The sequence below is a fragment of the Miscanthus floridulus genome, chromosome 15 (genome assembly GCF_019320115.1).
Source record: "Miscanthus floridulus cultivar M001 chromosome 15, ASM1932011v1, whole genome shotgun sequence".
NCBI lineage: Eukaryota > Viridiplantae > Streptophyta > Magnoliopsida > Poales > Poaceae > Miscanthus > Miscanthus floridulus.
Genome location: NC_089594.1, coordinates 55,363,152 through 55,426,835, shown reverse-complemented (window position 1 = coordinate 55,426,835; position 63,684 = coordinate 55,363,152). Strand labels below are relative to the sequence as shown.

Below are 63,684 nucleotides of genomic sequence, written 5' to 3'. Positions count from 1 at the left end.
TGCTTTTCACCGTTGCCTTCGTCCATCGGCGCCAAGTCTTGCTTAAGCTTCACCGCCACGCGGTCCATCGCTCCAAAGCCTCCAACTTGCCCTTCACGCTCGCAACCGGTTCATCAAGCCAAGTCTTGTCTTGATCTTCTCCACCTTGATCACATGACTCAATGTCATGTCTCATTTGCAATGAGCTCCTTCATCATCACATGTGTGAGCTTTGCAACATCTCTAAGCCATTTTCACCTTCATGGCATATGTTGCTCACACACATGTACCTGTGGACTAATCACCTGTGTATCTCACATAAACACAATTAGTCCACCTAGGTTGTCACTCAATTACCAAAACCACACAAGGACCTTTCAATCTCCCTCTTTTTGGTAATTGATGACAACTCTACAAAGATATGGAAATTAAGCTCTTTTGGATTCATGTTGCTTGCCCAAGCAGTTTTACCATATGAAAAATGATTTTGGATAAGTACCACAGACCCGAAATGGTAGTATTAGCTTCCCCTACATATGTGCTAGAGTGTTTGATTTGAAGCTCGCACATATGCATAGATTAGAATTGTGGGAGAGTAATTACTACTAAATGATGCTAAGGTGTATATGATAAACCTTTGAAGCGTGTACCAATCGGAGTTGCACCTTTAAGTTCATCCTTAGCACCATGGTTAGCTAGATGTCACTTGGAAATAAAAACACTACATACCTTGTGAGATCAACATTAACAGCAAGGTACTAGCATTACTTGAAAAGCATACCAAGTGTCTAGCTATCATCCTATGATGCTAGTTATCAAATCATCATTCAAGTTCTATAACTAGCATACACCACACAAGCATGCATATTGAATTTAAGAACTTAAGCAATGCAAGCAAGCACATGAATATGCACATATCAAATGCAATCAATCAAAGTTCATGAGCTTGCTCCCCCTACTTATGTGCTTCTCTTGTCCAAGAATTTTGATCCATCTCTTTTATTTAATGTTGCTCCCTCTTTGTCCATGTCCATGTCCAACCTCTACTTCTTTGAGCTTTTATATCTTATCTCTCCCTCTTGTACAATCTCAATCTCAAAGCAAGCTTTCATATCTTTGTACAATCTCTTGTACAATCTCAATCTCAAAGCAAGCTTTTATATCTTTGTACAATCTCTCCCCCTTTGTCATCAATTTCCATTAAAGGTGAGCTTCTCATTGATGCAAAGGTATATATTTAGGGTAGATGGTTGAGGATTGAATCTTGCATTTTTTATGGACGTTACTTGACTGTTGGAATGACACCACTCGTAGATACCACTTATAACTTATACCACTTGTATCTTATGTAGGGCTTCTTGAGATACCACACATGAGATTTTTGATCTTGAGATCAATTTGTGAGACACCTCCCCCTATGTGATAGCATGGGTCATCCATTTGATACACTTGAGCTCTTGTAGGTGAAGGATGCATTCTTCATTTGATGATCACTTAAAGTTGAGGATCACTTGTGGAACCATCGTCTTTCATGATTGATAACATGTGTATATATGATATCACTTGAAAGAAGCTTCTAGTATGGAACCACTTGTTGGATTTATCAATAAAATTATTTCTTGAACATTTGCTATCTTCATGAGTACCACTTATAGGATATCACTTGTGAGTTGATCTAGACATCGTTTGTAGATTCTTGATGAAATACTTGAGTCTAGATACCACTTGAAACAAACAAACTAGATATCCATTTGCATTGTTGTCTTGTGCTTGTACTCTTATCACTATCATGAGCTTCTATGGTTGACTTGAACTAAATTGATTTGCCTAAGCTTTCAAGTCCGGTTTGAACCAATAACAAGCTTCTTCACACCTCTTGCAAGGGTTATCTTGCTAATGTTGTACTTGTCACTTATTAGCAATCTAAATTAGATCAAGTACTTGGGATCACTAGCTCATGAACAAATTCATGTACTAACCACTAGATCAAGTAATCATTCAAACAATAGTGGTAGGTTATGAATTTAAACATTTCATTTGTTATGCATGATCCTATGAAGTATATACTATATGCACTAATCACATACTAGTAAGGGATGAAATGATCATGCACATTATAATGATACCTTTGCTATGTTGGAGTAGAGGATAGTCACATAGATTTTAATTCATTACTCCAATAGCAATATGAAGTCCAATTATAAGTTTGGTGAAGACCAATAGATACCGTTTTGAATTCCATTCTTCACCCATATGAAATGAATACCACTTAAGATCAAGTGCACTTTCTTGTTGTGGTTGGCTTGCTTTATCTTTTGATCTTTGCTTGCATGAGAGCATCAATTTGAGAATACCACTTGAAATATCATGACTAGCTCTCTTTCGGGTGTTGCTTGCTTTTCTTGATCAACCCTTTTGATAGATTCAACTAAGCATCTCAAATGTTCCTCGGATCACCACTTCCATGTTAGCCTTCTAAGTACCATACTTGGTTCACCTACACATAGGCGGCAAGCCCCTACACTAGGGAGAAGTGACCTTTCTCCAAGAATCATTCTTGATACTCACTTGATTGATTGATCCAAGTGATGGACTTAACTTGGTGAGTAACCTTGATTCCTTCTTTAAGTCATTTTCTTTCTTCTTGTTTAAGTCCTTTTCTTTCTACCAAATGATTTCCAATAGTCACTAGAACTTAAACTTCAACTTCATCTTGAGTTTGATCTTGATCTTTCAATTTGAGTACCGAATGTGTGCAAAGTACACTCCACAATCAAATAGCCTTGTACTCTTTGCTTGTCATAATTCTAGATCATCTCAAAACCAAATTTAGGTACCTCAAACACTTGTAAACATGTTTCCAACTTGAGGACCTTTCAATCAAAGTGACTCTAGATCAATCCAACATTTGTCACTTTTTGACAGATTTTGTACCCTTCAAAGAAATGAGCATATTTTCTAAAGTACAAATCTAAATACCACAAAATTTGGTGGAGATGTTCTTTACTAAGTTATCTAGTAGCTGTAAAAATTTGAGCTTCATTTGACTTATAGATTGCTACCAAATTTCAATTCTTCCACCACTGCTACATACTGAAATCAGCTGCACTATAGCTGACAAGATCCACTTCAAAACTGAAGCATTTCTTATTCAATTCTCATGAAAATTGTATAGCATCTTATACCATAAGTCTGGAGCATGTACACCAATTTTTATGCCAATCCAATAAGTGTTGATTACTCAAACATGGCTAAGATCACAGCTAGCTCAGATTCTTAGTTAGCTCATGATCATCCAACTAGCAAGCTTCAACTCAATTATTTATAAGTCATCAAATATATCCAATGAATTACCAACAACTTGAATTATAGCACTTGTATGTTGATAGCACTTGGACTTCACTCAATTTTCACTTGGCATTGGGTTTGGATATGCACTAAGCTTCATAACTTGATTCAACATATGATGAAAAATGTGAGATCAATTGAATCAAGTTTCCAATGTCGATGGTACCTACAAACAATCATCCACTTTTTCATGGTATCTAAACAAGTTTGGGTCCTCTCAAGTTAGGAGCAACATGCTTAGGCAATGCCTTAATATGAGTAGCGGGATGTTTTGCAATAGCAACCATAGAGGTACCATTACCATCCTTTCTAAGCATGTTATTATCAACAATTGAAATAGGCTTAGAAATATCACCTAGGGGACATGAATGTGCCATGTGTCCCCTTTCTCGGCATGAGTAGCACTTTCTCTTTGCTTGAGCCTTCTCTTCTTTTCTCATATGATGCTTCTCATTGCCTTGCCTCTCATGAATTGCTTTAGCCTTCTTCTCAAGCTTGGTAGGACACTTAGAGGCAAAGTATCCCGTACTTCCACACTTGAAGCACTTGATGTGAGCATAATCTTTCTTCTCATCTTCATTCTTACTCATCATCTTGGCATCTTGAGTTTGCATTGGATGCCTTGCCTTTCCACCCCTTCTTGTTTTCTTCTTCTTCATCATCAAGTCACCACCATCTTCATGATTGATCTTGATTTGCTCTTGGGGTGTCTTCTCTTGCTCAACTTGTGGCTTTGGTTGAGGCTCTTTTAGTTGCTTCACCAATTGCTTGGTTGGGCACATTGAGGTAAGGTGACCCCAAGTGTGGCACTTGAAGCACTTCACATGCCTTAGCCTCTCTTCTTCTTTCTTTAACTTGAGCTTTTCTTCATTGGGGCAACCATTTGCAAGATGTCCCACTTCATGGCACTTGAAGCACATGAAATGAGAGAACTTCTCTTGTTCTTGCTTCTTCATTTCTCTTTCATATCTTCTCTTGCCCCATATTTTGCCCTTGATCTTGCTCTTATTGAAGCCAATGCCACTTGTGTCATTGCAGCTTTCTTGATGATTGACTTTGCTAGTCTTGAAGCCGACTCCACTCTTGTCACCAAAGTTTCTTTGAGTCTTCAACATATGCTCAAAGGTGACTTGAGAGTTGTAGTACCTCTCTAACTTGTTGCTCAATTTCTTTACTTGTTCATTGAGCTCATTGTTCTCCTTCAAAAGGTTAGTCTCACGAGACATAGAAGTAGAATAAGCATCTATATGTGAAGAGGATGGCATATCTAATAAATCATCACAAGAGGTGGATATATGCTTCTTGCCTACATCACAAGGGTTAGCAATAATATGTGATTGATCGATTGACCCATGTGATGAACTCTCATTATTTTTAAGTTTCTTTGTAAACATTTTAATGAGAGAAGCATGTTGTTCTAACAATTCATCATGAGATGCAAGTAGTGTCTCATGATTTAATTTTAGCTCATCATGTGAAGATTTATAAGCATCAAGTAATTTCTTATGTTCTTCACAAGAGTTCTTTAGAAATGAGTTTTCATTTTCTAATTTCAATGTTTTAGTTTTCTCATTATCTAAAGACATGGTCATGCTAGCAAGTCTAATAACAAGCTCATCATATGAATCAACATGATCAACCACATTATCATTTGTTACCTTGGTGTCACCTTGTGACATGAAGCAATGTGGTGATGTAGTTGGAGAGCTTGTAGTAGCATCTTCATCATGGCTTGAGCATGAACCATCATCACCAACAAGTGTGCATGGGGTAGCATCATCACTTGCAACACTTGTGGCATCATCATCAACCTTATCAAGTGAACTTGTGGTAGATCGGTCATCATCATCACTTGACCATAAGGTGGAGCAATCTTCCACAATCACCAAATTGTGGTTATGCTCAACACACTCATGCACCTCCTTCTTGGGCTCATCATCCTTCTTGAATTTGCCATCATCCCATGTGGATGAGTCACCGTAAAAGGCTTGGAGTGCTAGCCACATATCATGAGCACTCTCCAAGTCCCACACACGTCTAAAAATATCATCATGTATAGCACACGTTAGATAATAAAGAGCACGATGATCAAGTTGTAAGCAATCCTCTTGCGCTTGAGTGGGTTATCCTTATCCAAGGCATCACGAGAAAAACCAACAACAATGATCCACCATGCCTTGGGACCCAATTCACAGAAATGATGAAGCATATGACGTTTCCACCATGCATAGTGTGTGCCATAAAAAATATGTGTGTCACAAACAACTTCTAGCCCAAAGTTCGCCATCCTCTCGGGTCGGTGAAGACCATAAATGAGAGACCAGGCTCCGATACGACTTGTAGGGTCGAGATGGCGGACTAGAGGGGGGGTGAATAGTCATTTCTAAAATTAATCGCGTCGGCTAACCAAAACAAGTGCGGAATTAGAACTATCGGTCTAGCCAAGACTACACCCCTCTATCTATGTTCTCTAGCACCTTTCAAAGATACTAATTAAGCAACTAAGGTGCCGGGCTAGCTAGAGCTCACCTAACCAATTCTAGGAGCAAGGTCACACAAACCTATGCCACTAGTACTTTAAGCAACAAGGGAGCTCCTACACATGCTAGTAAGCAAAAGCACAAAGCCAACTAAGCTCACTAGCAATGCTCAATAACAAGGCAACCAATGCTAAATTAGAGAGCGCAAATACTTAGCTACACAAACTAAGCAAAGTGACTAACAAGGTTACACGAACCTAATTAGCCACGCAAGAGAGCTACTTCTATGCTACACAAGCAAGAAGGTAACTAGTAAGCTAGACAAGCTAACTAATTACAAGAGCAACTACACAAGCACAATATATGCAAAAGTAAATACAAGCTTGTGTAACGAGGATGCAAACCAACGGGAAGAACAAGGTTGACACGGTGATTTTCTCTCCCGAGGTTCACGTGTTTGCCAACATGCTAGTCCCCGTTGTGTCGACCGCTCACTTGGTGGTTCGGCGGCTAATTGGCATCACCCGCCAAGCCCGCACGTCGGGAACTGCAAGAACCTACCCCAAAAGTGAGGGTAGCTCAATGACACGCTCAACTAGAGTAGCTCTTCGTGGCTCCCGCAGGGCGAGCACAATGACCCTAACAAAGCTCTTCTCCGGAGCACCGCACAAGCTTCTTGCGGGCTTCGACAGAGACCACCACCAAGCCGTCTAGGAGGTGGCAACCTCCAAGAGTAACAAGCACCATCGGCTTGCAACTTGATCACCTAGTGCCACTCGATGCAACCTCACGATGCAATCGCACTAGAATCGCTCTCTCACACAATTGAATGATCACTACCAAGTATATGTGAGATAGAGGGCTCCCAAGCACTACTACATAAGCCACCAAGGCTTAGTGTGCTCAGCTTATGACCCAAGGCTGACCATGGCTTCTATTTATAACCCCGCGAACCAATAGAGCCGTTACCCCTTCACTGGGCAAAAAGTCAGGACGATCGGACGCTCTGGTCCGATCCATCGGACGTTGGACCTCAGCGTCCGGTCGTGCGATGCATGCCACATGTCCTTTGCTTCAAATATAGTTTGCCTGATCTGAACGGTCATAAGTTGACCGGACGCAGCAGCTTGAACTGACCGGACTCAGCAACCCCAGCGTCCGGTCGTTTCCAGTAAGGTACCAGACATGACTGGACGCGTCCGGTCGGTCGTAATCGGACGCAGCACCAGCGTCCGATCACCTCCAGCAACACTGCTCTACCTGCGTCACCACACGTCATCCTGACCGGACGCACACATCCAGCGTCCGGTCACTTCCAGCGCCAGCGTCCGGTCGATGACCGACGCCTGCACGCTGCTGTCACTATTAACCGAATGCAGGACCCCAGCAGCTGGTCACTCCGTGACCAGCGTCCGGTGCACTCTATGAAACCCTATCTTTTCTGTCTAGTGTGCCGGTGGCACCATCGGACTGTCTGCACTCTATGGGCGGACACTTCGCCAGTGGAGTTTCAAACCCTTCTCACCTCCGTTCCATCGCCGAGTTGATCCACATCAACTTCAACTTCATCTCCTTTGTAAATGTGCCAACACCACCAAGTGTACACCATCATGTGTATGTGTGTTAGCATTTTCACAATCACTTTCCAAAGGATTAGCCACTCAACTTTCCACGCCACTCAATCCTAGCGACGATGCAAATTTAGATCACTCAAGTGGCACTAGATGACCGATATGCAAACAAGTTTGCCCCTATTGATAGTACGGCCATGTATCCTAAACTCAGTCATCAACTTCTCTAGACACCTATGACTGGTGAAATGAAATGCCCTAAGTTATACCTTTGCCTTGCGCATTCCATTCTATCTCCTCCAATGTCGATGCAACACATGCACCAACACAATCAATAATGATATGATCCACTTCATATCATCACATGATCATATTAGTTCATCGATCTTGACTTCACTTGCTTTTCACCGTTGCCTTCGTCCATTGGCGCCAAGTCTTGCTTAAGCTTCACCGCCACGCGGTCTCCAAAGCCTCCAACTTGCCCTTCATGCTCACAACCGGTTCATCAAGCCAAGTCTTGTCTTGATCTTCTCCACCTTGATCACATGACTCAATGTCATGTCTCATTTGCAATGAGCTCCTTCATCATCACATGTGTGAGCTTTGCAATATCTCTAAGCCATTTTCACCTTCATGGCATATGTTGCTCACACATATGTACCTGTGGACTAATCACCTGTGTATCTCACATAAACACAATTAGTCCACCTAGATTGTCACTCAATTACCAAAACCACACAAGGACCTTTCAATCTTCCTCTTTTTGGTAATCGATGACAACTCTACAAATATATAGAAATTAAGCTCTTTTGGATTCATGTTGCTTGCCCAAGCAGTTTTACCATATAAAAAATGATTTTGGACAAGTACCACAGACCCGAAATGGTAGTATTAGCTTCTCCAACATATGTGCTAGAGTGTTTGATTTGAAGCTCGCACATATACATAGATTAGAATTGTGGGAGAATAATTACTACTAAATGATGCTAAGGTGTATAGAATAAACCTTTGAAGCGTGTACCAATCGGAGTTGCACCTTTAAATTCATCCTTAGCACCATGGTTAGCTAGATGTCACTTGGAAATAAAAACACGCGCGTCCGCAGTCGCTAGTCTGTTTCAGGAGTATTTGTTTGAGTTATCATTAGAGCACTCCTACTTCGCGTTAAATAAATTGATCAAACAGGAGGCAGATGAGCTTGTGCGCCTGACTCCTGTTTGGGATCATGGGCAGATGAGCTTAGAATATTTTATGTCTTAGCAAAGGAGTTTTTTGTTTATCATTTGGCATGATTTACTAAAAATCACTACCAAGTACTTCCTCCATTCCAAATTATAAGTCGCTTGGACTTTTTTGATTTATCTATTTTACTATGTATCTAGACATATTATTTATCTAGATGCATAGTAAAATTAATGTACCAAAAAAAATCAAAGTAACTTATAATTTGAAACGGATGGAGTATAAAATAGGAAGACACTTGGAGCCTTCAAAATAAAGCAAGCGTATCAGGAGCAATAGCGCAAAGGAAGAACAACCGGTTTGCAACTAAAAAGGAAAAATCAATCTTGTCAAAGGAAAGCATCCATTTAGAGCTTTACCAACGCTCCACACTAGCTAAGGGGTTCAGATGGGGAGAGAGAGATAGCAAAGTAGTGGCTAAATTGCGCAAACATTCACCTCTAGGTGAACAGTATCCTTGCTTATATAACATCGCTAGACATAAGCAACAAACTCTAGTAGAGGTTTTTAGTTCATCACCATTGCTCTTATTATGGAGCTGTGATTTGATTGGATCTAAATTAACAGCCTAGAATGAACTTCTTCCTTACATTGCTAATCTCAGGCTCACTCAAGAATAAGATGTTTTTCCGCTGGAATTTGGACCCAAAGGGCCCATCCTCGGTGAAGGCACATTATTCGGCATTGATCCACCAAGATGTCCCAAATCTAAACAATATCATATGGAAACACAAACGTCCCACTGAAGATAAGGATTTGTATAGGTACATTCGAAGCGGAGTTATCTTAACAAAAGACAACTTAGTAAAATGAAATTGACAAGACAGCGAGAAAAATGTTGCTTTTGCCACAAGAATGAGACAATTAAACATAAGTATGGAAATTATAAGGCCCCGTTTGAATCTTTGGAATTCAATTCATTTTAATAATCATAATTTAGACATATTAATTAAGCTAATATAGTTGCATATGGATTATATTTGTATATTATTATTGGTTATACGAGCTGTAGGGGAGCGAGTTGAAGAGCGTGTTATAAGTTGCAAAATAGAAATGTAGAATGATGATCAATACAATCAATTTCTATCTTCAATCCTATGAATTTAAGATTAAGATAGACTTATATGTGAACTTTGAAAAGTGGTGGAATATCAAATTTCAAACCATGTAGCCTAATTTATTAAGTAAATTTTAATTCCTCCAAATGAAAGGTTGAGTTTGGGACTGAAATCATAATCATAGAGCCATTTATTTATTCCTACGACGCTAGAGAGAACTCAACGGACGCAACATTCACCTTGCACGAGGCGTTGGATGAGCCTCCTGTGCAGTTGGTTTCCTGGCCGTGCCACATTCATATTGTCTCGCCGTACGTGCGTTTCAGTTTCACACGCGTACGAACGGACGGCGGCACGGCTCCCCTGAACCCCGCCTGTTCACCTACCTGCATGCACTAGCTAAATACTCCGTCTATCAGATATATAGAATGCCAAGCGAGCGAGGTAGTACATACCTAGCTAGAGATAGCTAGGAGCCTAGGAGGCAGCGCAATGGGGTCGTCCTCCCCGGCGGTGGGAGTGGCAATGGCGGCGGAGGCGGCGAGGGCGCACGTGGAGCGAATCCGGCGGGAACGGTTCTACATCGGGCGGGAGGAGCGGAACCCGCTGGCGGAGGACATCCACCAGGCAGTCAGCTACCTCTCTGAGGAACTCTACTCCAAGGACGTCCATTTCCTCATGGAGCTTATCCAGGTATACTTATGTACATAATTACTTTTTATTATTATTATATACCAATCGTTTGGTTATATGATCTTGTATACTAGTTTCTGAGATGCACATGGGTGACTACTTCTGACAATATTTAATTAGCCCATGTTGATTGTCCATTTGGCTAGGCATCCTCAGGTTCGATTATTGCTCACTGCAGTATGTCCTTTATCTAAAGCATGATCATGGTACGCTCATACTCATAGCCACTGTCAGGGAGATAAGAAAGAAATTATGAGATTTAGCTGGCTTGGCTGGGTTACACTGTTGAATTCTATTTGGATTGCATAGAAAAATGCACAGATCCTATGTATTCAAGAAAAAAAAAGAAATGCACAAATTGTACTATCATGTTTAGGGGATGACTGGTGTGTTTCTATGTGCACCTAATGCATATCCCAAACTGGTGAACTAGCTGATATATCCTTGTTTGATTCATCACAACAATTAAGGTGTCATGGCCCAATGTCAGTATGATAGTAATTGTTAGTTTGAGAAAGTGTGTAAAAACATGATGTCAAGGTGGATTATTTAAAGTTTGGACAATGTTTGCAGGCAACCACACTGTGGGGATCTCCCCCACAGTATTTTGCCGTAAAAAAAAAAATGTTTGCAGTCAACCACTACCAAATCGAAAAGTGGATATTCCTCGCCAAAAAAAAAAAATCCAAAAGTGGAGATATAAGTAGCTCTAACATGCTTCTATGAATTTCAGAAAAGAAAATATTGTGAAGAAAGCAATTTCTGGAAAGAATGGAGAGAATCAGAGAAGGATATAACATCTCTATTTAGTTAAATGTTGGGATTAAATCATTAAAATGAGTTGTAGGTTGGTTACTCCACATGTTTACTATTACAGGACGTCATTACTATTTTGCTTCCATTTATAGTAACTATACTAGTTATTATGAGTCAAACTGGCAGAGACTGTCCACTCTTGTACGGTAAAACTTTTGTCAACTATGTCACTACTGACTACTACAGTGATTACTTGCAAAAATGCGAAGTTGCATGAATTGACACCATTGTCACACTATTAGAATTTCGCAGTAGTACTGCAGACCACAGCCCTGTCCCATTTTATAGAAAGCTAGACTGCGAATAATATGCAGCAAAAATTTCCCATCCACCTACATCGATGGGTCACCAACAGCGCTATCTGCAATACAAATTTGTTTTATTTTTTACCATTTTATTAATAATGAGCATATATCTGCTGTATGCAATACGTCGCAATTTTCATTGTTTTGCTCATGTTTAGGATTCCATGCATGGCCTAACAAGTTGACATTTTGTAGAATGCAGAAGACAATGACTATCCAGTGGATGTGGAGCCATCACTGGAGTTTGTCATAACAAAAAAGGATATTACTAGTACAGGAGCTGACTTAACACTTGTCGTCTTCGATAATGAAAAGGGCTTTTCTGCATTAAACATTGAATCCATTTGTAGGATTGGAAAATCAACTAAGAAAGGAAACAGACATCTTGGCTATATTGGTGAAAAAGGTACTCCCTTGTCATGACAATCTAATTTTGAATTGTAGTACAAATGCTAGTTGCTTAGTTGAATTTTTGCCTGTTTGGACTAGCATCTTCAATGGCAGACAATCCATCATGTCTGGTTCATCTCCATGTTGTTGTTTATATTAGGATAATTTTGGGGTGCATGGTACTTATTTTTTTGGGTATATGGAACTAAATAGTAATTTGTGTGTCTGTGCGCTTGAACCAACCAGGTAGTCAATATGTGCCTGAATATACTATGTATTTAGAGTTCATACCCTGTAGACGGTATCTACTGTCACCATTTTTTTATACAATGACTCCAGGGGTAGAAGTAATTTGTTCAACAATACCATTTCCATTCTATATTTGTGTTCAGCGCTTAGTAAGCCTAAGCAACAATCTTGTAATCCTTAAACTCAATCTTAATGAAATAGATGTTAGACATGCTTAATTAGGATCTTATAGGTAGCCTAATTCATGAACACCTAGTGACACTTAATTAGTACAGACCTGTGAGATGCTCCTAGGGCCACAGGGACCTTCACCTATTTGATGCAGATGAATTGTTGTTGATTGAAAACTCGCTAAAAAAACAATGCCATTTCCATTATAACACTTGTGACTTTTAAAATTAGTTGGTGTTTGTAGTTTCAGTCTTCCAAGAAAGACTAAGGCCACATATACTTTCTTGTATTGTTGCTTTATGTTACATTTTTACTTATCCATGTTAATGGTATCTACCTTTTGTTTAGGTATTGGATTCAAAAGTGTATTTCTAGTATCAAGTCAGCCCCACATCTTCAGCAATGGGTATCAGATAAAATTCAGTGAAAAACCATCAGTAGATTGTGATATAGGGTACATCGTCCCTGAATGGGTTGATGGAAAGCCAAGTCTTGATGACATACAAGCAGTTTATGGACTGTTCCAAAAGACTTCCTACAACAACCATTATCTTACCTCTGAAGACTGATAAGATACTCGCTGTGAAGAATGAACTTTCTAGCACACATCCTGAAATTCTTCTGTTTCTTTCCACAATTAGGCAGCTATCTGTCAGGGAAATGAATGATGATCCAAAGGCCAGCAAGATTAACCAGATTTCCATCTCCAGTGAAGTGGAATACAAGATGAGAAAGGATATTGATGCAGAGTCTTACACTGTACATCTAGCTATACAAGAAAATGGCAAGGGGAAAGAAGATGAGTGCACCTACTATATGTGGAAGCAGAAGTTTGCTGTCAAACCTGAGTGTAGAGTCCAGAAAAGAATAGAAGTAGATCAATGGGTAATTACCTTGGCATTTCCTCATGGACAGCGACTCAACAACGGAGCACTGGTCACCTGGCGTGTATGCCTTCCTTCCTACAGAGATGGTGACGAATTTGCCATTCATTATACAAGCTGATTTTCTTCTGGCTTCATCCAGAGAGTCTATTTTGTTTGACAATAAATGGAATCGTGGTATACTTGACTGTGTTCCTTCAGCTTTTGTCAATGCTTTTGGAGCTCTCCTGAAATCATCCAGCAACTCCCCACTATTTGCATTGCCACCAATTTTCAGATTTCTGCCAATTCAGGCCTCTCCCATAATGCTATTTGATTCGATCAGGCAGTCCATAAAAACCAAGGTTACTGCAGAGGATATAATACCTTGCGAGTCCTATACTACAGAGAAGATCTTCTGCAAACCAACTGAGGTATCACGGTTGGATAGAGCATTTTGGAGAATTCTGAACATGGCTCAGAAGCAAGGAAACAATCTGCAGAATCTGTCATTGCATGGCACTTTTATCCTGAGCTCCTATCTTGATTGCCAAGAGTATGATGATGTATTAAGGTTTCTAGGTATTGGATATGCCAATTATGGATGGCATGGTAAGTTCATTGAAGGGTCGAATCTTGTGAAAGAGGGGCCAGAAGAGGTTTATGTGTAACTTCTATCCTTCATTGCTGAAAATTAGCAGGCCAAGTTTTCTAATACACATATGAAGCATGCGCCCCTCATTAAATGTGTCAGCGGAAATGGAAGTCTGTCATATTACAGCGTACAATATATGAGCACAACTTCTTTATGCATCTGTCTAGCCCCTAATGTGAATGACCTATCCTGGTTAATTTGCTGGAACAAGGAATTATCAGCTGCCTCTGGTCTGTTCTTTATGCCCTTAACTACACAAAATTCTCTCAATGTCCTCTGTAGAAGAAACATCATGGAGTGGCTTCGAAATGTTGCACGCTTAAATTTTTTCACTCTGTATGAATATGCCGTTCTTGTTGCAAAGGCACTTCACACGAGAAGGCTAGATCTTGTGTATTGCCACTTCCTTCATCATTCACATGAAAAGAATACATAACTGATGGGAACATCAGGCAGTTGTGCAATGCAATGCCAGTTGTAGATAACAATGGGTGTCTGATAAATGAAAGAAATTCTTTACTTGTTCCGGCTAAAGGGAGCAATTGGGACTGCTTTGATGGTGTCAAATCCTTGGAAAGCTCAAAAGTACATAGAGTTGTCTGCTGATTACAGCTGTGCAGGAACTTACGCCGGATATTGTACATCTGAAGGTCAGCTCATCACATTGTTGAGGACCTACGCAAAAGCAATTAATGTCCCTTTTTTGCGCCCGCCTAACGCCAGTTTCCCTAGTGCCTCTAAACCTTTGACTGTGGAGAATGCACTGTTACTTCTGCAGTGGATTAGAAACCTAATATCAAGCGGTATCCAGCTACCCCAACACTTCTTGAACTGTCTTAGGAATGGAAAATGGGTGAAGACATCCAATGGTTACAATGCTCCATCTGGGTCGTTCTTGACAAGTGATGAGTGGGGTAACTTGCTTCAAACTCAATCTGCTTCTGTTGTTGTACCCATGATTGATCAAGAGTTTTATGGAAACAAAATAAGTGCTTACAAGGTTGAGCTGGGAGCACTCGGAGTGCTCTTTGAGCTATCAGATGCACTGAAATATATTGGCAACAAGTTAATGCCAATAGACACGACTAGCACCCTTTCTCAGGCCAGCTTGTTTTCACTTAAAAAAAAGGACGTACCCAGTGCAGAGAGCTCTCGCTCTGTGCGGGGTCTGGGGAAGGGTGTCAGTGGCAAGCCTTACCCTCGCCTGTGCAATGCGAGGAGGCCGCGACTCGAACAAAAAATTTATTAGATATCTGAATGAAAATCACGTGACACCTGTTCATCTAATTGAGAGAATAAAAAATGGTTGCTGGCTTAAGACTTCTGTTGGCCACAGGTCCCCTGTAGGTTCCATCCTCTTTGATTTGGAATGGGAATCTGCATCCGCTGTTAGTAGTTTGCCATTTGTTCATTCCGACTTCTATGGCGATGACATATTTGGCTACAAGCAAGAACTTGAGCTACTGGGAGTTCTCACTAGCTTTAAGCAGAATTACCAGTTGATCATTGACAACTTCAAGTATCCTACATGGTCAGTTTCAAGTAGTGTTGCCATCTTCATGCTTAAGTGTGTCCGATATGCTGCATATCCTCAAAATTTTCTGAAAAGGCTGCAAGAATTGAAATGGCTGAAGACTAATGTTGGTTTCAGGGCTCCTACAGAAACTTTCCTTGTTGATGATAAATGGAAATGTATTCTGAGGATTGTTGATGAAGCACCCCTTCTTGATCTGGATTACTATGGAGATGAAATCAGGTCATACATGGTGGAGTTAAAGAAGGCTGGTCTAGTTACTGACTTAGAAGAGATAAGCAATTCAATAGGGTGTAGAGTCAGGCAACTCGTACGTGCATCTGCTCTCACAAATGAGAGTAGACTTTGCACTGCTGGCTTGCTACAGAGAACTGAGTGCCAAGCATGGCGAATTACCAGGTGAGCTTATTCATGTAATGCAGCAGCGAGAAATGGATACACACATCTCTGGGTTTTAGAGCTCCTAAGGAAGCAATTCTTTTCAGCTCAGAATGGGGACCTATTAATCAGATTTGTAGCCTCCCCTTCGTTGATGATAGCAGGTTGTCAAAATGGCATGGGTAAGGGGATCAACAGCTACAGAAAGGAGCTAACTGCGTTGGGTGCTACAACTGGATTGGATCAAGGAGCAGCCTTTGTCATCTCGGGACTCAATATTCCAAACGAGGCTTCATCTGTCACTGCAGGAGCTGTTATCTCATTGCTGAAGTGCATCAAGACATGGAGGAGGAACGGATCTGCTCTTCCCAACTATTTCATGACCAGAATTGCCACAAAGTGGGTGAAGACAAATGCAGGATACCGGCATCCGAATGGCTGTCTCCTCTTTGATTCCAGTTTCTCTTATGTTCATAGGAAGGATGGTCCTTTCATGGATGATGCTTTTTATGGTCAGGAAGTACTAGCATCATACAAGAATGAACTTGAAACATTAGGAGTTATTGCGTAATGCTAGAGCTGGATGTACATTGATGGCATGTCACTTAAAAAGCCTGTCCAATACTGATGTCATTACAAGGATATACTCATACCTCGAAGCATTCCAATGGAGGCCTCACTGTGTTAATGATAATTGGATATGGATTCCTGAGGGAAGAAATAAAGGACAATGGGTGAACCCTAACAGCTGTGTTCTGTATGACAAAAGTTGTCTTTTTAGCTCTCAGCTACATGGTTTGGTCAACTGGTATGACAAAAAAATACTAAATTTCTTCAGCATGGCTTTTGTTGTGAAGAATGAACCAGCAGTTGGTGACTATTGCAAGCTCTGGAGCATGTGGCAGAGAACAACCAACTTCACTCTGAGACATAAAGACTGTTCTACTTTCTGGGAGTTCATTTGCAAGCACTGGAACTCTGAAACACAGCAGCTTCTATCAGGATGTATCACAAAAGTTCCTGCCCATTATGAAGGTAAGATCATGTTAGTTGAGAAACAGGATGTCTTCATTCCTGATGATCTTCTACTAGAGGATTTGTTCGACAAGCAGGCTAAGCAACCGTTATTCGTATGGTATCCGTCAGCTGGCACAACATTTTTATCTCGCACAAAACTAAATGACATATACAGCAGTATTGGTGTTAAGAAAATATCTAAGGTTGTTTTGAAGGAGGAGTGCAAGAGTATTACACTTGATTCTGTAACGACCACGCCCACTGGAACCGTGATTAAACCTGGACTACTCAGAATTGTTCTGGCCTTCCTTGCTAATCCCACCATTGGTATTTCTGCTGAGAAGAGGCATCAGATGGTCTCATCTCTTACCAGTGTTGCGGTTAAAGGGTTGAGTAGGCCTTTTGATATAAATTACCGTGTAACGCTCTCTTCAGGAAGAACTATAGTTGTTAAATCTGCAGGGAAGTTCCGATGGGAGAGGGAGAACTCAAGGCTGTTCCTGCCTAAGTACAATGGATCGCTGAGCAGCACAGAGAGAATAGAGTATGCGACAGGTCTTGCTGAGGAGATATCTAAAGGACTGTTGTTTGAGAGAACAGATCAAGTTGCTGCTCTTGCTGAGCTTCTCAAGCTTGGATCTTTGTTAGACTTTGATGTTCCTGCTGTTCAACATTTATTGAAGTTGAAGAATCTTAGGCTGCTTGAGGATGATGAGCTATTTGTGTTTTATAGCTCCGTTTCTAGATGCCAAATCATGTAATCTTTGGTACGTATGATCTCCCTTCCTCACTCTTCCCTCGCTGCCTGATCAGCCATTTTTCTAATATCTTTGCTTTTCATTCAGGTGTATGGTAGCATGGCACTACTATCTAGATGCTGCGGACCACTTTGGCAGTAACTGAATATTGCGCCATAGTAAGAATTTCATATATGCAGGTACCAATCTTTCTATGTCTACAATGAAGAGAGAGATCTATTCTGTTGTATAGCAGTTTCTGACTACAAGTGTATTCCTGATAAATTGCAGGACTCCTGGATGTCTACTCAGCTCATAGCATGCTCTCCCAGTTATTGTTTTTTTGTGACTCTCTCCCAGTTATGGTTAATGATGCACCGCAAAACATTTTCTGTGCCATTGTGGTTGCAGTTCTCGGGATATGTCCCGACGTTATCATTTTGTACTTATTGTATCTGTCATAATGATGTATTGTACTCACGGTTAAGTAATTTGGATAGTTCACTCACGCTATGCCATTGCCCACTGGTCGATTATGAAATATGAATAGTTATGAGTTTTGAATTTCTAATTTGTTGGTTTGCCCTGGCCGGGGTAATAATTTGCGAATCGCGACTTTGTAGCGTATTAGTGTTTTGGGCTCGTATCAAATGGTCCTTTTTAAAAGAGTTTCATGTGTGAAGCTCTTTTTTTACTCTCACTAAGAGATGGGGTGGAAGAGCTAAAAAAAGTAGCTTATTTTAGCTTTATCTGACACAAGTGAGCCCAACATGCACGGAAAACTCGTTTTGCCTACTCAAAGGATGGAGGCTCCTCACGGCGCTTCGATTCTGATTAAGAAAACTTCGTCTCTAGGCCTTGTTTGGCATAGCTCAGTTTAGATTTTTTTTTATCAAACGGTCCTTTTTAAAAAAGTTTCATGTGTGAAGCTCTTTTTTTACTCTCACTAAGGGATGGGGTGGAAGAGCTGAAAAAAGTAGCCTATTTTAGCTTTATCAGACACAAGTGAGCCCAACATGCACGGAAAACTCGTTTTGCCTACTCAAAGGATGGAGGCGCTAGGGCGTGGCTTGCCAGGGCGCAGCTATCGGGGGCGCGGCTCGCCGGGGTGGGGTGCAGCTCACTAGGGTCATGGTTGCCAGGGCACGGCTCGTCGGGGGCCCGGGCACCAGGATGAAGATGAGCAGACCAAACGAAGAAAACAAGCCATGTCATATGAGGAAGAAGATGAGCACGTAGGAAAAAAAGACTTGAAGGAGATGAGAAGAAAAAGAAAAAAGAAAGCTAAGGGCATTGTAGTAATTTCTTTCATTTGATTCATCATGTGAGCTATTTTGCCAAAACGAGGTCAAGAAAACAGCTTAGCTTCATCGAAAAAGTTGCTCGTGAAGCTAAAACACAAAAAGCTTCAATGATGAAGCTGACATGTGTGGCCTTACTCTCGTCTCCTTAGGTCACCGCTGCCTCTGTGTCTCGAGCCGCTGCTCCTCCCGTCAAAGCGCAGTGCTACTGCTCCTCCAGCATGCGCGCAATGCCGCCGCTCCTCCCGTCCACATTGCAAGGGCCGAGGCCGTCGTTACTCCCGTTAGCGTGGCCAAGGAGCTGGAAGCCAGGAAGAACGGAGGCGTCGACTGCTTGACGCGAAGGCAGAACCAACGGTCGGAGCCGCCGGATATGGACCTCCGTCCGGCGGCCGTGAAGAAAGAACCGCCGTTTGGGGCTCCGAATGCGGGCACTGGCATCGGCACGGGAGTTGGTCAGCCTCGTGAAGAGGGAGGGAGACACATGGGAAGCGACGGAGGTGCTGCCACAGAGGAGAGGAGCCAGCCAGCTAGGTCCCAACGTAGCAAGTTGGAATCAGAATTCAAGCAAACAAAGACACTAGCTCGGACGGGACACCAGCTCAGATCGGGAAATCCATGGTAAACTCCACTTTGGACACAAACTCTTCTTTTTTTCCATGATGCGTTCGATACTGGTTTCTCTCTTTTTTCTTTTTTTCCTCTTATATAATAGCCCACGAATCTTTCTTAGTTAAAACAAATTTAATCTTTGCTGACAGCGAAGTCTCTGCATCCTGAACCCGATATTGCCAGGTTTGAATCTTGGTCTTGCCGGATTTTAATTGACATCAGGGAATCAAAACTTGATCTCGATCTCGCTTCATACAAACTACCAGGATCTGCTATTTGCTGCTGTTAGGAGGTTTGTTGCTATTTTTCTCTCTCCTTTCGAATCTGTATAGTTTTTCTACCTATTTTACCTACGGCATCATATTTGCTAGATTGGATTACTGTGAAAGGGGCTTCATTAGTTGCCAGGTGCTATGTGCTTGGTACGGTAGGACATAGAGCTTCAGTTTTTAGAATATATCGGTTTATGTGCAAATCTTTAATGTCTGGAGGTTACAAGTTTATGATGTAATATGAGATTTTTGTTTTTCTTTTTCTTGAAAGGTGCTGTAATCAATTTTTTTTCTTACCTTACCTGAAGCTTCCATGGCCTATGTGTTGAAGAGACCAAAAATCACTATATATTTCTTTTAGATAACGTTCTTTTTTTCTCTCGAATACACAAAAGATTTGTGTATCATTGTAATAAAGAAGAGAGTTCAACCGTACAAACAACGTGCTTCTGACAGGCAGCACCCTGGCAGATTCTGGACGCTGACTTGTTTCAACGATTCCTGTTGATTCTGAAGGTCTTTTGATGTAAGACCACTTGGATTGGCTTCCTTATCTAATTAGATTTCCATCCATATGTGGATCATTGAAAACGGAGCCCAGACACACCCGTGTGACCAGTTTTATGACAGACTGGTCCTGAAACCCGAGATGGGCTCGAACTTGATTTGATCCTCCACCTTGGTGACTCGAACCAGATGAGCTTTGGGCCTCCTTCTCGGTTAGGACACCCTCGCTGATCTCCTCATCCTCTGTCTCCAAGCATGGTGTCCGCTGTCCGCTGTCGACCGCAAGGAGGCCGTGTCCGTCTGCCCTCCCACTCGCTCTCATTCACTCTCTCCCTCTCGCGTGCGTCTGAGGCACCAAGAAAGTGGAGCCGCCGCCGTCGCCATTGCTCCGCTGAGCCGTGCACCCTCACCGTCATGTCGTTGCTCGCTCTAGCTAGCCCACAACTCCAAAGTAGTCTCCGTTAGCTCGTCCACCTCACCGTTGAGACGGAGAGTCAAGGTAGAGGCCGCATTTCTTCTTCCCCGCGGTGGAGCGCCATGGCCGCCGAGAGTTCCGTCGAGCTCTCGCGCGCTCGCCGCCGCATCTCATCTTGCTCCGTCTCGCCCATAGCCCTACATTGAGCTTTTCTATCATGTCATCATCTCCACGTAGCCGCCTGACCTCGGTTGTGGCCACATTGTCGTTCCTGTCGCCGTCCAGACCTCGTCGAAGTTGGAGCCCACCGTGGCCGACCACCACCGGAGCCCTCTCACTCCCTTTTCTACCCTCCATCAGTTTCCCCACGAGCCCTTGAAGCTCGTACCGAGCTTAGCCGCACCCTACATGGTCAGACCTCGCCGGAGCACCATCGGATTCCCTCCGCCGTCCGCCATGCACGCCGCCATCCTAGCTTGAGCTCGGTAGCGGTTGAGGGGAGGGCATAGTTAGGTGTGTCTCGTCGTGGCGAGCTCGCCGATGCCCTTGGCCTCGCCGGAGTCCTCACCACCGGCGAGCAAGCGTGGGTCAACCGCCGCTCCTCTGCTCTGCTCCCTCTGGCCGGTGGGACCATTGACCCCACGGGTCTCGTGCGTCAGTGAACCATATTTAGGTTTTTGGTGATTTAAATGCAGATTTTGATGCTGTTTTGTGAAATTCATAACTGGAGTTTGGTAGATCCAAATTGGGTGGTTCCAATTTTGTTAGGATCTTGGTGAAGTGTAGTATTTAGTAAAAATATAACATGAGCACTTGTAGTATGGTTTCTGGAAGAATTAAATTGTAACTTGAAATATATTTTTAAATGAATGCAAACTTGCTTAACTCATATCTAGAGTTCTTGTGATCCAAAAATTATGTAATTTGGATGGTGATCTCTTCTTGATGAGTAGAAGCTCTGGTAAAAATTTTAGAGTCAGTGCATGAATAGTTTTTGAGTTATTAATTTCCTTTTTATCATTAGATGATCCTTTTGTGAATTTTAATAATTAATCTATGAATCCAATGCCCATGAAATTTATTGGAGGTTGTCCTGGTTCCTTTAGGATGCTAAGAAAAATATGAAATCTGTTGTTTGACACTATTCAATAAGGGTTTCTAATTTAGGCCAAAATTGGCCTCGCTGCCTTGTTATTTTTGTGTAGGATGTTTCTATTGGTAACTTTGGGTGAAATTGTTACAGTAGCCTACTTGGAGCATGTAGTACTTACTGTATTTTTAGTAGATTAAATGGTGCAGCTTTTCATATATGTTTATTATTCCTCTTAAATAATTAAATAAATTATGAAAGTCATTAAAAGAAATGAATTGGTAATGAGCACCTTACTTTCTGGTGTTCTTCTGATATGTGTGATGAGTTAGTAAAGTTGGTTGTGTCCATTTATATGTTTGCAACATAAGTTAATAATTATTTTCTTGCATTATGTCTTTCTAGATAGTTCTGGGAACTTTGCAAAGTTCACTATGATAATTTGGTTTTCTGGGAATCATGTGAATACCAAAGTTATAGTTAACTTACTAAACTAGCTTGTGTTAAATTTTGGTGGCATTTGGCCAAGTAGTTTAGGAGATATGGTTGTTCTTAGTTTGAGTCCAGTTTTGGCTGCTCTCTGTCTTGTGAGGACGGATTTCTGTTGTTAAGAGATTTCGACCTGGTAAAAGTTGGAATAATGTCTTGAGGTCTAAAATGAATTTTAGGCAATTTTATAAGCTTTCCAAATTGTCTTGTTGCATATTATTTGGATTTATAAATCTCCAGTTATTGTCAATTTACTATGCTGCTATATATTCCCAGTTTTGCTGAAATATGAATGATGGTGTGAATGCTTTGTAGCATTGTTCTTGTTGATTGTTAGGTGCTAGGCTAACTTGAGAAAATGCTTAGGTGCAGATGCTAGGTCCTTAACTGAAGATGCACAATTGTATATTAGGTTGTCTAAACTTGATAAGTTAAAGTGATTTGAATAGAGCTTAAGTTAGAATATTTGTACTGCAGTAAGCATGTGCATTACCCTGAGCATCCCTAACTTCATTGATGTGCATCCATGATATTTATCTTGCGCATACATGCAATAGGTGTGCCGGAGGGAGTGACGCTTCTGGAGTTCGAGGGAGCGAGCCAGGAGGAGGAGCCCGAGGTTCAGGCAACCGACGAAGCAGCCGCTGAGGAGGAGTTGCCCGAGTGCCCTGACCACCACCCATCCTCTTTCCTGAAAGACAAGCCCCAGAGCATATTAAGTCTCCCATATTTTTACAAATATCTTGAGTATCTTTTATTGTTGCTGATAGCATTAAGTATAGGAATTGGTTGGAACCAATTGTTGCATTATATATCTATCCTTGTCCTAGATATAGCACTTGAATCCTATTTAAGTTTAGGAATGGGTTAAATGCTTAGCCATGCTTAGTGCGGTAGAAGTCGGGTGATTTCCTGTCACCTGTGAGCTTTATGATGAGGTGGGTCACAGGTTGGCTATATTTGCTATCATGGAAAAGAACCATGTTAATAATGAATTAAGACCGGGCAGAGTCTTGTGTAGGGTTGGATATAGTGACTCCGTCTGTGTCATTTAAGGACTGATACGCTGTACGTCCTCATGTCATGTTGAACGTAACCTAACACTTAGCTGGCCTGATACCCTGAATACCATACCCTGAATACGATACCCTAAATACATCTCCTGGGCAAACTAGCTAAAAGACTACTTATAGCTCCGTTCCTCAGTGAAATACGATACCCTGAATACCACCGGGTGAAGTGCTACAACGGTACTTCCATGCGCTTGTGGACTTTTCTGCTTACGCTAAGAAGCACCAACAGCTATGTCACTACTCACTAAGCTAGTGAGCTCTCAAAGACTAACTAAAGAGCTTCACTAACCCAACTAACAACAAACAAGCTAGCTCTCAAAACTAATTACACTAAAGAGTTTAGCTACACTAGAATGTAAATACAAGAGAATGAGTGAATTGGTTATACCGCCGTGGCATGAGAGATGAACCAATCAAAGAATACGAAATGAATGACCAGGGGAGTTCCAAACACAATTGACATAAGAATTTTTTCTCCTGAGGTTCACGCGCTTGCCGGCACGCTAGTCCCTGTCATGTCGACCAACACTTGATGGTTCAGATGGCTAATTAGGCACCACACCAAGCCTTCAGTAGGTGCCAGCAAGAAGCTACCCTAGTGAGGTAACTCAAGGACATGAGCAATCCACTAGAGTTACCTTTTGGCTCTCCGTCAGGGGAAGGTACAAGACCCCTCACAATCACTAGGAGATGGCCACGAACAATCACCAACTTGTGACAATGCTCCTCCGCTGCTCCAAGCCATCTAGGTTGCTCACTCGTAGCCACAACGATCACTAGTTGATCACTCGCGTAGTTAAGTTGTGGTGCCCCTATGAACCTCGCCTGTTCATCTCCAACTGTCACTAGTTGATCACATGCGTAGTTAAGTTGTGACTGAACTCGCTCCTCAAAAAGACCGGACTCACCACAACGTGGCGTCCGATCAAGTACAGAAACTAACTCGAGAGGATTTTCAAAGACCAGATGCATCCAGGTCTAGGGTGATCAGGACTCACCTGGCGTTCGGTCCGCGTAGAGCTAGCACATGGAGCCTATGTCAGTGTACCTCAGCACTGACCTGACACAGCCCCCTATGCTTCTAGTCTTGCGACTTCACCAGGGTCTGGTCGTGAAGCCATGCAGCACTCTCTCTAGACTGTGTGATCGGACTCAGACCCAAGTTTGGTCCCTGTGACCGGTCAAGCGACAGAGGCTGACTAAGACTTAATGTTTGCCACCAGGACACGTCCGGTTAGGCCGAGACCAGCATCTAGTCAGGCACCCTCGCCTCCTTTTCTTTTTCTATCTCCTCAAATATTTCACCCTTGCTTCCAAGATGCTAACCACGAAGTGTAGAACTTGTGTGCACGTGTCTTAGCATATTTCAAAGCATTTTCCAAGGGTTAATTGTTAGCACACTAGGTCCCTAATGCTTATGCAAGAATCATGTCACCTAGTAGCACTCGATAACCACTTAGTCAAAGAATTCCCCTCTTTATAGTATGACTATCGATCCTAAATACACTCACACCTTCTATGGTGTCTTGAGTGCCAAAACAAAAACCTATTTCATACCTTTGCCTTGATCAACACTTGGTTTTTTATTTTTCTCTTTCTTTTTTTCCAAGTTGGAGCTTGATCACCATCATCTCATGTCCATTTTCATCTCCATGGACCTCTCACTTGCTCCATCACTTGGTATGTACCAACCTTGCTCTAATCAACACTCATGACAAAGGTTAGTACTTAGGTTTCATCAATTATCCAAAACCAAACTGGGGCTTTCAATTCTCCCCCTTTTTGGTAATTGATGACAACCTTTTCACAAAGATATTCAATAAAATCTTTTTGGATTCATGTTGCTCTCCCAAGTGTTTTACCATGTGTAAAGGATATGGACAAGTTTCATAAACCCAAATTGGTAGCATTAGCTCCCCTACATATGTGCTAAGAGTTTGGATTTGAAAGCTTGCACATATGTATAGATAAGAATTGTAGGGAAGTAATGTCTACCAAATGATGCTAAGGTATAAGAGATGGTCCTTTGAAGCGTGATACCAATCAGGAGTGCACCAATATACCATCCTTAGCATCCATGGTTAGTTAGATAGAACTTGCAAAACACAAACACTAGATACCTTGTGAGATCAATATTATAAGCAAGACTCTAGTACCATTTGTAAAACATACAAGGCACATTTAACTATCATCCTATGCATGCTAGTTTTTCATTTCATCAATCAATTCTACAACTAGCATACATCACACAAGCTTAGATATGTAGTTAAAACATGTGCCATGCAAGCAAACATATGTAATGCCCATACAAATGCAACATTCAAGTTTATGAGCTTGCTCCCCCTACTTGTGTGCCTCAAATTTTAATTGATCCCCTTCCTTTGTGAAACCTATCTTTGTGAACTAATTCTCCCCCTTTGGCATTAATTACCACAAAAGGTGAGCTCAAATTTTAGATAGGTGAGGTGTTGTAACACCTCTGGTGTTTTGACCTAGCACTAAAACTTGACATGTCATCATATGCATTGCAAAGCATTCATAAAGTAGAAAATTTTGAATGCATTCACTAAATAAGCTTTATTTCATAATGTTGTTATTTTATGTGATGTGATTCAAAATCCTAAATAAAGATTATGACCACAAGGGTCAAATTTCATGTGATCATGTGAGGCCATGTGTCATTTGACTCAAATAACCCTAATGGGCCATGTTACTGGTCAAAAATCAAAGTTAAAGTAAAAAGGTAAACAAATCAAAATTGAATTCAAATTCAAATCATAAAAGTCATTTTTGCCCCTTTTGCCTAATTCAAAATCCATTTGGAATTTGGGGTTGTGATAAAAAGCAAAGTTGAAGCCTATAATATAAGGATCAACTTTGGTATTCAAAGTTTTTAAAATTTACATATAAAATTTGGAGTAATTTTGAAAAGATTCAAATGCTCAAATGTATCCCAAATTCAAATTTCAAAATGGAGGCAGAATTTGAAAATGTTCCTTGAAGCAAAGTTGTAGAGTTTGAAAGGTTGAGCAACTTTCATTTTTAGAGATTTTCAACTTCTTTAGAAAATTTGTGAGTAATTTGTAAAATAAACTCAGTGGCAAATCTGTAAATACTTCAAAAATCAAGTTGGCAACAGGGCGTCACCGCCCCACCGCCGGCGTCCTTTCTCCGGTCTTCCAGGCGTGCCCGTGGCTGCCCTCGGCTTTGCACTGGCACGGGGAGCACGCTGCGTGTTGATTCCACGCGCTCCTGGTCGAGCTATAAGACCCAGACATCGTCGTTGGCTTTTCTTTCCTTCCCTCTGTTTTCCTGACGCCGCCGTCTCAACTCTGGTGAGCTTCTCTCGTCTCCTCAGTGCAAGTTAGCCCCAGAAAAGCCGTGTTCTAGTTCTGCCTGCTCCTTGCGCATCCGACCGAGCTGTTGCTACCGCTTGATTTCGCCGAGAGCTCGCTGTCCATGTTCATCTTCCTCGCGGCCGGTGACCTCAACGGAAACTCCAATTCACCGTGGCCAGCATCATCCATCACCGGAACACCGTCGTCGACGAGGTCCGCTCCGCCGTGATCCCAGTCACCGTCGAAACGCGTCACCATAGCTTCTCTGGTCTCGCTTGTTGCTTCAACACATTCGGGGTGAGCCACTGATGTTTCCTGAACTCTCTGTTTCACCGTTACCGGCCTTGTTTCGTTGGCGTAATGCTTTTGAAACTTGAAATTTGAATAAATTTTTAATGTTCAAAAATTCAGTCCATTAATTGATAAATGCAATTTCCATGATTTTTGTAGGCCACTGCATAATTCTAAAAATTATGAAATTTGTTTTGGTACACTAATTTGTCATGAGGAAGCTCACATAAAATTTTGAGGTCATTTGGAACAAGTTCATTTTTGGGCTTATTTCCAAATTAATTCAAAAATAAATAAAAGCAAACCCTAAGTGTTAGATTAGTGTTTGATCTTGTTTTGGTCATGTTTTGTGACTAGTAGGGTTTCAAGGTCAATTTGGTCAAGTCACATGTGTGGTCCTTGATGATAGAATTGCAAGTTGGTTTTGTTGGCTTGCAATCGTACCGTGAAAAAACGAGTGTATTCGAGGTGTTATTATATTTCATGCACCATGAAAGCATCATGTTTACGTTATCATCATGTTGAAGCATATGTTATTATTTGGTGTAGAACCCGAGAGTGAAACAATTCTAGTTGAGCAAGTTCTGAAAGAATCCCCGGTTGTCACGGGATTCGATAATTGTGGTACTGATCCAGAACCTGAGATCGTCAACAAAGGCAAGCTCCGATTTATGCATTAAACCATTACCTTATTACTTTGAAAAGTTTATCACCTATGTTACTTATTGCATTAAGTTGATTAATTCAAATGTTACCTACTTGATGCATTGCCTACCTTGTTAATTGTTTACCATCCTTGAAGATGATTTCATTTACAAAGGCTTAGAATGCTTAGTATGCTTTAGGGTAGGCTTTCAAAGTAAAAGTTTGATACAATCAAAGATGGCATTCTGGCCAAAGAAAGAAAGAAGGTAGAATGAACTAGAGACTAGTCGGGTGACTTATCTTGAATGTTGGGTAATGTTGCCGACTATGTCGCTTAAAGGCCACTCATTGTGGATCTTCTGAACAAGACACTTTGTAGTACTGGTCACATACTCCGGTAAGCCTACTTCAGCTAATCTGATACTAAGACGAATGCCCACGCACTAGGAGTGGAGAGATGGCAGGAGTAGCGTGTACCCTCATGGCTGGAATGTGGCCGGATTTGAGGTGTGCTGTGCTCTCGGGTGGCGTGGAGACGGCTTAGTATAGGAGGATTCGGTAGCGAGGTTGATATATGCAAGATTAAGTTCTACATATGTCATGTGATAAGGAATCCCCAGCTAGGACTTGAATCAATTCGAATTGCCGGTGCTCCGTGGATATGGAGACTCGATTCATTACAGAAGCAATGCAGTACTGGTGAATTACTAAAATATGAGAAAAGAATGGAATGAGAAGGATAGGAATATGGGAAATGTACATTTAGTTGAGATAATGAACAAAAAGGACTTAGGGGTAAAACTTGAAAATAGGATGAAGAATAGTAAGCTTTTGGCAAAGAACTTTGAATTTTGTTACATCCTTACCTTGCCCCAACCCCTGCATCTCTAAAAGTCTTACACCCCTTTACGTTGGGTTAGTCTTGTTGAGTACTTTTGTACTCAGGGTTTGTTAACCCTTGTTGGAGGTGAGTCACATGCGCAGGCTTGTTTTGGTCCCTGCTGCATGTCTGTGTTTGAAGTCAATGACGATGAGGAGTGATGAATGGCCTTTGGACAAGGCACTAGTTTGTATGATAAATAAAGTTAATGCAAGATTATCCCACTACTATGGTTGTATGACACTTATGGTATTGTAAGTTTGAAAACAACTGGTTTGTAAATTATGTTGTCTTAAGACTTCCGCTATCTTTACTCTGATGTATATATTTGAATAAGTTGTTGTAATCTGCAATGTTTGTGATTGAGATCCTATTTGAAAAGAGAATTGTGGATGATTTGGGTTTCCCAAGGACACCCAATAGACCTGTTGAGTTGTTGGGAACTCGTGAACACTATCCGAGGTCTGTTAAGACAACGATAGGTGCACGTGGGCCCGATTTCTTAGGAGGTTCTGCCACAGAAACCATGTCATGTGAGGATCATTTCCCCAAATTTGGTTCAATCTAGATCACATGCAAAAGATATTTAACTCGGTTTGATCCAATGACAAGCTTCTTCACACCTCATTGCAAGGGTTATCTTGACAATGTTGAGTTAAACACTTATAGCTCATTTTCTAGATTAAACATTAGGTTCACAAGCCCACAAACATGTCATATGCTACCACTAGATCATTTCAAACATAGAAGGAATAGTGGTACCATACAAGCATCAAATTCATTTGATTTTCATGAATGAGCCTATAAAACATGAGGAATGACTAGATGCACTAAACAAGTCCTTAGCAAAGGATGAATGACATGTCAACCAATTTTACCTTGCTTTGTTCGAAGGAGAGGCATGTCATATAATGGGGGTGCATCAACACATATTTGAGAAGTCAAGTATGTTCAATTCATTCCTTAGATTGCAAAACCTCTTCTCATCAAGTGGCTTGGTAAAAATATCGGCAAGTTGATCATCTATGCCCACACTCTTAATGCAAATGTCCCCTTTTTGTTGATGATCTCTAATGAAATGATGACAGACATCTATGTGCTTTGTTCTTGAATGCTGAATCGGGTTGTTAGTGAGCTTCACGACACTCTCATTGTCACATAGCAATGGCACTTGTTTGCACTTGATTCCAAAATCATTCAAAGTGGACTTCATCCAAAGTATTTGAGCACAACAACTACCGACCAAAATATACTCAGCTTTGGCGCTTGAAAGTGCTACACTATTTTGCTTTTTTGATGACCAAGACACAAGTGATCTTCCCAATAATTGACATGTCTGATGTGCTCTTTCTCTCAATTCTGCATCCCACATAATCAGAATCCGAATGTCCAATCATTTCAAATCTTGCTCCTTGTGAGATACCACAATCCAATATTTTGTGTATGCTTCAAGTACCTCAATATTCTCTTTGTTGCCTTCAAATGACTTTCTCTTGGAGATGCTTGAAATCTTGCACACATGCATACACTAAACATCACATCCGGCCTTGATGCGGTCACATAGAGTAGGCTTACAATCATAGACCGATACATCTATTGATCCACCATATTGCCACTAGCATCACTATTCAAGTTTCCATTTGTCCCCATAGGTGTATTAATAGCCTTTGCATCATCCATTTCAAACTTCTTGAGCATGTCTTTGATGTTCTTGCCTTGACTCACAGATGTACCATTCTTCATTTGCTTGATTTGAAGACTATTAATGGTAGTTATCATCCATCAATAACCGCCGAGATAATGCATGAAAATGATCACCAACATAGGTCTAGGGGTTTTAACTGACAATTTCCACAAGTTTTGGTGAATCTGTGTTTTTAGTAGGGTTTATCTAGAAAACTATCACGGTGGATCAAATCGTCAAATTAAATCATAACTATCAGTGATGAAAACAACTTTAGAAGGTTCCAGAGGACACCAGAAGGCACCCCAACGAAACAAAGAGGGGGTGGCCACTAGGTGGGGCCAACTAGCCCCACCTATAGGCTGGCCAACCAATGTGGGGCCCACTGCCAGCCTCCCACTGTGACGTCAGTTCTCCACCACCTTAGGGTTTGCATCTACGCTGTTTTTTCTAGTCGGTTTGATCCAAGGGCTCAGGATTGACACTCCACCCTATATATACCAACCCCTACCACCCCCAAGCATTACCCTGATCATCAAGTCATAGTTTAAGAAGGATCAGAAGTTAGGGTTTCCATAGAGAATAGAATAGGTCTCCAATTACTCAATATTCTAGTAGAGGCTATCTAGCAAGATTCAAGTAGAGTTGGGCTATTGCTCAGGATTCTGGATTCACCAGTTTGGAGGCTGGTAAAGCCATTGTATCCTCTATATTTTGTGACTTTGTGCTATTTCAATACTATGTTTCTATTTATTATATTCCTAGTTTGCTTTGGTAATGATTGATAATGAATTTATGCATAAGTTGGCAAAGCACTTAGCTCAGTACTCGGGTGAGTTAAGTGGTCGACATTATGTAAGCGTGGTGCTTAAATATTGTTTACCTGCGGATGCACTCTACATTCTAGCCATGTGGTAGATCACGAGTGTGACACTCAGTTGAGTCCTTTATTGTCCACTCCCCTGTTTGTATAACAAGTAGGACCTAGTTGCGAAGGGAATCAAGCTTTGTTCTTGATCTTCCTTAGTAATGTTCCTTATGCATAGATACAGAGTTAGTTATGCTATAGATGAAAGTATATATACTAGGGTGTACAAAAGACAGTAAATAAGAAATGACTTAGGAATCTTTTCTCTTAACTAATCTCCTGCCTAGCCATACTATATTTATGAGTATCTATTTCTATCTCTGGATTATTATTAATGCTTTACACTTACCATTTATATATCATCTGACTTACTCCTGTTAAAGAAAATGTGTAGTTAATGATCTTATCATAAGTATTCTTGTTTGTCAATATCTCTAGCCACCCCATCGCTTCTCCCTATGGAAAAAATATAAATAACGATACCTGGTATACTCCCGGGTGAAATGCTACAATGGTATATTATCTGTGCGCTTGTGGATTATTTCAACATATATAATCTTTTCTAAAATTACAAGGTGTTACTAATAATTACCAACAAATATTTCTGGCATCATTACTAGGGATGACAACTTAGTAATAAGGTGATGTTAAGAAATGTCAACAAGCATTTCTGACGCCATTGCCGAGGAGGGGCACAAGGCTAAAAGAGAATTGATCAAAATGATACTTATAGATGAAATCATAACTATACACCTCTGCTTTAGCAGGCTTACCCTTATTTGTCTTTGTTCATATCTTATACATGGTATTGCAGGATTGGTTTTGATTCACCAATAAATTCCATCAAACTGAATCAAATCAATCAGAAGGTAGCTCAACACTAGTTTCTGAAGCTATGGCTGACAAGACTCTGCATGAGTTCTCTGCTTCCGAGCACTGAGAACATCCGCACTGGGCCAACACTCAAAACCAACAACCTTGAGTTTGAGCTCAGGCCAAGCCTCATCAACATGGTGCAAGCTACCCCATTCAACTGAAAAGGCACATGAAGATGCTAGTGGTCATCTTTAGAATTTCCTAGAGATTAGTAGCACAATCGTCATCAAGGACGTTGCTCAAGACATCATACTACTCCACCTATTTCCATTCTTGTTAGTGGGAAGGGCGAAGCAGTGGTCCTACACCAACAAAGATAACATCAATACATGGGCAAGATGTTTGAAGGCCTTTCTAGCATAGTGTTTCCCTATTGGCGAGACCAATGCCTTGAGAGGAAAAATTTCCAATTTATAACAGTAGAAAGGAGAAACCATTCTAGAAGCATGGGAACATTTTCTAGAATACATTTCAGATTGTCCTCATCATGGGATGGAAGATTGGTTGTTCATGCAAGGCTTCTACCATGGATTAATTCAAAAAGCTCATGAACAACTCGATGCTACTGCTGGAGGAGCATTTATGTCACTCACCCTTGGAAAAGCTAAAACTCTCATGGAAAAGATAGCCTCTAATCAAGGCTAGTCTCAATGCAATATCCAATCATGCAATAAGTGTGAAGAAGTACCGGAAGAGGTGTGTGTACTTTCAACCAAGATGGACAGTACTATTGAATTGGCTCGAACAGCAAGCCAATTACAAGAAGGATCGTCAGGCCATTCAAGATGCTTACAATTCCCAAAACATATGTGGAGAATATTTGGCGGTTGATTTCCTTGAATCTCAAGAGGATGTAAGCATTGTCATCAATAATTCTGCTCCACAACAACAAAGACAAGGATGGGGACAACAACAACAATGGTCAAATTGCCAAGGTAAGTACCTAGGTAATTACTATAATTCTTCTAATCCTAAACAACCATCCTTGAGAGATTTGATCTTAGAACAAGCTAAGATTGATGAGAGTATTTCTAAAAAGCTTGCTTCTAATGATAAGGTTTTAGAAAACATAAACACTAAAATGAAAAGTTTTTCTTCTGCTATAAAAGACCAACTTAGCTATAATAAAAAGATAGAATCACAATTAGCTCAACTAGCAGCTGCTCTATCTTTTGCCACTAACCTTGACAAGGTCAACGCCATAACCACAAGAGGTGGTAAGTCTACTCATGATCCGCCATATCCGACAAAGACAGGTGAGACACCAGCAGCAATACGAGAGGAAGAAAAAGAATAAGTCCAAGAATTTGGACCACAAGCCCAAGAGATGAAGCAAGATTATCATGACACCACCCTCATACCGTTTTCACATAGAAATCGAAAGGCTAAAATGGATGAGTAGTTTGGTAAGTTTGTAGAGGTAATTCAAAAGTTATATATCAATATTCCTCTGCTAGATGTCATACAGGTACCTACCTATTCGAAGTACCTCAGAGACATTCTAAACAACAAGAGACCACTATCCACCACTGAGGTAATCAAGTTAACGGAGGAGTGTAGTGCGGCCATCCTAAACACATCACCAGTAAAGAAGAAGGATCTAGGATGCCCCACTATTGATTGTTTCGATCGAAAATCAGAATTTTGAGCATGCACTGTGTGACCTTGGCACCAGCGTCAGTGTGATGCCCAAGACAGTCTTTGACAATATCAACTATTCAACACTCATGCTAACATCGATGTGCCTGCAACTAGCCGACCAATCGTTTTGCTATCCTACAGGAATCGTCGAAAATATTCTAGTAAAAATAAGAAACTTCTTTGTTCAGCAGATTTTGTAGCGCTTGACATGATGAAGACACCCCTCATTCTTGGGAGGCCTTTCCTGAGCACTACAAATGCGCACATTGATGTCAGGAGCCAGAGAAATCCGATTCCATATCAATGGGAAGGAAGAGCGATTCGCCTTCAAGCCAAGTCCAGGAACAATGCTCTAATTTGGAATGGCGTGAGAAGCAGAACAACCATCAAGGTCTCCATCTCTAGGACCGATTGATGCACACAAGGAATCAATGAAACTAGAGAAGTCCAGGTTTGGCGGACTTAAAATTCTAAACCCTCACCGAGATGTAAAATCGATAATTATCCATACTTTGCATAAATTTACTTTTACCTTAGCATATTTATTTATTTCTGCATTTGCATTGCATTTAAAAAATCTTTTCACTGCATCATAAAATGTTAAGCCCCATGTAAATAATCTTTACGGAGCAGTAAAAACCCGAATGGATATTTACCGTGGAGGCGTAAAAATTTAAATACCATTCATTCATCTACTTATATTTTATAGTGTCAGTAAAATATTTTTGCATTGCATATATATACCTGTGTATATGGTAGAAATACAGGAAACTAGGACCCACTCAACCACCACCAAGCACCATGCATCGTTCAGTTCGTATCTCCATCGAAAGAGCACCGACAACCATCGAATTTTGCTTAAGCATGAAGTAAAGGAGCATCTGGTGGAGAGCCAACCAAGTGGGCCCAAGGGGGCCGGCCGGCCCCACCACTTGGCTGGTCGGCCTATGCTTGCGCTGCCTATAAATGGCACCTCTATTGGCTGCTCTCGGCTTCAAGCACAACTACAAACAAGCCTCTAAGTTCGAAAAATTCAAATTCCAAGTTCGTAGTTTAAGAATCCACTTAATAAAAGTATTGCCAAAATTAGGAAGAAAAACTAAAGAGATTGAGGGTAGAAGTTCTATCAAATCACTGATTCAAAAAATCATTAAGCAATTAAGAATGACTAACCCTCAGACTGACTGACTTCTGGACCCTAACCGCTAACATTTTATTTCCTAACTCGTTCCACAAGTTTTATTGTCATGTTGATTTCTTGTAGGATGATGAACAAGCTGGTAGGCAAGCTCACACGAGCTGGATCTTCCTGCTCCACTGAGAAGCGCTTCTTCTAGGGTGAGCGCCGACATGCAAGTCGACAGTTCCCGTAGCCAGAGTTCCGCTGTCATCACCCTCACCCAACATCCTGTTGGAGGAGAAGCACCTCAAGTTGTGGAACAAGCAAGAGAAGGATGCCTTCAAGAATTTGAAGACCTGAAGGTTTGTGCACACGTCTGCATATGATCCCTGCTCTTCTCTAGGCAATAGGTATGGACGTTGAATTTGATTTCATTTTTAGAACTATTGGATGGGAAAGTGTTTGGAATGTAGTTGAGTAGGGGTCCAAACTTTTAACACCAGAATTTCTATGCACTCTGCAAATCATTGATACTGGGGTTAAATTCAAACTTTTTGGGAAAGAATATTCTCCTTCCTAGAAAGATTTAAGTTTTATCCTAGGATTCAATTAATAGTGTGCAGTTGATCTAGACCATGCTCTACAAGATTTTGATAAGTTAAAATTTTGGAGAGAAATTTCTAGAAAAACCGAAATCTATCGTCGTTGTACTAATGATATCCATCACCCCACATTACGGTTCAAGCATAAGTGGCTAGATTTCACTTTGTTTCCTAGACTAGATTTTTGTACGATAAGAGTGGATGATCTTAAACTGTTGTATGCTTTGGTCAAAAGGAGAAAGGTTTCTCCTATCAAATCTATGATGCACCATTATTTGGAACTATTTTCTCTCACGGGTGATATTGAGTGCGCCTCCATGGTCACTTGGATTGCCCAAAATTTGATGCTTCACTTTCTTATATTGATACGGAACTGCTGGTACATAGACTTCGAATATTTCCATCAAGCCCATATGCTTAAAAAGAGAAATAATGGGCAGCTCGTCATGATGTATCTCGGGTATATAAACGAGATTCTGTTACCTAACCGGGATCTCGGTTTGTACGTTGTGAACTCTTTCACTTTTGATCTATAGGTTAAGGAGGCAGCACCTTGCAGAAGTGCTTCTACGAGGCTGACTCGTGATCCGCAGCCTCGATACCAGTGGCACTGACTCAATTCCTGAAGGACCAGCATACACCAGCTATGCGGGCTAGGATCAACCAGGGATCTTCTGGCATGTACTAGACTGAGCAAGCTAGTTGGCATCAACCATCCCCTCATCACTCTGAAGGCTCCTAGCAACAAGGTTCAAGTGAGTAGTGGCACCACAGAAACTTCGACAACTACCAGCAATAACACTATGAAGAAGTATCAAGTGACCACCAGGGGAGACATGTCTTTCTCTGGCCGAGGCTACCATGACCAACAGATTGGAGCACCACCGCCATGATAATAGGCTGACCACCATTGAAAGAAACATAACATGCCATACATAACACACTTCATTAGCAGTCTCATTGGCAGGTAAACATGGGACACACCATCGCCAACATCCAGCAAAACTAGCAGCAGCAGAAATGAGAACTAGAACTACTTGTTCCAGAATTTTAGCATCGACCCTTCATACCGACTACAGCAACACCTAGCTTGGGGGAGGAGGATCCCCATTTGTCTATGGTAAAATTTTCTTTTATAGTACTTTATTCCTCTAATTATTTTTGAGTTTGTCTTCTATTAAAAAATGCATAATTGAAAACAAAATAAAAAATATCTTTATCTTATATATATATATATATATATTAGTAATGTGTGATCTAAAGAATGAAAGTAAAATAAAAAGAGTGTGTATAAAGTTTGCTTTAATTTATGTTTTTAAGAGCTGAATAAATAAAAAGAACTTTGAAGATGATCTTTCATAATGGAAATGATGAATAGTTGCTCTGTTGTAATTCTTTCCAAGTACCTAGTTTTCAGCCATGAATTTTCATGAGTTTTGGATAAAATTGATTTGATATGAGAATTTGCTTTGAACTTGAAACTCGTGGGTAGCATATGCTTGATCTAAGTCTAGGTAATTGACAGATATGATATGAGAAGGTCTGAGCTGCTATTTATCTTATTCCAAGTGATACTAAAGTTCTGAAGATTTATCTTTTGAAAAACATAAAAATGCTACATTATGAGTTCCTGTATGATAAAGCTTGAATTCCTACCAGAGCCAAACATGAAATTTAGGCTAGGAAAACCTCCACTCATATATATTACATTGTTTTGCATTGAGTTTAGTCAAGCTTTGTTGACCCTTATGAGAGGTTTGTCAAGCTCTTAAAATCAAGATCATGTACACACCACTCACATATGCACTACTCCTATACTAGGGGTAGGCACAAAAACATGCCTTCCAGATCTACCAAAAAATGTTCTACTCCTACATTGGGGGTGAACACAAAAATATGCTTGATAGGTTTCCACTCAAATAAATGCTCCAAGTTCTTGTTGTTATCTCTCAAAAGTTTATTACAGAGAAGAAGCATGGGCTATGCAAAAGTTATTCACAAAAAAAGTATTGAGAAAAATGGACAAGTGTTCGAGAAATGTAAAACAATGGGTACTTAGATGCCTGCCCAAAAAAAGATGAGAAATGAATAAGATAGCCCATGTTTTCTTGCAAATATTTTCAATGTTTAAAAGAGAGATATGTTTTCAAGGAGCATAGTACAATTAGGCTTAGCCACCATATGTATCCACCATATTCCACATACATGCACATCTTGATTTGATCATATGACTTAACTCTCTTTGGATCCTGAGGTTTGACTTTATGATATATATATTGCAAGTATGCACTTTCATGCTTTCTCCACTCCTATGAGCCCCACATAAGCCTTAGTTGTAGGAAGAGAAAGGCATAACATTATTATTGCCTTAGTAAGGATCCAGAAATACTACATATATTGAGAGATTTGAGAGTGTCATACGATGGAAACTCTAAGTTTTATTTTGAAAACTTATAAAAACTCTAAAATAATGGTTGAACAAAGAACTTGAGACATAGTGCTTGACTTGATCGTTCTGTCTTTCAATTGCTCAAGACTCAAGTGAAGGCTAAAAGCCCCATGGTTGAAGGTAATATGGGTAAGTTTGAAAGTTGGATTAGTTTGTTCTAATCCAGAGGAGAATTCTTGATTGAACGCATGTGTACTTTTGAGGAGTGAAAACATTGATGCAACTCCTGATCCATTGTTGAGTTTGGCATCGCTCAAGGACGAGCAAAGGTTAAGCTTTGGGGAGTTTGTTGACAGTAGTTATCATCCATCAATAATCATCAATATAATGCATGAAAATGATCACCAACATAGGTCTAGGGGTTTTAACTAACAATTTCCACAAGTTTTGGTGAATCTGTGTTTTCAGCAGGGTTTATCTAGAAAATCGTCAAGGTGGATCAAATCATAATTATCCACGATGAAAATAACTTTGGAAGGTTCCAGAGGACACCAGAAGGCACCCCAATGAAGCAGAGAGGGGGTGGCCACCAGGTGGGGCCGGCCAGCCCCACTTATAGGCCTGGCTGGCCATGTAGGGCCCCCTATCAGCCTCCTGTTGTGATGTTAGTTCTCCACTGCCTTAGGGTTTGCATCTACGCCATTCTTTCATGTCGGTTTGATCGAAGGGCTCAGGATTGACTCTCATCCCTTGTTGACTAAATATCATCGGCAGTCCTCCGAGGGGTATCCCACGAAGGTAGATTGATCAGCAGGGGAGCATGAGATCAAGAACAAGAAGGCAATAGAGACACACGAGTTAGACAGGTTAGGCCGTCAGTATGACATAATACCCTACTCCTAGTGGTCTATTGGTTTGTATTAGCTATCATAAGATATTGCGTGAGTTTGGAGGGGGTCCCTGCCCGCCTTATATAGTCCGGGGAGCAGGGTTACAAGTCGGTTAGATCTGAGAGATAACTGGAAAAGTAATAACTGATTACAGGAATCTTGAGATCATACATATCCTAACAGATCTCGTAGTATCTTTAGGATATCTTCTAGATGCCTTGCAGAAGGCACCGACCAGAGTCATGCCCCGCAAGGATTTGTCTTGTGGGTTGGGCCACCCCTGAGGGCGCAACCCAAGTGGTCTACCATGGGTATCCGGGGTCATACCCCCATAGCTAGTCCCCAAGCACCTTGTACCCATTGTGCAACGCCGTCTTGAGCTTGTCCGAGCAGGTGCAAACAAAGTTGAGCAATCAAACTCATGGTCCAACCACCATGATGAGTTGTCGAGAAGTTGTGAGCAGTTGCCGAGCAGCGTGTGCTGTTACCGAGCAACTTGAACCATAGCCGAGCAGCATAACCCAAGCACAGCTTGTCATAAGGGTGTAAGGAGCTCAAGTTTAGAAGAAAAAATTTCTTCGTAGTAGACCAAGTGTGCCCACTTAGAGTTCGACCACGAGAGAAGGATTTAGTCTTGTTCAGCTTCGAGAGGCACGGAGTCTTCCAGAAAAAAGTAAGCACATTCACCGTGAGGTGAAGTGTGCCCACTTAGTCCCTGAGCCTAACAGTAGATGACATAGTCATTTAGTGCCAGGGTCCAAAGTAGAAGAATAGAGGACCAGACGAGCAGATAGCCAGTCCCTGGGCGTAGACCCAAAAAGCACATTCACCTGCAAGGTGAAGTGTGCCCACTTACTCCCTGAGCCTGACAGTAGGTGACTGGAGTCACTGTGGTGCCAGGGTTAGAAACAAAGTAACAGTGAAAAACTAGCCAACCTAGGCAGCCAGTCCCCGAGCCGCAAGCGGAGGTACTAGAGGAAAACAACCGTGGAGAAGAAACTAGAAGAACGGCTATACAGTAACAGTTACTGAGCCTCAATAAATGGTAGGAGAAGTCAGCGATAATTCGGTGAGTAACAACTTGACGACTGACGGTAAATGAGCAACATGGGCTAGTAGTTACAGCAAAAGCCCAGGCTGTGGCCCATTAATCCACGTCGGAGAATTCAGCAAGAGCACAAACTATGGGCACGGTTTCCCAAAAACCATAGAATGCGAGAGGGCAGGGAAAGTGCTTTATAATGGCGCCGCCGCCCCCCTCGCTCCCACCTTTGCCACTTCGCCATTTCATCTTCCTCCTTAGCCATCGCACTTTCAGATTCACACCCACACACGCTACCGGCGCCAGTCCCCATCCAGATCTGAGAGATGGCACCGAAGAGGAGAGCTGTGAACCCAAAGAAAGCGAGCACAAAGAAGGCAAGTGTAACACCTCGGGTGTTAGCCTTGCATAACTTGACTTGCATAACATGAGCATGAGCATCAAGCATTCATCAACAATCATTTACAATTGAACCATTGGATTAAAACATCTACAACATTTGTTTGTTATTGCATGTTTCCTTGTACATATGCAAATGATCATGAGTGTACACATGTACTTGGTGGATGTGAGTCACAAAAACATTTAACAACACATAGGGTAGCAAATAGGACCTTGTTCATGAAGGTCACCTTTCCTGAACCAACACTTAAGATTTCATGTGATTAAACTAAATAGCACTATGAGTGACTAATACATGAAATGATTGTATGACCTTGCAACTTACTTAAACATGTTTAGAGTATCATTATGAACAACTTTGATATTCATGGTTAGGGGTAAATAGGTCATTAAGCCATAGTTTGAAGAGTATCATCATTTAAATGTGACATGTTTGACCAAGTTTGAACTAGGTGCTAGGGACCTTGCATGGAGGAGGTCACTAAAGCAAAGTTGTAGTGTTTGGCAAGGGGAACAAATTTTATTTTTGGGTCATTGACTGATTTAGCTCCTAACATGCTTGAATTTGGATCACAAGAATCAGCAAAACCAACATTTCAACACTTATAAAAATTTTGCTAAGTCATTGTAACTGACAGCCTGACAAGCTGACCTTCAGGGCGATATAACTTGATTTCGGTTAGGAGTTGGCACGAGATTCTTGAACAAGAAATGTAGCTAGTACATGGGTCTACAAATTCTATTCTAATTGTTTGTGCTTAGGAGCTATGGTTTAGTGGTTAAATCATCATCAAGTCACGCTGTTAGGCCACCGTTGCTGCTTAACTGAATGAAATGCGACGCGATTCAGTGGCCGACCACCGACAGGCTTCACGCACCGCGTGGAGCCAGCGGCTGGCCGTGCGTCGCTGGCGCCCTGCCCAGCACGACAAAGGTAGGCCAGCGAGCGCCTTAACATCGCCCACACCTACCCGCACTCATCCACACCCTCATTTTTCCCATTTCACCTTCTCCTTCAGCCGGCCGAAGCAACCACAGCGGCAGCCGAGTTCATCCCGCCTCCGCCATCGCCATAGCCAGCGCAAGCTAGCGCTGAGCCACCCATTCGTCACCATAGCAGCACCACCAGCTCCTCAGCAACCCACTGCATCCACCTGTGCCCATTGATAGCAACTGGTAAGCTCCAGCGCCGCGCGCATGCTCGCTGGAGCTCCAGCGCTACGCGCATGCTCGCCGTGGTCCGACCTAACCCGACCACCGCAGGCCATGATAGAGCGCGCAATAGGTTCCTTGTAGTCTAGCGATGCTCATCCGAGCTTTAGGTTGGGCCGCCGAGGTCGTCACTAGCGTACTGCCAGTCGTCCCACCTCGCCGTGCCGCCATTAGCGCCGCCACCGTGTGTAGCTCCGTCGATAGTCTCGGCCAAGTATATCAATAAGTCCAAAAAGTCGTAGGGATCACTGGGTGAAGATGTCACTGCCGGCAACCTCGCCGTCGGCGAGCTCTGGCCACACTAGCTTTGTGCGCCACCGCCGGCTCTGTTCTGGTTTCACTGACAGGTGGACCAGCTGACCAGTGGGTCCCACTTGCCAGTGACATCAGGACAGAAAGCTAGTTCATTTTAAATCCTGATTTCATGTATTTTGTGATTTTTAGATCTCCAGTTTAGTAGCTTCAAAAATTGTGAAATAAATTTGGTAGTGTTCCTTAGGAAGTGAAGTATTTAAGAAAAATATGATCTTGACACTTACAGTAGAAATTTTGGAAGATTTAAATAGAGATTTGAAATGTGTTTTTGAATGCATGCAAACTTGTTTATTTTATATCTAGAGTTCCTGTGCTCCAAAAATTATGAAATTTTTGTGGTAACCTATTCTTGACATGCATGAGCCCTAGTAAAAATTTGAGGATCAGTGCATGCATAGATTTGTAGTTATTGATTTTTCTTTTATAAATAAGTAATCCTTGTATGAATGTTTATAAATTATTTAGGAATCCAATATTCATGAAATTTGTTGGAGGTTATCCTAGAACCAAAAGGATGCTAAGAAAAATAGGAAATCTATTGCTTGACACTTTTCACTAGGGTTTTCTATTTTTGCTATTTTAAGCCTTTCTGCCTTGTCTTTTTTGTATAGAATGTTTTACTATATAAAATGGCATGAAACTTTTGCAGTAGGTCTTTGGTAGCATTAGTAAGGCACTGTAAATTTTTCAGAATTTATGATGCACATTTGTTATATATTTATTATTTAACCTATGTATCTAAATAAAATAATAAAGGCATTTAAAGAAATAGTTTGGGCTTCACCATTAGGTTTTCTTGAGTGTATTTGGTATGCTTAAACTGTTGGTAGGCTTTGTGTTGTGAAACTTTGAATAATTACATGAAGTAGAAGTATTATTACTTTATAATGTGAATCGGAATAGTTTCCGGACAGATTCTGGAGTTTGATAAGTTGCATGATAAAAATGATGTTTACTGTAAAAATGGTTAATAACAAAGTTGTAGATAACTTTATCGCATGTCTTGTGTTAAAATTTCAGGACCATAGGTCAAACGGTTTAGGAGTTACAGCTGTGTAAAGTTAACATTTCTGAATTGCTTGCTCTCTGGAAATTCTGGACAGCACTGATATGATTGTCTGTTTTGCCTAAGATAAGTTGTGAATTAGCTTTTGTGAATTAAATAAGAGTTGTAGGTGATTTTATAAGTTTTCCAGAAAGTCTAGGATCACTGCATTTGGATAATTATAACTCCAATTATGAGTAAAACAAGTAGCTGCTGTTTGTGAAATAGTTGATAAATTGTTGAAGTAGTTAATTGCATAATCAAGAAGAGATATGCACCTACTCAGTAGAACATGATGCACTTGTTAACATATATGCATTCTCAATATCTTATGCCATATTCATGCATCTAGGATCAGGAGAAAGAAATAACGTTGCTGGAATTCGACGAGATAGAGGAAGGGGACCAACAGGAGAATCCTCAAGTCGCAGCTCCCGAAGGCATGGAGCAGAATCCTAAAGAGCTTCCGGAGTGTCCTGACCACCGCCCCACTTCCTTTCTGCGAGGCAAGCCCCGGAGCATTTTAAGTCTCCTAGTATTTTACAAATGATTACTTAAGTACTTATGATTGATGCATTAGGTTATAAGAGTTGAATGGAACCACTTGATGCATATAAATTCCTTGTCTAGATATTACACCTTTAACCGGTATAGGTCTAGGATCGAATATATGCTTAGCCATGCTTAGACCGGTAGAAGTCGAGTGATGTCCTGTCACCTGCAAGATATAGGTGGATACCAGAGCACGGTTGGCTATATTTGCTATCGTGGAACAGAACCATGGGGTAAAAGAAAATCGAGGCCGGGCGGAGTCTATGCGTAGGATGACTCATGTGATTCTGTCTAAGCCGATTAAGGACCGTACCATTGTTGGCGCTTCTGACAAGATTGAATGCATGCCTATCACTTAGCTGGCCGGATAACTCGTTCCGACCGCAAAGCCGAGTAGCTCAACTCAGGCCAGGGACCCGTTCTGTTGTGCGCTCCTTGCGGGGGGCGATCAGACTGAGCCCAAGGGCAGGCTAGGCCTGAACATCCATGGCATCTAGGTGTCCCTAGATTGTGCGGCGCGGTACAGACCCGCAAAATGTGGACCTGAGTTGTACCAAAGGTGACCTAAGGCTGCCTTCACGTGGTATGCCTGGGTTTGTGTTAGGAATAAATTCCCAGCTGGTTGAAATCGATTCGAATCGCCATCTCTCTCAGATAGTGAGAAACTTGGCTAGTCCCAACATCGTAGTAACTGTGCTATGGAACATGATGGTTCGGATGAATATGGAATTACAATACCTGCTATGGTTACTATTGTATGCTTTTAAATTGATATACCACATGTTTGGCACAGGATAGTTGCTAATCTAGAGATGGATAGTTATAATTAACTTGATAAAGGAATCAAAATTGTACAACGAAGTCAATTGCTTTTATGCAAAATGTTGTCAAGCTATCTCCACTTATACAGCCTTGCATAATCCTTGGAGTTATTTTATTTCTAGTTTATGATGGGTAAGTCTAGCTGAGTACCTTCTCGTACTTAGGGTTTTATTTCCCATTGTTGCAGATGACACTGTGTATCATGATTATTGCAAGAGTTGCTTCTATCCCGCCATGGATGAGGAGTAAGCCTTGGGTAGGCTTCTTTATTAATCCTTATCCTTGCTTTTGTGGACCGTGATCCTACTTGGCACTGTATCAAACTATGTTGGAAACTTTATTTTCAAACTTAATTGCTTCCGCTTTGTCTATCAAACTTGGTTTATAATAACTTTTAGTCGTACTCTGATGATGAAAATGTATCTGTGAACTTTATGTAATATGTGGCATGTATGTTGAATCCTGTACGATCTTGGTTGTTGTAAATCATTTATCGAGACCCGTCGTGGTACTCGATGGACTACCAGGTTTATATGGGTTCAAGTATGATAGTGTGACCGCTTGTGGGCTGCCATTGTACTTGTACTCTTATAAATTGGTCGGTTCTGTGACAGCTGGCATCAGAGCAAGATTCAACATTAATTGTCACATGTGTATTTAAAACAAAAGTTTTTGTTATCCAAAAACCCTTCTCTAGCAACTGATAGTTATATTAATAGGTAATTGAAATCTAAAGTGTGCCAATGATCACTTTCCTTATGCCTAAATTAAGGACTATTAGGTGGCTATTTAAGTACTAACATGGGGGTTTTTACTTCGTCGTCCATAAGGCATGCTATTGTATGGATGCCATTCACTTGAATGGTAATGTATGGATCAAATGCCTCTACGCCAAGGTAAGATGATGAGTGGTATGACCGCAAGATGTGAGTGTGCGGTCGAGGAGAGTTAGCTTTGGTACGGACTATGTATGCATGCTTGCACATGTATATGGTACGTATTTAATTGTGGGTTTAAATTATTGTCGGGTAGCTTGATACGGAAGTATATGTGTGGGTATACATATATGGAAGTATTTAAATTTACATTCTGCATATTTCATTATGGGTTTGGGCTGAAATGAAATTCTTATGCAGGTACACTAACAACAAAACGTGTAGCTCGACTAGTTACGCTATATATGAGAGAACGTGTGTATGCCACCGTGTCTACCGTTAGAAACAAATTTTTCCTAATTTTGTGAGAACGTTCAGAACGAGCATGCATCATGATAATTACCATTCACATAATTAAATTGTTCCTCCCCTTATAAATTTCTTACTCAGTTATGTAACTCTTATCCATTATGGCCTTGTCTCACCGAGTGTACATGTTGATGGTACAGATGGCAACACCCGTCGGATGTGAGAATTTCCTGAATATTTTTGGAACACCTACCCTCTTGTGGAGAGTTCTGCACTTTGCGGGGTACCATGAACTGCCCCTTTATCATTGGATCGAAGAGTACTTGGAAGGATAACCATGGTATGAGGTGCAGGCTCACTATACCAGCCTACACACAACCGCCCTTCTGGCAGGAGTGGAAGGCAGAATCGAAATGAAAGACTCCTTGGGAGGCTGCCCAAGTTGTGGCCTTTGAGGTTCTGAGGCAAGATCTGCCGACAGCATGGGGATGCACTCACTAGGTAGTGCAGTGAGTATGTTTCCTTGGGTGGATCCATCCACCACAAATTGGGAACAACGTAGCCAAAATGCTTTGATCAGAGATCAGGGATGAGCGTGTAGATAGCTCCTCGACCAGATTAAAGGCATGGAAATTAGTAGGTGAACTAGGTGGTAACAAGCTTCATAGTGCGCCGCGTCCAGCCCTATAAGGAGAGGGCCCACCCGGGCTTTGACTTCAGAGGTGATGATGACAGGACCCGGGAGAGGACGGAACGGCTGACGAAGAAAAATGTCCTAGAACAGGCCGCAGAGCTATTTGCTCCCAATATTTCTTTTGTCTAGCCAAAGCAAACGAGGGCCTTCAATTGCACATATCCGCCTCCTAAGGTAATCATCTCGATTTTCATTCCCGATACTTTTAATCCTGAAGCATTACCGAGCAGTGATCTGATTCACTTAGGCAAAGATCCATTCGTAGGAAAGAGTGGTGTATTTTTTTGGTGTGTCAAGGGGTGATTGGCCGAGGGGAGTAGATGCCCGGACACCGGCTTAGCCTGAGGAAGATGCGGCCAACGCCTCATCAGAATCCAGAGGCGCCGATGCTGGCCGGACAAAGAGTTCACCCCCCGGTGACAGAGAAAATCTAGGGAAAGAGGGAAGCGGCAGATGAGCCGGCCCAGAAGAAGAGAAAAATGGCAGCTGCCGCTCCCCTCAAACTAGGTGGCATCTCGCTTGGTGGTGACCAGACCACTAGAACATGGAGGGCCATGGTGATCGAGTGGTCTGATGAAGATGAAGATCTAGTTGCTCCTCCTCCAAGCATGCAAGCGCCTCCACGCAGCACACGCGTGGAGGAGCACTCAAGGGGAAGTGAAGAAGTCCTCAAGCAACAGGCGAGGGGATTCCCCAAGTAGCAGATGACTAGAAGTCCCTAGTTGAGCAGGCAATGGGTGTCCCCAAGCAACTAGGTAGAACAGAGGCTGACTGTACAGGAGGTAAGACCTCCACCCCTAGAGCACTGGGGGTCAACCCACAGCCATGCCTAGGGGCTCGGGCAGGCATCGTCGATTCAAAAAAGTGTACCTGGCAGACCAAATGGTTAAGTATCCTCAGTGTTAGAGTTACTTTGCTATCTTATCTTAGCTTTCATGTCGCTTGACCAAATGATCTGATGTAGGGCAAGGCATACGAAGGGTCTAGGACCCAGTCCGTCTAGACTGACTGAGCAGCCTTGTGCTGAATCCCGGGGCAGAGGTAACGCCGTTGGCTCCCATGTCGGGGTCCCTGGGTGCTTGGCAGCTAGTGGAAGAGTCAACCACCGCTACGGGTGGACTTAGAGATAGTGATTGGTCAGCGTCAGTGGGGGATGGGTCAGCGATGATACTCAAAGCAACAGCGGTTACTGCTAGGCCCTCGGGAGCTAAAGTTGGAGTTGCTAGTGAAGCACCAGAGTTTGGGTCGGCAAAAGCAATGGCGCCTGAGGAGCTAACGGTGCCCCCTGAGTCATCATAGGGCATGGTCAGACTCGCTGTCTGGCCACATAGCCCCCCGACGATATCTCCCACTGCTGCGGAAGAGGAGGACGAGGTGGAGAAGATCGTTTGTGTTGAACCTCGAACCCAATCCATCTGAATCCTCCATAGGCGTGGTGACGAGGTGGTAGTTGTCGAGGAAGAGGACACCCCAAGGAGATAAGGAGGCTGAAATCCACCCTTGCCAGAGTAATAAAACAAATCGAGGTTAGTTCTGAATCCTGAGTATTCATCGTTGACGTTGAAGATTGAATTCCATCATTGTCATTGTGCATTTTTAGGGGATAACTCGGACTGCCGAACACCAGCACCAGTTGATAAAGAGGATGGAGCCCCTCATCGAGGAGAACCAAAAACTCAAAGGGGCGATGAACCTCTCAGGAGAGAAACACCCAGAGGGCCTGGCGCGAGCAAGACCTCATAGAGTCCAACGCATGGGACCTAGAACACCAGAGGGGGGTCCTATCTGAGCAGCTGCCGATTGCGTCTGAACAGCTATGGGGCAAGTCCGAGCAGCTGGCCACTGCCTCAACACAACTGAAGGATGCTTCCGAGCAACTTCAAAAAGTCTTCCAGCAGAAGAAAGGTACGTGTGATCGGCGAAAGTGCTTCACATAGTTGGATATGCTTATTTTTGGTGATTACTGTTGTACTTGTAGCGCAAGATGTGGAGCTCAGCCAGCTATGCCAGGCCCTCGAGCAACTTTGAGAGGAGAAGGCAAAGGAGATAGGGCGAGCAAACAAACTAGCCGAGGAACAGAATGGTGAGTACCCCCTGGTCGGGGTTATTGCTGAAGTAATTCTCGTGCCAAATGGAACTTTGCAATGCTTGCAGATTACCGTTAGAGGGTCAAGGCATAGTTTGATGTGCTGGAGCAGGATGCATGGACCTAGAGGGACAAATTTGATGCTATAGTTGCCAGAATCAAACCAGTGGTCGACTACGTCGAACCAGAAGTGGCTCTTTAGCCTGACGGTAGGTCGTCGTGCCTAGATATCATCATCGAAAGATGCAAGACAACGTGGGAGAGCTTCAACCGTGATGCCGCTGTTTCCACCTATACCCATGCCCTTGCTGTGGTTCGGTCCCACTATCCAGCCACTAACCTTTAGGCGATAGGGGGCGGGTTCATCGAGGGGCTGAGCGAGGCAGAGACCCAGTAGCTGGAGGATGAGGTGGAAGACGCAACAAAGAAGTTGGCCGGTGATATAGACCTATTTGGTGAGACGGACGGCAACGGTAGAGCACAATGATCTGCTTGGTGGATATCATCTGTAATTTCTAGGACAGTGGAGTTAGAACGCGCGAAAGCGTAAAAAACACTTATATTCATGATAAATGTTATAAAGTGCATGTGCATGCAGTTAGATTGTATGTCGGCGAAAAAATCTTTGTAGTTATGACCATAAGGTATTTATATGGAGTATAAGCAGAGTTCGAGCAGTTAGTTTGCTACTGACCCCCATGGCCTCAGCTAGCCCATAGTCCATGACGTCGAGCAGCGGAGCCCATGCATGTGTAGGAGGAATAGGCATGACCAAGGAACCACAGCCGACCACCCATAATGCAGAGCGCGGAGCCTGTGGCATGTGTAGGGAGAGATCAGAGACTGGGTCTTCTCCATAGGGAAAAGAGCGGAACTGCATGCTGCTCAGGGGTTATCGAAATGACTTGGAGATATAGATAGTATAAGTGGTGTCATGAGCAATTAGTTCTGTGCTGAGCCCTCGGCCTTGGCTAGCCCGTAGTCCATAACAGTCAGGCGCGGAGCCCATGGACTGTGTAGGATGAACAGACGTGACCAAGGAACCATAGCCGACCACCCATAACATAGAGCACAGAGCCTGTAGCACATGTAGGGAACGATCAGAGACTGGGTCTTCCCCGAAGAGAACAGAAAAGAAAGAATGCTGCTCGCTGATCGGCTGAAATATCTTGGAGATTTGGAGCAAAGCGTTTGGTGACTTGGAGAAAACTTATTTGGCGATTTTAGGCAAAAATGTGTCGGCGAATCGAAGAAATCGCTCGGTGATATTGGAGAAAACCGTTCGGTGATAGCGTTGGAGATTTGGAGAAACGTGGTCGGCGCAGTTATGGCGATTTCGTATTGGAGTTCGCAATGGTGTAGCATGGAGCTCAGCAACCACAAATGGAGATTAGACCATAATGGAGAAAAAATGGAGATAATTTATGGAGACCAAAACTTTGTTCATTATAAAGTGGAGACTACATATCTAGGGTGTTTTAAGGATAGAAACGTATGAGGTGCTCGATGTGACATGAGTTGGAAACATCGATTCCTTCTAAGTCACACATGTGATAAGACCCTGGTCAGATGACCTCTTTGACGACAGTAAGGCCCTTCCCAAGGGGAGGAGAGCTTGTGCATCCCTTCGATTTTTTGTTTTCTACGGAGAACGAGGTCACCGATAGCAAATGAATGACCTTTGACATTGAGGTTGTAGTACCTTCGCAAGCCTTCTAGATATTTGGCTATGCGGACGCAGGTGATTAGGCGTTCTTCCTCGGCCCTATCGACGTCTTCTATTCGAATAGCTGTGGCCTGCTCTTCATCATAGTTTTCCACCCTAGGTGCTCTGAAGGTAATGTCTGCTGGTAGTTGGCTTCTGAGCCATAAACCAAGAAGTATGGAGATACACCAGTGCTACGACTAGCTTGAGTACGCAGTCCCCTAGACTACAAGCTGGTAGCTCTTTGAGCCATCTGCCCGGGTGCCTTTCTTCTTTCTGATATAGTCTCTTTTTTAGGGCATCAAGGATCATGCCGTTCACCCGTTTCGACCTGGCCGTTGGCTCTAGGATGAGCAACAGAGACGTATTTGACAGAGATACAATGGTCTTCATAGAAGTCCCAAAAGTGATGGCCAGTAAATGTAGTTCTGGGGTCAGTGATGATGCTGTTCGGGAGACCGAATCTATGGATGATATCTTCAAAGAGCTCGATAGCTTTTTTTAGTAGCCGAGACAGAGCGGTTTATACTCAATCCACTTGGAGAACTTATCAATGGCGACAGTATATGTACCGGAAACCACCTGGTGCTGGCTTGAAAGGCCCAATCATATCCAGTCCCTAGCATGCGAAGGTCTAGGAAGCTAGGATGGTTTGTAGCTCTTGTGCTAGGCACTGTGTATTTGCTTGGCAAAAAATTGGCATCCTTCATAACATCGTACGAGGTCTTCTACATCGGAGATGGCTGTGGGCTAGTAGAAACCAGCTCGGAAGGCCTTGCCGACCAGTGTTCTTGAGGCCACGTGGTTGTCGTAGGAACCAGAGTGAATTTTGAGAAGTAGCTTCACTCCCTCTTCTTGGATGATGTATTTCTACAGTATCCCTTCCTTAGCACTTTTCCTCATCAAATTGCCATCTACCAGCACGTAATGCTTGCTATGATGAATTAGGCATTTGATTTCAGTCTTGTTGGCGGGTACTTCAGCGCTGGTGAGGTATTTGATGAATTGTTCCCTCCAATCGGCAGCCGGCGAAGGTATCGATAGTACCAGCTGCTCAGCAGGGGGAACTTCCTAAACTTCCTTATCTTCCTTAATGGACGGTGCCTAGGAGATCTTGAATGAAAACCCCCGGCGGGATCGTGGCGCGAGAAGAGCCCAACTTGGATAAATGGTCGGCGAGCTAATTTTGGTCATGCACCACGTGGTGGTACTTAATGCCGTAAAATTTTCCTTCAACTTTTCCTGATTTTGGCGCAATATGCATCCATCTTCTCGCTAGAGCAAGACCAATCTTTGTTAAGGTAGTTGATGACCAGGCCGGAGTCCCCATATACCATGAGGCAGTTTGACGCCAAGCTCGATGGCTATACGGAGTCTGTGGAGACATGCTTCATATTCGACGGTGTTGTTGGAGGCTAGAAAGTGTATCCGGAGAGCGTATCAGAGCTTATCCTTGGTTGGCGTAATGAACAGAATGCCCACACTAGCACCATTAATGTTAAGGGCGCCATTGAAGTACATCACCCTAGTGCTTGGGGCAGGTGGCGACGATGGGCTCCTAGATCTCGGTCCACTCAACGATGAAGTCAGCAAGCGCCTGAGACTTGATCAGTAGGCCTACTTCTAAATTCAATTGAGTAAGTGCCAAGCTCGACAACCCACTTGATGATACGACCGTTGGCTTCTTTGTTATGGAGGATGTCCCCCAGAGGGAACTCGGTGACCACGACGATCTTGTAATACTCGAAGTAGTGGTGGAGCTTACGTGATGTAATCAAGATGGCGTATAGCAGCTTTTGGACCAGAGGATAATGAGTTTTGGGTTTGTTAAGGACCTCGCTGATGAAGTATACTGGATGTTGCACCTTATAGGCATGCCTGACCTCCTCGCATTCGATCATGATGGCTATGCTGACAATGCGGGAAGTAGCGGTGATGTAGATCAGGAGAGTTTCGTCTAGCTTTGGTGCTATCATGACTGGAGGCTTTGTTAGGAACACCTTAAGCTACTCGAAAGCTGTATCTGCCTCTTTTGACCAGGAAAAACACTTGAAGGCCTTGAGGAGTTTGAAGAACGATAGCCCTTTTTCACCGAGGCGCGATATGAAGCGGCTTAAAGCAGCCATGCAGCCTATAAGTTTCTGTATATCCTTGACGCATGTTGGCCATTTCATGTTGGTGATGGTAGAGACCTTGTTAGGGTTGGGTTAGATGCCACGAGCGCTGACGATGTTGGCCAGCAGTATACCGGATGGAACTCCAAAGATGCACTTTGAAGGGTTCAACTTCCATCGGTACTTTTTAATGTTGTTGAACGTTTCTTCGAGGTCGGCAATAAGATTGTCGGCGGTCCTGGACTTGACAACCACATCGTCAATGTAAGCTTCGATGTTGTAGCTAATCTGTTGATCGAGGCACATCTGGATGGCTCTTTGATAGGTCACCCCGATGTTCTTGAGACCGAAAGACATGATGGTGTAGCAGTATGCACCGAAGGGCATGATGAATGATGCCTTGATCTGGTCTTCTTCCTTGAGGGAGATCTGGTGATAGCTGGAGTAACAGTCAAGGAAGGAGAGCAGTTCATAGCCGGCGGTGGAGTCTACAACCTCGTCTATCCGAGGCAAACCAAAGGGGTCTTTAGGGAAGTATTTGTTAAGATCAGTATTCTTTATTCTTTTTTCGAATGAGAATAGGATTAGCTAACCACTCAGGATGATACACCTCTTTTATAAATCTGGTAGCTAAGAGCCGTTTTAATTCTACCCTAATAGCCTCCTTCTTGTCTGGCGTGAATCGGTGGAGTTTCTGCTTGATCAGTTTGGCGGTCGGCGAGACATTTAAGGAGTTCTCGATCTTCTCTCGTGTACCCCCAGGCATGTCTATAGGTTTCCAAGCAAACACATTGGCAGTTGGCACGTAGGAAGGAGACGAGCGTGCTTTCCTATTTGGGGTCAAGGTGAGCCCCAATCTTCATGGTCCTGGAGGGGTCAGTCGAGGCCGAGGCCGACCTCCTTTATTTCCTTAGACTTGGCAGAGGCATGGGGGGCTCCAGCTCTGGGATCTCCATGTCTTTGGCGTGCAACATCTTGGCTTCGGTGACCATGCTAGGCCATCTGGATGGAGAGGTCGGTGGCTTCAGCGAGAGTGAGACTCTTTGTCTCGTAGGCATAGGCGATGGAAAGGTTGGCCCATAGGGCCAAAACTCTTGCAGGTGAAGGCATCTTTAGCACCAGATACGCATAGTGTGGTACAACCATGAACTTGGCCAGAGCTGGCCGACCAAGTATGATGTGGTAGGCGGTGTTGAAGTCGGCGACATAGAAGTTGATGTGTTCGATGTGGTAGTTGCTCGCTATGCCGAAGCTGTACTGGTAGGGTGATCTCTCCAAGCGGTTTGGAGGCCCTGCTAGATACCACACCCCAAAAGGAGGAGTCGAAGGGTGTGAGATCTGATAACCCGAGGCCCAGCTCCTTTAGGGCTCTGGCGAAGAGGAGATTCAGAGCGCTCCCATCGTCAACGAGCACCTTTCTAAAAAGCACCTTCTGCATGGTTGCATCGAGGATGAGGGGGAAACACCCTATGTAGGGGATGTTCGCCCATTGGTTAGCCCTGTTGAAGGTGATGGGTACCTCGGACCATGGGCGATAACTAGGGTTAGCGGTGGCGGCTTCCGTAGTGATGGAGAGCACCCACCATGTGGCGAGCTTCCATTCTCTTCTGCTCTCGGTGGAGGCGAGGCCCCCAAAGATGGTGGCGACCACCTTGTCATGGTCCTAGAAAGCATTGTTGTTGCCCCAGGTGGTCAGCGGTCTCTGGCTTCATTGTTTGTGTCATCTTCTAGCTTTTTGTCCTGAAACTCCTTAGCCAGGCCAAGGTAGTTCTTCATCTTGTGTTTGGCATTCTTATGAAGAAGGCATGGGCCATCGAGGATCTTTTGGAACTATTCGTCATTGTTGCACTTGGCGTGAGGTTGACTGACAGTAGTGACGATGTGGTCTAGCCAGCGATAGTGATTTTGGCTAGGCTTTGGTCCTTCTATTTGATCACAGCCGCTGTCATGATGGTAACTATGATCATCGAAGTGGCGGTTGTTGTGGGGTCGGTTGTCATAGTGGCGAGGTGGGCGATGGGTGCCCACATCCTTGTTGAAGCGCACCTCAGCTTCCTTAGTGTCAGCATACTGGTTGGTAGTAGTGATCATCTCACCAATGCCTGTGGGCGGCTTGCGGTTGAACTTGGAGTGAAGCTCGCGATGGTGGAGTCCTCGGGTGAAGGCAGTGATGACCTCAGCTTCCGTGATTGTTGGGAATAGAATTCCTCATCTCAGAAAAGCATAGAATGTAGCTACAGAGGAGCTTGGATGGCTTTTGGTTGATGTGGTTGAGATCATGGTTGGTGTTTGGCCGAGTACACGTAGCCATATAGTTGTTAGTGAAGACTTTTTTGAGCTCTTCCTAGGATTCGATGGAGTCCAGGGCAAGGCTAGTAAACCAGCTCATGGCGGGTGGCGTGTGCATGATGGGGAGATAGTTTGCCATGACATTGGTGTCTCCTCTGGTGGCATGGACAGCGGTGGTGTAAGCCTATAGCCACTGTGTTGGATTCAACCTTCCCTTGTAGGGCTCGACCCCAATGATTTTGAAAGCATGGGGCCATTGAAGTGTTCGGAGCGCCCTCATAAATGCTGGGGGCCCTTCAGGGTTGTGGTCGGCGTCGGATGCAGCATTGTCGGCGTCGATTTACTCGAGAGCTAAGTCCGAGTTTCTATACTCCTGCTCGTACTCCTAGCGGTGGTGTACTTCGTCTTCATGGCAACCGAAGCGTTGTTGCTCGATACGCCGTCGTGCATCCTGGAGGTTGCTGAGGTGCACTTGAGCATCCTGTTTGACCTCCTGGTCGTGTTGGCGATGATGTTCGACGCGGTGTCCCCTAGCTCCCCCCTAGAGAGGCAGTGACTGGTCAGCAAAACGGCTTTGACTAGGGCAGCAATTGGATCTCGACGCAGCTGATCAACAAATTGTGCTGGTGGAGCACGAAGGTCTCTGATCCTCATGAATCTCATTAACCTGACAGTGTGCCGCTTTAAGCATGGTAGTGACCTTGGCGAGCTCGAGCGTCTATGGGAGGCAGGGTGAGCTCGTTGGCGACCACTACCAGATTAGCGCTTGGAGTCTTGAAGACTTCATGGCCGTCAACGTGGAGAAACTCTTCGTCGAGGTTGCGGTGGAGTGGGAGTGGCCTTCCTTATGAGTCGAGCCAATTATTTCAAGCAGCCTTGGCCCTCGTAATGGTTGCCTCATTTTCTCATCGCTGCATGCGGTTGACACTCCAATTCTCACGAGCGAGATGTTCTTCCTCGATTTCAATGTTCTGAGGAGGGCTGTCGATGCTGACATTGAAGATCGTGCCACCTCGGAAGGGTGGGAGAAGGAGTTGCTCGGTGAAGGTTTCGGCGAGGGTCTCCGTTGAGCCCTGAGACTCAGAGCCCAGATTTTCCTCTGGGATGGTTTGGAGGGACGCTCCGGGGCACCAGCCTATGTGTAGCATGTTGACGGCTGGCGGAGGTTGGACGATGAGCTGGTTGGTGAGCGGATGAGCGTTTCCCACCTGGTCAGTGGATTTTCCCCTCATGGTGTCTTGGTAAGTAGCGGCGACGTTGGTGAGCCCGAAGGGTAGAGCCACAACTCTCGGTGTTTTCCAAGCATCCATTGATAGATTTGGATCGGAGGGTGGTTGGTGCTAAACCAAAGTGTCTAGGGCTGATTTGGTGACGGAGAGGTAATCGACGAGCTTCAGACCGACCCAATCGATGGATTCGATCAGATTGTCATTGTCGACCTGCCTCCTCTAGTAGCGAGGAAGCGGGCGATGGGTCATTGATGAAGGTGACCTCAGAAGTGGTTCCAAGATCGAATCTGCAGTTGCAGGTGCGGGGGTGGTTGGCACAGAACCGATCTACGCCGGCTCGAGGAGCTCTTCGACTCTGTTAGCATTGACGACTGATGAGATGGATTCTACCATGAAGATCTGGCCGGGTTGCGGAAGAGATAAAGAGCCTACGGAAAAAGCCATCTAGTTCGACAAGGAAATAGCACGCACACCCCTACCTGGCGCGCCAACTGTCAACAGAATATTGTCGACCGTCCTCCGAGAGGTATCCCATGAAGGTAGATTGATCGGCAGGGGAGTGTGAGATCAAGAACAAGAAGGCAACAGAGACACATGAGTTAGATAGGTTTAGGCCGTCAGTATGACGTAATACCCTACTCCTGTGGTTTGTTGGTTTATATTAGCTATCGTAAGATATTGTGTGAGTTTGGAGGGGGTCCCTGCCCGCCTTATATAGTCCGGGGAGCAGGGTTACATGTCGGTTAGATCTAAGAGATAACTGGAAAGTAATAACTGATTACAGGAATCTTGAGATCATACATATCCTAATAGATCTCATAGTATCTTTAGGATATCTTCTAGATGCCTTGCAGAAGGCGCCGACCAGAGTCATGGCCCGCAAGGATTTGTCTTGTGGGCTGGGCCTCCCCTGAGGGTGCAACCCAAGTGGTCTGCCATGGGTATCTAGGGTCATACCCCCCACATCCCTATATATACCAACCCCTGCCACCCCGAGGCATAACCCTGATCATCAAGTCATAATTTAAGAAGGATAAGAAGTTAGGGTTTCCAGAGAGAATAGAATAGGTCTCCAATTACTCAATGTTCTAGTAGAGGCTAGCTAGCAAGATTCAAGTAGAGTTGGGCTATTGCTCAGGATTCTAGATTCGTCGTCTAGAGGCTGGTAAATCCATTGTATCCTCTATATTTTGTGACTTTGTGCTATTTCAATACTATGTTTCTATTTATTATATTCCTAGTTTGCTTTGGTAGTATGCTTGATATAGTCATGATTGATAATGAATTTATGTATAAGTTGGCAAAGCACTTAGCTCAGTACTCGGGTGAGTTAAGTGGTCAACATTATGTAAGCGTGGTTCTTAAATATTGTTTACCTGCGTATGCACTCTACATTCCGGCCATGAGGTAGATCGCAAGTGTGACACTCTCATTGAGTCCCTTATAGTCCACTACTCGTTTGTATAACAAGTAGGACCTAGTTGCAAAGGGAATCAAGCTTTGTTCTTGATCTTCCTTAGTAATGTTCCTTATGCGTAGATACAGAGTTAGTTATGCTATAGATGAAAGTATATATACTAGGGTGTATAAAAGATTTAGTAAATAAGAAATGACTTAGGAATCTTTTATCTTAACTAATCTCCTGCCTAGCCATTCTACATTTATGAGTATCTATTTCTATCTCTGGATTATTATCGATGCTTTACACTTATCATTTATATATCATCTGGCTTACCCCTATTAAAGCAAACTGTGTAGTTAATGATCTTATCATAAGTATTCATGTTTGTCAATATCTCTAGCCACCCCATCGCTCCTCCCTATGGAAAAATATAAATAACAATACCTGGTAGACTCTTGGGTGAAATGCTACAATGGTATATTATCTATGCGCTTGCGGATTACTTCAACATATATAATCTTTTCTAAAATTACAAGTGTTACTAATAAATACCAATAAACATTTCTGGCATCATTGCTAGGGATGACAACTTAGTAATAAGGTGATCCTAAGAAATGTCAACAAAGACCAAGGACGTAACTAAGCTCTCAAATTATGGAATCTCAAACTCATTAGCCATCATCTTTCCAAACTCTTAACAAAAATCTTGATTGGTTGATCCAAAGATAATGTCATCAACATATATTTGCAACACAAACAAGTCCTTGGCAATCATCTTGGTGAAGAGAGTGGTGTCAACCTTGCCCATCTTGAACCCTTTAGAGTGTAGGGATATCCCTCAACCTCTCATACCATGCTCTAGATGCTTGCTACAAGCCATACAATGCCTTCTTTAACTTATACACATGGTTAGGCTTCTTATCATCTTCTAAAGCAGGAGATTGCTCAACATAGACTTCTTCATTGATGTAACCATTCAAGAGTGCACTCTTCACATCCATTTGATAGAGCTTGATGTTCTAGGCACAAGCATAGGCTAAGAAGATCCTAATTGCTTCCAATCTTGCAACCGGGGCATATGTTTCACCAAAGTCAAGACTGCTCTACTTGAGTGTAACCTTGAGCTATCAATCTTGCTTTGTTCCTTACAACTATCCCATCTTGATCTTGCTAGTTGCGAAAGACCCATTTGGTTACAATCACATTGTGTCCCTTTGGCCTCTCAACTAATTCTCATACTTGATTTCTTGTGAAGTTGTTTAGATCTTCATGCATGGCATTGACCCAATCAACATCCTTCAAAGCTTCATCTATTTTCTTTGGTTCAATGGATGACACAAATGAGAAATACCTACCAATCTTGATCTAGTATGTACACCTCTTGAAATATCTCCAATTATAGAGTCCAATGGTTGATCTCTTGCAACATTGGTTTGTTGGAGCACTTGAACTTGATTGCTTGCACTTGGTTGGTCATTTGGTTGAGATGATGAACTAGTCACTTGTTGTTGTTGATCTTGCACTTGAGCACTAATTGTACTAGCTTGATTTTGATCACGAGAACCACTAGCTTGCACATTTGAATTAGAGAGCACTTGATTCTTGTCATCTTCAATATCAATCACTTCTCTAGGCCTTATATCACCAATATCCATCTTCTTCATTGCATTGACTAATTGAGTGCCGAACACATTGTCATGGGGTCAAAACAGCAGCAAGCAATGTTGTTCGAGGTGGTGTTAGAGTATGTGTCTGTGGTGGCTTGGGTGGACTCAATGACACAAGAATCATAGAGAGGACACAATGGTTTATCCTGGTTCAGGCTGATCGATGCTCTGCGTCCAACAACTGATGATCCTTATACTCAAGAGCACCCAAAATCGAGGGGTTACAATAGAGTGTATAGGAGGAAGACAGAGATTTGGTAGGGGGTTAGCTCGGTGCTAATCCTAAGGTTGCCTCGCCATCGGTGGAGCCTTCCCCTTGTCGGAGAGGAGGAAGATGATGAGTGCGATGGAGGAGCTCTTGGTGCCCCTCTTTGGGTTGCTCTGCTCTCGGTGCTCAGTAGGAGCAGGATGGATGGAATGAGGAATGGAATGATCTATCTTGGATCATCCTCCCCCCTCTAGTATCCAACCTTACCCCTTATATATCAAGATAGGTCAGGTACATAGCGGTTTAGGGGGGTTAAGCCTATGCTCTACATGCGCTGGAGTCCAGGAAGGTCTTGCAGTGGTGCTCTATGGACCATGGTGATGTCGTGGAGCTGAAGAAGCCCTAGGCATCGTCTGGCTGCTCTATTCTGCATTCTACTGTGTTAGGCTATGTCAGCTTGGATCGGCCTCCCTTAGGTGGACCTTCTAGAGTCTTCTTGGTGGCGAAGGAGGTCAGCTCCAGCGGCTAACATGCAAGCTCAGGAGCCCCTGAGCCCTAGAGTTCGAGGGAAAACTTGTCTTCTTGTGTCACGCCCCATGCAGTGACCCTATTGGGGGAGTGGTCAGCAAGGCCTGTGCCCCAAGTGTTGTGTTGAGAAGCCCCCGAGCCTCAATGGCTCGGGGCGTGTCGTCTTGTGCTCAGGGCCTTGGTTGGTGTCGTAGGCCGGGTAGGAGCCAAGGGCCTGAGCTCAAGTTTCTCATCAAATAGGAGCCTGAGGCTTGGGCTGAGCCCCCAAGCCCTGAGCAGAGGCATTGGCGTACTAAAGCTCGAGCAAGTTCCTTAGTCTGAGGGTATGCGAGAGCGTACCCGATGGGTATAGCCCTCGAGCAATCCTAGTGGGGTCGACCAGGGGGATTCTTCAGTCGAGAAACATAGATCCCGAGGATTAACATACCCATATGTTAGGATCTCATCAGGAGCCCCCAAGCCCTTCGTGGCCTCACTTATTCGTGATTACGACGAAGGGCTGAATTTGATCTTCTGGTGACTGAACTAGCCATGGCTGGGGATGGCTTCCACTGATGAGAGTGCTAGGGCGATAGTGGCTGCTGACCCTTCTTTTGGTCCTATGTCACGTAGGTTTGTAGTCCGAGCGAGGGTTCAGTGAACTCATCTGAGAGTTTCCAACTTTAGGCCTGGGGGCACCCTTCCTTTTTGGTCGGAGCTACCAGTGGGTCAGGTGATCAAGAGCATATGGGCTCTAGCTCGGGGCCACCTAGTCACCCTAGTGTGCCATGCCCTTCTAGGGGCTTTGATAGTAGGCCCCGATCCTCTTGGGCTAGCCTTCGTTGGCTAACCTTCTGCAGCCATAGGTCAGGGCATGGGGAGCGTGCTGAGCTCAGGTGAGGGAGCCTCGTTGGGTCCACTGCTCAATGGTTCCCGACCCAACTCTGAAGAGTTGGTTGGTTTTGGGGGGGGCGCCGCCTGAGCACACGTCGATTTGGGGGGTTGGGTTGTTCTATCTAGGGATCCGGCGTAGCCCCCTAAGGCCATCGTGGGGCCTCCTTATCAGTGGGCATGGTGGCTTTTGGGCATGTCCCATCGACTAACTGCTCTATGTAGGCGATTGATGGCGCTTGGGCTATTGCACCCTAGTGGAGGAGTTATGGTGTGCACTCTCGCGCCATCCTACTTCATCTAGGAAATGGGACGTCGGGCCATGTGGACTAGATTTGGAGGAGGAGAAGCCATGGCACTTCAGCACGCATGGATCTAGGCCATTGATAGCAGCTGGTGGGCCCAAGGAGAGTCAGATCCCCTCAAGTCCCATGAGGAGGCGTGCGTGGAGTGGGCGGAGCACGTGGTGGAAAGTGGAGCAGGGACCTAACTCATTGTCAGTGTCCTCCTAGATCCACCTTTACTGCATGGCCGCCATCATGCAATCACCCTAGGGTGCATTGCGGGGATTGAAGGGACGCCTAGCCAGTTCCCCAAGGCCTCTTTTATCCATCAATGGTTGACTGGAGGGCCTAGAGCCACTCGCTGCACATCAACTGGGCCTATAAAAGGGGAGTCCCTAGGGATGTGGTGCCTTCTATCCCTCCTCCAGCTCCTTCTCTTCTTCCTCTTAGGACTAACTCATGGCGGCCATGGTGACTGAAGAAGTGCAACGCCTCCCTCTATGTGAGCCTACTTCATCGAGCGATCGCTCCCATGAGAGTGGAAGGATCCTAGCGAAGGGAAGTTGGCGGTGTGGCATGGAGAGGGATGCAGAACCATGGCGCCGGGTGGGAGTCCAGCGCCTCCTACATGGACCGGTCGCCCGGGCGGCCATGGGTCTGCTCCCGAACACTACTAGCACCGACGCTTTCCCTATGCTGAGGCCTATTGAGTTCCTATCCCACTGTCCTTGCCTACAAAATGGAAGGATCCCAGGGATGCGGGTCATCGGGGTCCTTCCATTTCATCAGTGGAAGAGCCAATGGTCTGAGGACCCATAGGGTCTTTGCAGCTGGCGAGCTCTGCCAGGGACCGCCAGCCCTAAGTGAAGGTCAGCCGACGAGGGGACTCCCCTCGACCTCAGCGTGTTCTTGAGCATCATTGGGGTGGAAGTCTAGCCTTGCCTTCACTATGCCTATCTATGTGCCATAGAAGCTCAATCGAGGGTCCCAACCGAGCAGTCGCAATCACTGTCGTTGGAGCTATAGTGTTTGTAGCGGTTTTTGCTACCGTATACTATAATCAGGTCATTCCCAATTAATGAAATGAAATTATTTTCATTTTTAATTCCATTGCTCGAAGACTTAGGTCTCTCATTAGGATGGGTTGTTATGACAATGGCCTTGGTGGCCAAGATTGTCACGCCCATGCTGCTAGCGAGTGAGTCTATGAGAACCCTAGGTTTATGGTTGTTCCGTGCCCCGATCATGTCCTTCAGAGGGGAGATCCTTGGCTTCCTGATCAATCCATTCATATAGTTCCTGAGCCCGTTTGTTGGTGCTCAAGGGCTCACTGCCTCCCTCATTGGGTCACCACAAGTGGCTCGAGGTCGGTACTCGGACATCGTTCGAAGGTTGGCTAGTTTCACTTCTGAGCACCCCGCTGAGGCCTCTGGTGCCTGGCCTTGAATGTCCCTCACAGCTTTAGAAGCTTTGGGTGGCCTTGAAGCCCTAGGGGGCGGCCTTAGAACCCATAGTGATGCCCCTTTTGGGGGGCTAAAAGGTCCTTGTTTGGTTTTGGTAATTGAGTGACAACCTTATGTGGACTAATATGTGTTTGAGTGAGATACATAGGTGATTAGTCCATAGGTACATCATGTGAGAGCAACCTTTGCCACATAGGTGAAATGGCTTGGAGATGTTGCAAAACTCACACATGTGATGAAGGAGCTCTTGCATATGAGACATGACACGGAGTCATGTGATCAAGGTGGAGAAGATCAAGACAAGACTTGGCTCGATGGACTAGTTGCAAGTGTGAAGGGAAAGTTGAGTGATGACTTGGCCCGATGGATCGAGGCAATGGTGAAGAGCAAGTGAAGTCAAGATCAATGAATGAACAAGGTCACATGGTAATATGAAGTGGATCATATCATTTGTTGATCAAGGTTGGTGCACATGTTGCATAAAAAATGGAGATGGAATGGAATGTGCAAGGCAAAGGTATAACCTATAGGGCATTTCATTTCACCAGTCATAGGTACATAGAGAAGTTGATGACCAGGTTTAGGATAGATGGCCGTACTATCAAGAGGAGCAAACTTGTTTGCATGTCGGTTATCTAGTGCCACTTGAGTGATCTAACTTTGCATATGTGTTAGGATCGAGTGGTGTGGTGATTTGAGTGATTAACTCTTTGAAAAATGTTTGTGAAAAGCTAACACACATACACATGGTGGTGTTGGCACATTTGCAAAGGAGAATAAGTTAGAGTTGATGTGGATCAACTCAGTGAAGAAAAAGAGGCGAAAAGAGGTCACTGGAGGTGACCGGACGCTAGCCTTGGTAGGACCGAACTCTGCCTGGCATGTCTAGTCAGTTGGCACATGGTGGTGTGGCCTCGGTCGAGTGACCGGACGCTGGCACGAAGGGGCGAACAGACATGTTGAAGGGGCATCTAGTGAAGGCTGGCATATGGTGACGTAATGATGTTTGAACTTGGCACGTAGCAGGAGGAGGATTCGACGCTAGCCTGCATTGGTCGGGTTGGACTTGACGCGTCCAATCATCTTTCAGTGGCTCTAGAGCTCTCTGTTCATGACCAAACTCCATGGTTCGAGCATCAGGTTAGTTCAACATCGTGTCCTATTGTTTGCAATGTGGTTCATGGGAGCACGTGATCGGACTCTGCAGTGGTGCATCCAGTCGTGGCCTTAGCGTGTCTGGTCATTCTTTGATCATTGGCACATAGAGCCAACTATTGGGATCTAGCAGTGCTCGTTTGAAGTGGCGGATGTGTGGCAACAATCTAGCGACCGAACGTTGGGTTGGCTATGTTCGGTCTGGTGGACCTGCGTGTCCGGTCAGCACGTGTTTTGCCCAATGAAGGGGCAACGGTTCTTTTAGCCCTTGGGGCTATAAATAGAAGTGGTGATTAGCCTTGGGCTGGTTGCTGAGCACACTAGAACCTTGGTGCCTTTTGTGGTAGTGCTTGGGAGCCCTCTAACTCACTTGTGCTTGATAGTGATCATCCGATCGAGTGAGTGAGCTATTCTAGTGCGATTGCATCGTGATGTTGCATCGAGTGGAACTAGGTGACCGAGTTGCAAGCCAGTGGTGCTTGTTACTCTTGGAGGTTGCCACCTCCTAGATGGCTTGGTGGCTTGTGACTCCGTTGAAGCATGTGAGAAGATTGTGCAGTGCTCTGGAGGAGGATTTGTGAGGGGGATTGTGCTCACCCCATGGGGATTGCGAAGAGCAAGTCTAGTTGAGCGTGTCATTAAGCTACCCTCACATTTGGGGTAGGTTCTTGCTGTGCCCGACGTGCGGGCTTGGCGGGTGATGCCAATTAGTCGCTGAACCACCAAGTGAGCGGTCGACACAACGGGGACTAGAGTGTTGGCAAGCACGTGAACCTTAGGATAAAATGATCATGTCATCCTTGTCTTCCCATTGGTTTGCATCCTCGTTACACAAGTTTCTATTTACATGCATATACTTGTGCTTGTGTAGTTGCTCTAGTAATTAGTTGACTTGTGTAGTTCGCTAGTTACCTTCTTGCTTGTGTAGCATAGAAGTAGCTCCCTTA

The 63,684-nt window shown here is 43.5% G+C and overlaps 1 long non-coding RNA gene, 1 other non-coding gene and 1 pseudogene across 2 annotated transcripts; 2 read left to right on the top strand and 1 right to left on the bottom strand.

The window, feature by feature from the left end:
- Positions 1–10,170: 10,170 nt before the first annotated feature.
- On the top strand, positions 10,171–17,882 carry LOC136507481 (uncharacterized; annotated as a pseudogene).
- A 1,237-nt stretch (positions 17,883–19,119) lies between these two features.
- Positions 19,120–22,892, top strand: LOC136507913 (uncharacterized). The gene is made up of 3 exons (XR_010771782.1): positions 19,120–19,408; positions 19,549–19,691; positions 22,730–22,892. It is a non-coding gene; the product is annotated as an uncharacterized lncRNA (long non-coding RNA).
- Positions 22,893–32,214: 9,322 nt separating this feature from the next.
- On the bottom strand, positions 32,215–32,321 carry LOC136509810 (small nucleolar RNA R71). Its single transcript, XR_010772549.1, has one exon. It is a non-coding gene; the product is annotated as a small nucleolar RNA R71 (small nucleolar RNA).
- Between the last annotated feature and the right edge of the window lie 31,363 nt (positions 32,322–63,684).